This window comes from Lepisma saccharinum, chromosome 20 (genome assembly GCF_977018435.1).
Source record: "Lepisma saccharinum chromosome 20, izLepSacc3.1, whole genome shotgun sequence".
Taxonomy (NCBI): Eukaryota; Metazoa; Arthropoda; class Insecta; order Zygentoma; family Lepismatidae; genus Lepisma; species Lepisma saccharinum.
Genome location: NC_139248.1, coordinates 41,739,661 through 41,800,608, shown reverse-complemented (window position 1 = coordinate 41,800,608; position 60,948 = coordinate 41,739,661). Strand labels below are relative to the sequence as shown.

The 60,948-nt window shown below is 37.9% G+C and overlaps 1 protein-coding gene across 1 annotated transcript; it reads left to right on the top strand.

Moving 5' to 3' along the window:
* Positions 1–1,085: 1,085 nt before the first annotated feature.
* On the top strand, positions 1,086–33,046 carry LOC146003591 (transmembrane protease serine 4-like). Its single transcript, XM_083141895.1, has 8 exons — positions 1,086–1,389; positions 2,965–3,062; positions 3,847–3,874; positions 19,333–19,540; positions 22,297–22,574; positions 27,160–27,362; positions 29,262–29,319; positions 32,869–33,046. Exons 1-8 carry the CDS (start codon positions 1,377–1,379, stop codon positions 32,988–32,990), a joined length of 1,008 nt encoding a protein of 335 aa, XP_082998021.1. The 5' UTR covers positions 1,086–1,376; the 3' UTR covers positions 32,991–33,046.
* The last annotated feature ends 27,902 nt before the right edge of the window (positions 33,047–60,948 follow it).

Here is a 60,948-nt window from a genome sequence, read left to right as displayed (position 1 = left end):
ACTGAAAACTTCGCTTTCCTCTCGTGAAAAGCCAACCTCCACTGCGTAGTTGTTAGCACAGCGAGCTATGGCATATATGTAATTTAGAGGGAGGCATACGGGGACATGTACCTCTCCAAACAGGCATAGCAATGTATTATAAAAAAATGATTGATCATTATTTCTTACCAAATATAAATGTATGAAGAAAGCAAAGTACAAATATGCTAAAAGTAACTTGATCTCCTGGGTTCTGAAATCTGTAGATGCCAGACATATAAGAATTCGTGACTTTGTCAGGTCCTGAAAGAATAACGTAGTAATTACATTGAATGGCGACAAAACAGAAGTATTAAAAGAATCCATATGATTCCGATATTTTTGAAAGTTTCATCTGAGGAAGTCAATTCTCAACCTTCCTTTTGTCATTGTTTTGTCATTGTTAATAAAAGAAGAATAGAACTTCTACTTCACACAAACTGCTAATGATGATGTCACTAAGGTTCAATTCCTAGTGGAGGTACATTGCACTTCCAGGCGACATGTTATAGTTGACCTAACATGACGGCCATACTATATGATAGCCTTTGTTTCACATGAAGACATTTTCCGCTGTTACAGTTACAGTATATTCTATGTCTCCCAGACAGACAAAAATCCTAGATCTGTCAATATGGCGTATGCGTTTCACGTCAAAACCAAAACTCGAATCTCAGACTGTCAGTGAGAAATCGTGTCTTCAACACTCACCGCGTTCGGCAACAGAGACGAAGTACAACTATTTGAAAGTGGACTTTGAAGGATTCAACACGTCCAAAACCCTCAAAATTTTCGAGACTCTTTACAAAAATATGTAGTATAACCTGATATACAAGCTCAATTTCATGGAAAATGTAAAAAATCCACTGTAATGAAAGTCATTATAGAAGCCTTTTCGTATATATATATCTTAAAAGTCATTTTTCACGACTGTAGATATAACTATTTTATTACCACACTTTTTATGTGCCAAGCGCTATTAAACATGTTTCATAAGAAAGTTATAAAAAAATTGATTTTTCAATACATTTGTGCGTAGGGAACATAAAATTGAAACTGCAACGGGATATAACAGGCAATAGGTGACAGGATGTATGATTGTATAAAGCAATAGTTAAGGCGCAAATGTGATTTCAAAGCAAAATTACTTTGTAACGAATGTTGCAAATAATTCGCAATTATTTCAAAGTATGATTGTTTTCGTATAACATATGCACAAATTTATCGTCCACTTACTGCCGTTCTAAAATGAAAGTCTCTCCAAGGCAGCCAAGCTACAAGTATGGGACAAAAACATGTTAAATTGAAATTATTTGTAGTGCATATAATATTTCTGACTAGTTACTGTCTTTGATTTAATGAAAAAAACAGGTAAGTGTTTACTTGAAACTCATCTCTATTTTTGTTAATTCTATTATAGTTTATACAATGTTATATCTTGCATAACTATCAATGGAATTTACCGAAAGCTCAACTAAAATCAAAATGTCGTGATACTTTTGCCATTTCCATTAAGGAAGGTTTACAATGGTAAACATAAATCGGTCCAGCTTTTAGTTTCTCTATTCTTGGTTGTAAAAAAATCCAACAAAATGTGAATTATTTTGGAATGAAGTATGTATAAATGTTGCTGTTTCTGAAACGAGATTTCTTTTATTGTTCGTATTAACTACATTCAAAGAACATTTTATTTATTTATAGAAACTTTGTATGTATGAATTGAATGTTACTTAACAGCCTGTATCTTCATATAATATATTTCATTTGCACTTTAGAAAGGTGTTTCCTCAAATGTTTACACATTAGGGACCAACGTTTTGTAAATCAATTCTGTACATACTTAACATATCATGTGAATTTACTGAAAGCCACTTATAGGTATGAATTCGATTATTTTATCTAGGGTGAATAATATGTATATCTATATACTTACACACACACACACACACACACACAGAGAGAGAGAGAGAGAGAGAGAGAGAGAGAAAGAGAGAGAAAAAGACACGTATCTTCTCTGCCAACCTGTAAATTTTGTTGATCTAGTCAACATAAGATTGTCGTAGATGAAAATAAAGGGTTCTTCTATGTGAAATCAACCAATGAACAGGCACTTTTAACATGACATATTTTGATTAATTTTGATTTGGTTTTATGCAAAGGCTACCTGAGGTAAGAACTTATGGAAAGTTGCAGATCCATATCTTTTATATTTCTGAAATTACAGAGGTGCAAATGTGAAATTTCGACAAATTTTTCCACCATTTACTTATTTAAAAATAATATATTTCAGCATTAGAACACATGTAGAAGTAATTCATACGCTATTGAATATGTTCCTACCACAGGTGTCCTTTTCAGAATACCAAATTTAAAATAAATAAAAAAACTGTTAGCTTCAAGACCTTGTTGATTTGGGTAGTGTAACTCCACTTTTCATGGAAATTGATTTACATGTATAACCGTGTAACTTTAGAATCACGATTTCAGTGCCATTATCTTCTAAGTTTCAAATTCTTTCCCATTAGACTCTACTGTGTTTGTGTTTCAACAACTAAACATAATAGTACTAAGTTATTTAAATGTACGTATTTGTCAAAAGTGCCTTGGATGGGATTACGCTACATGTACTCTGAAGGCCACTTGACATGTAATGACCACATATCAGTATAATACATTTTGTTTCATTATCTCACCTGGTAATTGATTCAAAATAGCAATTAGAGCTGAAACAATATTAACGTTTAACGTAAAATAGGGAAACTTTCAATTTCCAAAGAAAATATAGTGTTTCCAACGTAGCTAAGAAAAAGCAATTTCATTGAATTATAGTTTATGTAGCAAGTTTCCTTTAACTAGCTACTCACTTATAGAGCAATAATATACAACTATTAAGTTGTGTATGCATAAGAGTAAACGAAATGTACTTTTATCTAAATAAAATTTCAGGTATCGAAGTGGCGCACTTAAACAGGGATTTCTTCCTCAATATAATGATGAGGATATTGCAATATATCTGTATGATGGCGGCAAGTTTTACATTTATGGTACGTAGCAATACAGAAACAGGTCTAGCGAGTTTAGAATAAATCATATTAACAAAAAATTGCACACAATTTACAGTTATACTATCTCTCTTTCATTTCTGATAGGGCTTAAATTTGTTGGACAAAATTGTTTCACAGAAAGTGATGTGAGCCCATTTTTATATTATACTTTTGCATATCAGATCTTAAAACCACATGTCACCCTGCAACTTGTTGGATGATAGTCCACCTCTGCTGGGGCAGCCGGCAGGTAGGCCCGATCATTTCTGATCTAAAATGAAATAATATGTTGTCTAGTACACTGCACTGGGGAAATTCAAAGAAACATTTTGTGTGTACAATCTCAGATCATTATTACATATATTGTCCTCGTTATTTGGTTAGTAATGAATTATAAACAATAATTGCGGATATCCCAATGTTATGATTTGTACACATTCATCATATTCCTGTAACACAGTTGTTGTTGCTGTTGTTTATATTTGCTGTGGATGAAAAGTTCACCATTGGATTTGCTATTAGTGTAAAGTTATTATCTTGAGTTTTAACATGTCTAGTTGTAATACTGTTGATAGACGGTTACTTCACCATGGAGACGTTTTTGTACTGTTGAAGAAATAAAAATAAATATCACCCTCCTTCCACACACACACATATAATTTCTTCCTAAACATGAATCCAAATCTGAAGTTTCTAAGTAAAGTAGCACCTGTCAAATATCTAATATCTTAATCATTAGTCAAAATAATTCGTGTAATTATATTTTGTATTTTCCTTGTTTCAGATGCACGGAGCAAATTTTCTAAAATGCCGTAAGAATATTATATTTTTTTAATATTACATGCAGAATTTCAAATGTTTAATTTACTCTGAAATAATGTTATAATAATGTAGTAATAAGGTAATTAGATAATTAGATGAAAGCTATATACTAAAAAAGGACAATTTCTATACTTGTTATTTATTGTTACTATTCACTTTTTGGAGGGACATCTAATCCAATATATAAACTGATAATTTGAATTTTTATTCTTAACTACAATGAGAAAATAACATAAGAAAGAATATTTTTAAAATATTTACTTTGTTTATCAAAGGAATGGGAATTGGTGTACTACATTTTTTAATAACTAAGATATTAATACTTCATGTCACGTATGTTGAAGTCTAAATATTTTTTTCCGTTTACAAATTAACTATTACGCGTATAAATACACTAAACGAACAATTTATTTGTGCATTATAATTTTGGTTGTCCAAAGAAATTTAATGTAAGAATTCCAGCTACAGATTAGATAGGCGCTTCCTTCACGTGTGCAATGTTCCACCTGCGTGCTACACACTGCACGCTACACACTACACCAGTAGACAATGCAAAAGTGTACCCATATACGCTAGCTTGTAACCAGCCGTAAACATGTACTCAAAGTATCTCAGGGCTTGACGGGTTTAGCAAGGAAAGGTAACAGGTCAACCTGTAAAACTTTATTAATCTTTACTCACATCTGTAAATTACCTGTTTAGCACAATTACACCAGATGTCACCACTGCTCTGAAGGTCTAGAAGATAAGAGAGGACAGGGACCATTCATTTATTCCTCGCGGTGAGGTGCCTGGGGATTGTTAGGGACCTTATTTAATTTAGGGGCATCAATTAGTGCGTGTAGCCAATAGCCGCTTTTGTAGTAGTCATGTGCCGCGTCGACTTGGGGACAACGTGCGAAAGCACTTAAGAGTCATTCCATGCCAAATCAACACAGATATGTGCAATTTTCAACCTGACCATCTCCGATTTTAATGAAATTTGGGGAGTTGAAACTATGCATGGAACTTAGTAACTATGAAAATTTCTAGTCTCGTGCGTCTTGTAATTGTTAAATTATTTAAGGTCAAAGTTAGCAGAAATTGCCCTTTTTGAGTCCGCTTAGCTATACTAAATGTGCTGTAACTCCGCCACTATTTCGCCTAGCAAGCTCAAATAAAGCTTATTGTACAGGGAATTAAACAAGCTTTCCAGTGATATATAACAAGCCCACCTTTCGAAAAAAATATAATTTTGTCAAATGTAAAGGAGTTATCCTGGGCATAATTGGTCATGAAAGAAATAGGTTAGGCACAGAGAGATCTCTAGCTGTGTGTGTCAAGCGCAGGTCCGGCATATTGTTGACCGCCATTTTGAATTGAACGAAAACATTTCAAAGGAAAGTGGGTGATGTGAAATATCAAATCAGGCTAGAATTTCACGAGAAATGAAGCACCGAAGGTTTTTTCAAGGTATTTTTAACAAGCAAAAAATTATTACTGCATGCTTGTAATCATTTTCTCCTTTACGAGGTGTTAAAAACAAACTATTAAGAATGCTCCTAACGTGTTAGGAACTCGTCGAGATCACGCTGACATCTTGGGACATAAAGAAGTATACGTACCATTGCATATGATTTTAATCAGCAACATTCACCAAATATTTGAATAGTGGAGAATATTGGGCCAAGAATCTCAAACAATTACGTGACACTTCCTTTGGAATGAAAAAATTCTTCAGTGACGATGCTAATTTTTATGTTCTCGGTAAAGTTAATAAAAATTATACGCAATACCTGTGATTTGATAATCTACAGTAGACAGATCGCAGCCGAATGGTTGTTGCTGGTAAGCTAATGATGTGGTATAGTGTATGGAGAACTGGAATGGTTGGTCCATATTCAACAACGGAACCTTAAATGGTGAGGGCTTCTTAGATGTGTTATGTTAAGTGAACACGTATTTCATCCTTGCTTACGGGGTATGACACTTTCCCAGAGTTTTGAAACAGGACAGTGTGTGACCACACTACGTGAACATTCTTCATGGTAAATTTCTAGGTAGATTGATGGGCAGATCGGGATCTATTAAAAGGCCTGCAGATTCCAAAGATCTAACATCTTATTAAGACTTTTACCTTCAGAAACATTTGAAGAGAATGGTGCATGCACTAAAAGTCCCTGATATTGACCATCTGAGAGAAGGCATAGTTGCTGCTGCTTGCGATGATGGTGCACCTGCTACATTGCCAAATGTTCTATGTGAGTGTGAGGGACGTCAAGGAGTGTGCTCACAGGAATATTGACAACACTACAATGTGCATATATTGTAAGTGAAATATATGCGTATAACGTTTTGCTGGATAAAGATACGTTGGAGAAACTTTCGTCACATCATTTCTTGTGAAATTCTAGCCTGATTTGATATTTCACATCACCCACTTTCCTTTGAAATGTTTGCGTTGAATTCAAAATGGCGGTCAACAATATGCCGGACCTGCGCTTGACACACACAGCTAGAGATCTCTCCCTGTGCCTAACCTATTTCTTTCATGACCAATTATACCCAGTATAACTCCTTTACATTTTGTAGGGGGTGTTAAAGGACTTTTGACTCGTCATAGTTCATGTAATGAGGCTTTTATCAGTCACATAGTTAAACATATTATTTTGTATGTTCTGATCCCATTGCAGTCCCAAAATGATTTTTTGATATGTTTTAGAGTATGGCATGAGGGACCAAATATATATTTTTCACGATTTTTGGTGATGACGTATTTTGAGATATTCAAGGTCAAAGTCAAGGTCACGTGACAAAATTATATGTTTTTCAAAAGGTGGGCTTGTTATATATCACTGGAAAGCTTGGCCAATTCCCTGTTCAAAAAGTTTTATTTGAGCTTTGTAGGCAAAATAGTGGCGGAGTTACAGCACATTTAGTATAGCTAAGCGGACTCAAAAGGGCAATTTCTGCTAATTCTGACCTTGAATAATTTAACAATTACAAGACGCACGAGACTAAAACTTCTCGTAGTTACTAAGTTCCATGCATAGTTTCAACTCACCGAATTTCATGAAAATCGGAGATGGTCAGGTTGGAGGCTGTGTTGATTTCGCATGGAATGACTCTTAAGTCAATTGCGAGGGACGGGCTTTAGCCCGCGGAATCACAAAGGTGTTGGGAACAAAGGACGCCGCGGGTCACTCGGACTACTGCAAGGGAATGGACAGGTCCGTTGGTATATCCAGGCACTAGCAAGAGACGGCGAGGTACAAAGGAAGGATCTCGGAGCACCCAGGAGACTTGGGCTTAGGCCGCCACGACCTAAGGGAAACCGTCCAAGCTCGTATTGGGAAGGCCTGGTAGGTAGGTTATCTAGTTCTCTTCCTTTTCTCCTCCCTTCCTTCCTTCTAGCTGCTTGGCTATTGGAACCTGGCCGGGGAGGCATCCAGATTAGATCTTTGAACCAGGTCTTTCGCAATCGCCATCTGGCAGTCGAATGAGCTCCGGATGGTTTAGGTTTGGAGTCAGGATTTGAATATCCCAGCATATTGTTTTATTAACATTAACTGGAGTCGGTAATACATAACAATACTGTTACAATGCTTACTTTCTAACAACGAGAGTACATAAGGTCTAACGCAACTGTCGCGCCAGTACAATAGACAGTGTTAACACAAAATTACAAAACAGTACAACACAGGGTACCTTACAGCATCAGGGTGTCGACGAGATGTGTGATTACCCGTTGTCGTGTCGATGGGTCCGGTGCTTGCCGGATTTGCTGCAGTCCTTGAAGGAGTGTGATTAATCCTGTAAGGACATCTGGCTGCGTTAGTTGCTGTAATACATCCAACAGCGCCGCTTGTTGATTGGTCGAAGATGAAGACGCTAGGCGGTTAGCCGGTCGAGGCACTGGAGTGCGAGGGCCTCTCCTGCTGGTTTGTGGCTTTTGATTGGTCGGTCTCTGCTGTGGTACTGGTCGTGGTGCCGTGGCGGGTGACGTCCCGGTGGCTTCCTGTCTAATGGGCCGGGTAGGAATCCGGCGTTTGGTGTCAGATTGGGCTTTCCGTTCTGCTTGTATCTTCTTGAACAGCGGGGAACCTGGGTAGCTTGCATAGTGTTGTTGACTGCAGTTGGCGCATCTGGGTGGTGTGGCCCGGTTTTTTCCGGGCAATCGGGAAAATCGGTGTGCCCCCGAGCACTTGACGCAACGGGGCTGGGCGAAACAATGCCTCTGCCCGTGCCCGACCCTCTGGCAGGCATGGCATTGTAAGATCTGCTTCGAACGGTATTTCTCCACTCGAATCTTGTAGGGGCTTATGAGGTCAAGCGTATAAATCCGTTCGGACTCCTTGGACTTTGGCAGGACGACCATCATAAGTGGTAATGGTCGCCTGGTCGAGGATTGACCGCTGGAACTCTGGTCATGAGTGGCGGTCGTCTTCTGACGTCGGATGGGAGTATTAAGGCGGCTTACACTATGGACTGTAAATCCATAGTATTCTGTCAAAACCTTTTGAAGCTCCTCGGGGGAGACATCCAGTGGGAGAAAGCGAATAATCACCTTAAGCTTAGCGGCGGCGGACGCATGTCCAATCTTCCGGTCCTGTAGGAATTGGCGGACAGCCGTTAATTCCTGCTGGTCAAATGTTTGCACTTGACAGCAACCTCTGGTGTATTTGAAGACTGTGCGGTTGCCGACGATGTCAGATAATTGTACAGTTATCGCCTTGCTAGTCAAGTTGTAGATTGTAATACAGTGTGGCCTGCGTGTCTTCTCTGGTGGTTCGGTGACGGGTTTATCACCTCGTGTCTTGCTGTTTGGTTGCGATGCTGGTTGGCTGTCGGACTCGCTTGCGGTAGATTCTTCGTCTTCTTCTTCATTTTGAGGGTCGTCCTTCTCGGAACCTCTTTCTCGTTCCCCCCCTATCCATGGCTGGGGTGTAGGATCGGAAGGAGCTCCGGTCTACCAGTGCTGGGCGTAATGGACGAGGTGCTTCGCCCTTGGCATCTCGGCGAAGGATGAGCTCCAAATTTTTTTTTATTTGACGTCAGGATTTGTGTATCCCAGCATATTGTTTATTTAACATTAACTGGAATCGACAATAATTTACAATACTGTTACAATAATTACTTTTCTTTACATCAATATTTTACAAGAACTAACGCAACTGTCGCGTTAGTACAATTTACAATGTTCCCAGAAAGCCCCAAAATCTACTCACTACTACATATATATGAACATTCACAATCACAATCATTACATTAACGTGATTGTCATTTCATTTATCTGGTTTATATAAACAGTCATGGACGGGGAAGTGAAACCCTCTCTACTCTGGGTTTTATCTGACCTATAGCTTGCACTAATGGGTTTGGATGCATCGTAATCCGCCTCCACAGGTTATCCCGGGCAATATGTAGTAAATCTTCAATCCTGGGCTGGTCCATGTCTTCGTGGAGTTGTTGCATACGTGTCGCTAACGGGTAATGTCCGATGTATCTGAGTGCTCTGTTTTGTACATATTGCAATTTCTGTAAATGTGTTTTAGCGGCCTGTAACCATGTAGGGCCGGCATATAATAATATAGGACTAATCATCATTTGATACAGATGGAGTCTTGTTTCAATTGACAACGCTGGTGATCTTAGTAAAGGCATGAGGTATCCTATTCTTTGTTTTGCCCTTCTTGCCACCTCAACTAGATGTGGGCCAAAAGTCAGTCTTGTATCAAGGCTTATTCCTAGGTACTTTATCTTATTGACCGTAGGGACAGGCGTCTGGAATATTTGGAGTTTGATTTTCTCCCTAGCTCCACTCGATGCAAAAACTATGGTGTTGCTTTTTGTTGGATTTATTTTTATTTTCCATTTCTGAGTCCCTTTTATTAATTCTGGCACATACTTGTTAATTCGTTTTTCGCAAGTGGACAGTAATTTTGCATGTACTAACAATGCAGTATCATCTGCATATGTTGCTAGTAATCCTTCTTTCGGATATGGAATATCTGCCGTATATAATGAGTATAACGTAGGGGAAAGGACAGAGCCTCGAGGCACCCCTGCTTCAATAGATCTGGAAGTAGATTTCTGCCCTTGCACAGTTACTATGAACTTTCTGTTTTGCAGATAATTCATCATAATTTTTAAGTAGTACTGAGGTAGCGGAAGTTGTTGTAATTTGAGCATTAGTCCACCGTGCCATACTCTATCAAATGCTTGCTGCACGTCCAGGAATAGACCAGCGACACGATGCTTTCTGTTGTTATGAACAGCAATATAGTCAACGACTCTGACAAGTTGTTCGGTAGTACCGTGATTTTTCCGAAAGCCAAATTGGTGGTTTGGTATTAGCTGATGTTCGTCTATAATAACTGTGAGACGCTGGCACAACACCCTTTCGAAAAGCTTACTAACATGAAATAATAGACTTATAGGCCTATAGTTTGTCTTCTCGTGCGGATTCTTTCCCATTTTTGGAATAGCTATTATCTTTGCCATTTTGCATTGTGTTGGAAAATAGCCCAGTCGTATGATGTTAGTAAAAAGTTTGGCAAGATACACAAACCCCTTTCTTGTGAGATTCTGAAGTGCAGCAGGTGGAATTACATCTAGACCAGGTGCTGCTTTCGGTTTTAGCTTTTTTGTCAGCCATTGGACTTCACTATGTGCTACGTGTGGAGCATCAAGAGTCGATGGAAGTTGTAGAAGTTGGTAGTATTTATTTTGAACCTCTTGCTTTGTTTCTTGATCATTAAGTTCTGCATTAAGTTTGAAATGCGTTTGGAATTGGTCTGCAAGAGTTTCCGCTATTTCCTGAGGATTCACTATAGGTCCTTCTGGAGAATTTAAGGAATTCAATGTTGGCTTAGCTCTTGCATTGAGAGTGCGCGCTAACTTCCAAAATTGCCTATCTTGTGGTTCCAGTTTTCGTAGACGTTCATCCCATTAGGAGGTCCGCTCTCTTACTAGGAAATTATGTAATTCTTTCGCAAGCAACCTCCATTCGTAAAGATGGTGGGGTGATTGAGTTCTATACCAGCGACGTCGGGCCCATCGTGTCAAACAAAGTAAAATTTTCAGTACTGGAGAAGTGTTTGGCGTAGGTAAAGTAGACATGGTAATCGTTGTTCGGCTCCAAGATGTTTAATAACCTCTGTAAAGTTGTTTACTGCTTAATCGATCTCCTCAGCCGTATTCATTGATTGATGGAGGTTCAGTCTTATATGTGATTGCCGGCGAAAAGCGTTCCAATCTGTTTTGGGTTCCTGTAGTGCCTGGAACCTATGATAGTAGATGCCCTGGGCAATAGCTGCGATAACAGGGAGATGATCCGAGGTAAGAGCGTCTTCAACATGTGGTGCAGTACTAATGCCTACTCCTTTGTTCAAAAGTACGTCTAAGACATCAGGTGTTCCTCTACCCCTAGGGTAGAAAGTAGGGTCCAGAGGAGAAGAAATATAGAAAATTCAGTATCTGGCAGTGCTTGCAGTAGAGTATTTCGAGACGGGTTAGATTTTCTGGAATGCCATATAGGATGCTTGGCATTAAGATCGCCTCCAACAATAACGTTGGATCCCAGTGTGTCCAATTGTAGTACGTCTTGATAATCCAGTACTGTAGCTGGAGACCGATACGCTGCAACTAATATCAGATCTTCTGAAGTAGTATGCACCTTAATTGCAATTGCCTCAATAGATGTAAATGTGGGTAGTGCTATTCTTGCCGCGTTGATTCCTTGTCTTGTTAATATGAGAAGTCTGCCTTTTCTTTGTTGGAGTCGGTCTTCACGGAAAATTATATAACGAGAGATGGTCCATTTCATATGTGGTTTGAGGTGAGTCTCGTTAATTAGTGCAATATCTATATTTTTATTGCAAAGTAGATGAGTGAGTTCAGGTGTCTGATTTGCTATGCCATCGGCATTGTATATTAGCAAATTGATAGGTTGAAGCAAATTGTGTCGACTAAAAACAGCCATCAGATTGCATTTCCATCAGTATTTGTATTATGATTGGTATTATAGACATTCCCGAGGTTGCTTGGGAGATCTCTTGTTGTCCTCGGGATACATGTTGCCATATCTTGGTAAAGTTCCATGTATTAGCCAGATCCAGGAGTATTTGCAGACCTTGGCCAGCTTGCCCAGTATTTGTTGTAGGTTGGTGACGTTGTCCCATTCGAGACTGTGGGTCAGCTCTGTAGGCATAAGATGTATAACGTGCTGCTTCAGTGGGCTTGATAGATGTTGAAGCTGGAGATGGAGCTGAAGCTGCTGGAGCTGTAGTGGAGGTTCTGACAGGTTGACTGGCAGTTATCATCTGAGGTTTTCTCTGTTGTTGATCTATTACAATGAAGATCCGACAGCCTCTAAAGTTTGCGGGATGTTCTCCCCCACAGTTCGCACATGTGGGGGGATCATCTCTCTTCTTCTGACATTTATATGCTTCATGTGGTTTATCACATTTAACACAGCGTGGTATGGTAAAACATTGTTGCTGGGTGTGGCCTAGACGTTGGCATTTATGGCATTTTATGACTGTTGGGGGCAGATATTCTACGACCTCAATCCTATAGATGTTAATACTTTCCAAATCGTAGATCGTTGATGCTGCTGGCGATCTCTTGAGAGTAGTGGTATGTTCTTCCTTCCGGGACCTTTTAGGTTACGCTGGCTCATTTGGTGAACAGTCATAACTTCAAATCCATAATCATTGAGCTCCGACATGATGAACTTCGTATCTAGATCTATAGGAAGATGTCGAATGACAACCCGAAGTGGACGATTTTGACGATTCTGATCTATGGCGAATCTTTCTCTGTTTGTTTGCAGATATGTTTTCAATTTGTTGAAATCATCTGATGAAGTACATTGGAAACGTATACTATCCATTGTGTAACGCACCCTTGGGTTAATCTTGGTAGTTTCGATAGTTTTCATGACAAAATTATGAGGTGCCGGTTGATGATAGACATAGATCAACGGCTCTCTGGTAGGTTTTGGTGTGGAAACGGAAGGTATTTCGTTTTCTCCCTCTGTTTGAATCTGCATATTTTCAGGTGGTAATTCCGGTTGGTCTGATGTGAACGCATCATATCTATTTAATGTTTCAATTGTTGATGGTGGATCAGCAGTCACAGTACTGGCCGGAACTGTCTTTCTTGGAGGTACGAGTTGAAACCCATCGGGATCAACGGTCTTGTTTTGTGTGGATTGCATATAACGTTCTCTTCTATCCGTTGGCTTCATAAATAACTTTTCGGAAGATCTGGAATATACTCGTCGTGGTGGGCGCATTTTCCCTCCTTGCGATTTGGAGATGGCTCCCGTGTGAGCGGATACTCTTCTCTCTTCATTTACAACAGAATCTGATGTGTAACCGTACTCCGATGCAGTGCCCTGAGGTTCCCGGTTGTCGATAGTGTGCATTTCAGAATCACTAAGGCGTTCTGTATCTATCATTGGTTGCCTCGATAGCCTATCAGAGGGAGGAATTGGGAATACAAATTGTCCCCCCTGAATGGTTGAGCTCGTTGGCCTATCGGATGATTGGGTTGTTGAACGTCTTCCATTATTTCCCTGGACGGGGTCGGGTAGGTTGAAGTTCCTCACTGACATCGCGCGAACGCGTGTCTATGCCGCGGCGATATCGACGTTCGATGGTCTGGAACTTTGTTGGGCACCGTGAGGTTTCCACTCCAGGTCCCTTGGAACAGAGGCTGAGCTCCGGACCTCGCTGCTTCGTTTATATACTGTCTAGTGGCAGCACTGAGGCGGGTGGAGAAGATCGGAACTAAGCTCGCCGCAGCGTTGCAAACTCCCTTCAATTTACGAAATGCAACTCATGCGTTATAAATTAACATGTTTTGAATTGCAAAAACCACTAACATAAAAAAGTTACTAAAAGCATGTGGTAATACAATATTAAACCTTGTGAGCTAAACAAAACACGTTACATTAAAGAATTTACAAGACAAATAAATTCAACAATGCAAGTTACATATTAAGCAACAATTACTGAACATAAGATTAAACAAAAGATAACTGAATGCGTAAGCCTCGCATGGCATTTAGCATGTGCTTTCTTCAACCAAACCTTGTGTGCCAAACTAAATAGGTTACAATAATCTATGCACAACAATATATGTTTTATGCTTAACAACAATGCACTCAAAATTAGATAAAAGATAAACCAAAAGTGTAAGCCTCGCAGGGTATTTGATTTCAAAATTTTAGGTGCGTCAGCACTTAGGCTATTTTCTACCCGTCACATTATACGGGGTCCAGCCCCTTATCTTTACAAACAACAACTCTAACGTTGCATAAGTAAAATCTTGAAAGCTTAAGATTTTCTGAATTCCGTTAAAAGCTGAGACTGTAAAGGGCCACTCAGCACACACAAGGACACAAAACAGGACAACACACACAAAATTATACTGGCCATAGGGCCAGTCGCCAGAGCCTCGTTCGTGTGCAAAATTCAGTCCAGGGTGTATTACGTGGAAGTGAGGTTGACAGTTGGGTGTACTACGTGGAAAATCACCCCTTACACCCCTCGCAGGGCATTTCGCAAGCATTAATAATTATACAGGGTGTATAAAAACATGTGTCAGAAGCTTTAGGGATTTATTCTTGAAAGTTCATATGAACATGGGTCCGAAAATCCTTCATTAGGGAGGTATGAAAGGAAATAATATTCATGCCACAAGAATGAGACATTGACCAAACACATTTACATGTATGAAAGGATTTAATATTAATGGCACAAAAATGATACATTTACCAAACACATTGCCATTTAAAAAAATTGCTCGAAGTGAGTACGACCTGCTTCCATGCATCCCCTGAGCCTGCGTTCCATACTTTGCCGTACCTTGTGGAAAACTCCTGGTGTGTTCCATATTTGGTCAAATCCATGTTGGATACGCTCCCTCAGAACATCGACATTGGGTACGGGAGTTCAATACACCAAGAATTTTAAATGTCCCTGAAGGAAAAAAATCCATTGGGTTTAATCTGGCGATCGGGCAGGCCATGAAATAGATCCCCCGCGACCAATCCATCTGTTCGGAAACTGGTTATCCAGAAACTGGCGAACTATCCGTGAAAAATGCGGTGGACCACCATCGTGCAAAACCACATTATTTGGATGACGTCTAGAGGTACATCATGAAGTAAATGCAGCAACTCATGTCTGAGATACGTTTGTCCAGTCAGATGCTACAGAAAGAAGTAGGGGCCAATGAGATGATCATGAATGATTCCACCCCACACGTTGAGGCTGAACCTCTGTTGATGTTTTGTCTTGTCGCACTGCATGAGGGTTTGCATAAGGCCAGATGTGATTGTTATGATAACTGAAGATCCCATCACGTAAAAAGCCAGCCGCATCAGTGAATAAGGTACGAGTACATGCTAAGAACTGCAGAAACACAGAAATTTATTCGTGGCTGAAAGTCTGCCTAATTAAATCCTTGCAGCCGTTGAAGGTGATAAGGCTACAGAAGATTTTCATGCAGAATATTCCAGATCGTCATGTGATTAACGCCTTCCCTTCTCGCAATTGTCCTTGTACTGGTTAATGGAGTTTCATCCACAGTCCGAAGAACCCGTTCTTCAAACTCAGGCGTTCGTACATAGCATGTTCTACCACCATCTGCAACTCTCTTCTCAAATGTGCCTGTCTCTCGTAAGCGTTGGTGTAGTCGTAGAAACGTTAGTGCACAAGGTAACTGCCTCCCAGGGTAACGTTCAGCATAACGTTGACATGCTGCGTCCGCATTCCCATTTACTAGGCCGTACATGTTGTACATATCCGTCACTTCAGACACTGAGGCGTTGTGATGTGTTGTGATGGAAGTTACTGTAAAACAGAACAAACGACAATCAGACAAAAAATAAAAAAAAATTGCCCTGCTCAACTGTACACAATTAGTGAGTACAAATGCACATTTGAGGTACATTACACAAGGAGTCACTACAGGGAATTCCTTTCATACCTCCCTAGCGAAGGATTTGCGGACCCATATTCATATGAACTTTTTGTTATGTTTTGATGTCACGAATAAATCCCTAAGGTTTCTGACACATGTTTATATACACCCTGTATATTATAGAATATGGCGATCACGCAGGATCGCTAAATATGGAGACCACGAAGGGTCGTTACACCTGTTTCATGAAACCTTATCTTTTGAAACAATATGGTTGGTTGATTTGATGTTTTAAGTCCATTTTATGGAAAGTAAGGCTAATCGAGACTGGACCTACAGATTAAAGTTGAATCCTGACCACTGTGTGCCTCCACCGGGTACCGAATCCGGGAACCATTGATTTAAAGGCTACCACTGCTCCATCGGGGAGCCCCTTTTTCAAGCAATAGTTACATGGAAATGTCAGGTAAATGAATCATGTCTTCAATGATGGCGTAAGACTTTCTGTAATGCAAGATTTTTAAAGAATTGAGCGGGCCATAGAGTGGAGTCCTCAAAATCGGATTAGCCTGTAAACAGAATCGCCCTAAGGTTTACTGTCTCCAGCGCTGAACATATGGCGTGGTGATGCATTTTACCATTCTCACTGAGTGACCTCATGCCTCGTGCAGACAGTAGCGGACGGGTTCAGTGTTCACTCTGTACTCATTGTGACAAAGCGAATCGAAACATACCGTTGACGTGAGCCATTGAGTGCGTTTACTGATATTGCTGCTATTTTCCTTTATTTCTTCAGTTCTTGCTTAAGCTCATAAGGTAAGCATTGTCGTAATAGGGGCTGATATTTGTGTGTCATAAATTGGTAACGCGTCTGACTACCATGCTCAAGGTCCCGGGTTCGATCCCTGGCCGGTTCAAATCCGGGAACTTTTCTAACGGTGGAAGCGTCCCCGGCGCCCACCCAGCGTCGAATAACATGGGTACCTGGGAGAAACCCTGGGAGGTAAAGGCGGTCAGGGGCGTGATGCTGATCACATCACCCCCACTCACGACCGGATCAAGAAAGTGTGGGGTGTTACCCTCACACCCCCTATACGCCTTCATGGCGTGGTGCTATGCACAGGGGAACACTTTACCTTTTTTTACCTTTTTAAATAGGAGGAATACTACACAAATACGATGTAATTGACCTTTTCATGGTCATTGTTGCTGTTGCTCGTGTAGGTGGTATTTTGCAGTTCGTAAGCTAATCATTTAAATCGGATAATAAAAAGTAGTGCAAATCGGACCACCACAAAATAGCACAATATGTAAACAGATCAGAGTCGTTAATAGAAATAATAACATTAATGGAATTCAAATACAATAGACAGATATTGAAAATAACAGTGTAATAATTTTGAGCACACTACGGTATTGTTTTCTTACAATTTGCAGGCAACCGTGGCAAGGAGAAAGAGCAAACCACACGACCCTAGGACTAAAGAGCAGTGGTGTGAAGTTGCAATGGCTGAGGCAATACGTGCATGCAAGGATGAAGGCCTGTCGCTCCGAATGGCTGTTGGTTTGTACGGTGTTCCTTATACAACACTACAACGACGAATTTCTTCAGAGGAAGTGAAGGATCATGGTCATCTACCAACTCTGGTCAAAGAACAAGAAAAAGAGTTGGCGGATCGGTTAATTTATCTTTCTAAATGAGGTTTTGGGCTTACCAGAAAACTAGTGAGAAAAGCTGCTTTTGAATATGCGGAACTCAATAACTTAAAACATACGTTCAAGAGAGAAAAAGGTACTGCAGGAACGAATTGGTACTATGATTTTACGAAGAGACATAACACTTTGAAACTAAAAAACGTAAAGGGCTGTCCTCGGGTACAGCAACTCCATTTTCTATGACCAACTCTACTGAACATAATAATTCCATGAAACGGTTCACCACCTCACAATTTTCAAACATCCTACCCTAACCAAAAAAGGCACCAACACTAGCACGAAAGAGAAAACAACAAGAGAGGAAAGACGCCCATGTCACATCGCCCAATAATGTGAGAGAATTACGAGACCTTGCAGCAGCATCTAAAGGTCTAGAAGTTCTGCTAAAATCTAAGCGGCGACAGAACATTACATTACAGGAAAAGTGAGACGGCATTTCTTTAACTGATAGCTGGACCAGTTCCGATGACGAATCGTTAGAGGAAAGTCAAGGTAACGACAAGTGTAAATTTTGTGACCGGTTACACTCAGATTTAAATTACAGTTTTATCGGCGATTGGATTTCTTGCATGCGGTACTCAGCGTGATCAATGTGTTGGAGCACAAGGTAAAAAAGACATTCATTTGTGGGAAGCGTGTTGTGTAGTGAAAAATGTTTTGTGTAGTGAATAGTGTATTCAGTAGTGCAAGGTCTTTTGTGTTGTGAAAGGTGCTAGTGAAATTTTGGACTGCAGTTATATTTCAGCTACTACCCTATGATGCGCTTTCAAGGACACGTGATCCGGTTTGCAGGACATTTTTACAAACAAGAAAATATTTTGTAGTTCCTTTAGTTTTCAATATGTAACTTTATTAATATGCAAATGATGCTAAATGATGTAACTGTAGGACGTTGTTCAGTTCGTGTCGAAAAGAATGACTACTTTCAATTTTGTGTGTGTTTAATTTGAAAGTGATCCGATTTTGAGGACTACACTCTATCGTCAAAGCAAAACTTGTTTTGATATTTACATTGTTGTTATTCGACCTAAACACGAATATATTATAAAAGCAATTGGGAGTAAAAACCTTTAAAGTTCAAATGACTCAATAAGCCAACATCCTTGGCGGCGTGATTAGCACAGCGCGCTACGTTGGCAAGGTCTCGCGTTTGAATCCTAACTTTCTCAGAATTGTTCGTTGTGAATGTCCGTTCGTCAATTTCATCATAACATCACTCATATTCATTGTCCCGATTAACCGAGAGTTGCAGAAAAGCGACGCTAAATGACGAAACTCAAATCAAATCAAACGTTGCATTCAATATGATTTAGATATTTTAGTTTGAGGTCTTCATGGTGTAGGGGTAGTTATGCTGCGAATCCATACATCGTGGATTTGAATCCTACAAGGCTTTCTACCATATTCATAATTTTCTTCATATTATCAGCATATTTATATCACGACTTTTTCCAATTACATTTTGACAGGTTGTGCCATAAAATGGACCGGTGACCGGTGACCCATAGTTGACGCCGCCAATGACTATTTGGATGTTATTTTACGAGTAGTAATAAATATTTGATCCAAAACGTTAGTAGTGTTCAGTAAACCCAATTTAATGTCATTTTGTGAGAACGATATATATTTTCTTCATACTATTATTTATAATGTAGCGGTACTACTTTCATTATGTATTGATATGCTGTGGAAAATAATTCAAATAAAGACAAATCCAAATCCAAATGCCATTTTGATTTTTTGTTTCAAGTATTAGCTAATAACATTCCAATTAGTACGTAATGGATAATCATTGCTACTGTTCCTCCTTTGGTAGATTGTGGCAAGAGGATTAAGCAGAAGAAGGGTCGAGTGATCGGGGGGACTCCTGCCCTCGATTACCCCCCGTGGCTGGGAGCCTTGAGAAGAAACGACTCCGTTGTCTGCGGTTCTTCCTTGATCAACGACAGATACGTCCTCACGGCGCTCCACTGCTTCGGGGAGATCTTCGAGAAATTCCTCGATTTGGACGACATAAAGAAGAGGTAACGCAACTGCTTTATTACAATATTGCTGACATCAAATATTGTTTATATGTAATAGCCAAAATTGTATAATTCTTATTTACATTCCTTTATTTTCCCTTTCTTTAAAATTATGCGCGTTACTTCTACGAATAAATATTTCACAATGAAATTTGAACGTTGAATTTGCACAGTTTTGTACTTTGATAACACTGGGGAACAAAAAAAAGATTTCATTTTGTGGCATAAAGTTTAATAACAGTTTCAGCACACAAAACAGCTGTGATTGCCAATTGTATGATTGGTTCAGTTGAATTGACTCCAGTTTAAAAAATAAACACACCATGGAAAATGTAGGAGGTAAAATTACTCCACGCTTTTCTCTGTAATATCAAAATTTGATAAATTCCCATTAAGAAACTTATTAATATATTTTTAAATTGTTGCTAGGCAACTTATGAAGCATTGCTAGGCAATATATCTCCTATGTTTGTGGGATAGTCGTGCTAGAGAAAAGCATTGGACGATAAAAGTTTGGCCCCCAAGGGAAAATATTACAGTGGGAAAAGCTAATATCATTCATGAACCGCTTATAGATAGGGACAAAATCATCCTTCCGCCATTGCATATTAAACTTGGGTTGATAAAACAGTTTGTCAAGGCCTTAGATACAAGTGTTGATTGCTTGAAATATATATACCACACTTTTCCACGACTAAGTATTGAAAAATTGAAGGCAGGAATCTTTGACGGACCACAAATTCGTACACTTATAAATGATGCCAATTTTACATGTCTTACATCGAATCTGAGGCCTGGCTGAGCTTTGTGTCCGTCGTCAAAAACTTTTGGGGGAATCCACAGAGCAGAAAACTACCGCGATATAGTTGGAAATATGTTGACATTTTTTTAGAAATTGGGAGCTAAAATCAGTGTGAAGGTACATTTTCTACATAGCTACATTGACAGATTCCTGAGAACCTTGGTGATTTTAGTGAAGAACAGGGAGAAAGGTTCCATCAAGATATAAGGATAATGGAAGAAAGGTACCAGGGACGGTGGGATCGCCACATGATGGCCGACTACTGTTGGAGCTTACAGAGGGATTGTCCTAAAAAGCAATACAGCAGGAAATCATATAGAAAACGTTTCACATAGTTTGTTACTTCATTGGGTACATATTTTCTTAATTATTATGATCATAGGCCTATATAAATTTATTTTTATAATAATTATTGTAATCACAAAAAGAAATATTAAATTGTTGTTGGAAGTTCATTTATATGTATGTCTTATGTTTCCGCCATTTTGGTTTAGTTGCATTTATTTCATAAATTAGAGCCAATTCAGGAAATGTATTATTATATCATTATTCAGCAGCATGAAATCGCCCTAAATTAGCTCTCAAACACTGTGCCGCAATTTCACTGTTCCCCAGTGTAATGGTTTCATCATTTCTAAAGTAGTTAAGTATCCAAAAGAAAAAAAATCTATTACATGCAAAATATGCTGCTAGTCTGAAAACACCTACTTGCATATCTGAAGTTCTATGTTGTAAGCCATAAATACCTGACTGTACATTTTCCATGAAATTAAATTTTCTTGGTCAACTACTGTTCCCATAATTCCTATAGTATATATTGAGTTTAAATAAGTTACAAATCAATTCGAAGTTACATCACATTCAGGTACAAATTCCGGTAAATAACAAACCCTTGTGGTGGAATGTGACTATTGGCTGTGTTTTATGCATGTTTACAACACATATAGTATGAATGAGAGATGGTCCAAATGGGTATAGTAACCACAAACACACACACAAACACAGAAACCCGTAACCAAGGTTTACTGAATTACGACATTTGAGGTTACTATACAGCAGCCAAGTGAGGTTTTGACACTTCCAAGTTTCTTATATAACTTCTCCTGCTGCAGGGTGTGCGAGTGGCGGAATTTGGAACTAAGTTGAAGGTGAGATTTGCATTACTTGTAATCCCACATGAATTAAGACTGGTTAAATGCTGCTAATAATAATAAAGTTTCTTTGCTTCTTAATAACTGCAGAATTTTTACATTGTAGAATCTATGAAGTAGCCATCACACTGCACGCACACACACAAACAAGACAAACGTTTAGAGAACAGAGCATCAAGACAAAAAATTTCCCTTGGCAACGTTTTACGCGATAATACCTTGTTTCTAGGACATTAGCCATGGAAAATGCCATTTCTTTGCTATGTAACCACTCATTCGTGGTTGCCACTACTATTATTTTGTTTGGATTACACACTCAAAAAGAGAGAGAGAGAGAGAGAGCATCATGTCATTTCCAACAGAAATACCTTGAAGTTGAAGCCTTTGGTTCATCTCCCTTATTCATGTATCAAAATCCATGTATTAAGTTGGACTTCCTATTTTATGTTTTAGCATTAGAATAGGTTTTCAAACATTTTGTCTAGAAGTCTTCACAGTCCATAGGACAACTAATACATTATTATGTCTTACAGTAAATTCTCAATTTCCTACAGGAAAAATAAATTACAGTGGAAACCATAAATCTATACCGCATGGTTCAATACATGCAGGATAGAAACCCTAGTTTTTCAGAGGCTCGTGGGTCCTAATCGTCGAAACATTATTAAGATTTGTTAGTTTTGATGTCTTTTAAATTCTAGGAAAATTTTGTTAGTTTTTGCCAAGTGTCACCTTGTGTATGTGTGTGTGTGTGAACTGTTGTTTTTTCTGGTTTGCATGGATGCATTTTCTCTTTTTTTCAGAGGCTTCGAAGGCTGGGACGTTGTACTAGGCGAGGTCAGCAGAAAGAAAATCTCCAAAAAACAACCATTGATTGACTCTAAAAATGGGACGACGCCGGGCAGAGGGAATAGATTAGCATCTAGAAGCAGTATATTAATTAGAAACATCTCAGACATCATAATGATCGGGAGCCCTTTAGTGATGCATAATCACTACAAGAACGATATCATTCTCGTTAAACTTCAAACGCCAATCAACTTCACGGACAAGATAATGCCGATATGCTTACCCTCAAAAGGTAATACGTAAGTCATATGTGTAACAATCTTTATCAACATTAGTATATTATTTTATTTACACATTCGTGTAACAACCATACCTCCGTGGAGGAGTGGTTGGCACAGTGCTCTATGAAGCCAGGGGTCCTGAGTTCGAGTCCCGAACTGGCCATGAGTGTTTCTTGTGAGGAGTGTCCCTTCACCAATTTGATCATATCATCACTCATCCTCATCGTCATTATTAGTTAAAAGTGTTAAAGAGGAGACGGAAAATACCAAAAATTAGATTAAATCAAATCCTTCATATAAGAGGATGGCAGGTGAGATTGCAGAATATAGAACTTTTAATGCTAAATGAAATAAACATTACCTGTAGGGCCATTATCTAGGAAGCTAACAACCCAATACAGAAAATATAAAATTGTGGAATGATATTTAATTATTGTGAGGATGACAGTTAATGAAGAAAGTTTCACCCACACAAATTGAAAAGTTAATTAATAAATCAGTCATCTAAGATTGTCATAAGTTATGAATTTCCAAACAAGGCCGAACAGATGTAGCCGTCCGATAACCATTTTTATTTCAACTCTGGCAGAATACTAGTACAAGCATACCACCTCATTGATGGTGCGGATGTGACGCTCTCACCTTCTAATCAATAGTTGCTACTCTGAAAACCTTGTGGAGGCACAAAGTGAGATCCGAATTTGGGTGTTCTTTTAAAGAAGGTCTCGCTTTTTTTAAATACCACACCAACCCTGCTTTGGTTAGTCAGGAACAGTTGCAACAGTTTGACCGGCCTTTTTAATTGGGACCAATAAACTTTGCAATGTTTAACCAGGAGCATCAACGTTTCACAGTCAAATAGCTTACTGCAAAGTTTTACCCATTATGCTAACTTTTTCTTCAGTCGAGAGATAAGACCGTTTTACACTAAGGGTTCGGATGAAGGGTAATGAAGTTTTAATGACCTTTATGGGATACACTTGTCCAATAGAAACTATAAACGTTGTAAGTTAAGCACCCGCTCGTGCAGGATATTACACTCACTAGATCCAACACACTACACCACACAATTGGGGTAATTGTTACACCTAATGGTAATCATTTCCGTAGGTTGAGGAACAGGAACTCTGTCGTGGCTGTCCTTTGGAAGTCGTAACCTCAGCTCCAAAAAGACTTAAGAAAGTGCAGTTCTCTACTCGCGTCGACTTCTGTAACTGCCGGCCTTACTTGGCAACGCTACGTGGGGATGTCATATTGTACAGTCAAAGCTACATCCCTTCCCTTGTCGTAAACAGCCAAACGGAGTCCAGCACCTTGCGGCGGGGTTTTAGCTGTAATCGCAACACCTGTACTTACAATTACCGTTCCGTTTATGCCCAGCTTTAAAGTTAACGAAATTCACAACGGTAAACCTTATCAGCGGTTGCCTAGTAACCCGATTCCAACGAAAGCCGGAGAACCGCTGGTTTATAGTGCGTGAGCAGACCTAAAAGCCAACCCAGGAAAGTTTTTCTATAAAACCTTTTCGAGTAGGCCTCATCTCCAGGAAGATATTAACTCGGGGCAAGCCCGGCACCTATCAACCTGTAGGGTGAGATGAGTCAAGGCAAGAACATATAAAACCTTTTCCTGCTCCCCCAAAATAGGGAATACTTATGCTGGAGAGTTCGATAAACTAACCGATCTCTAACTACGCACTGGTAATGGTTAGGCTGGAGAGTTTATGTGAACTAACCGATCACAAACCACTGAAAGAGTTAGAGATAGCAAGGGCTAAGCGGCCGTTTATATAGCTTTGGTCCGCACTATCGGCTCTAGCGCCGTTCACGCGAATTACGTGGAACAGCGCGGGAACATGCATTGACATCTCTACGGCAGTAGGTTGAACTGCGTGCAGCACGTAACCAAGCAAGATTTATTGGAACTACGTGCTCCAGATATAAAAGGCAAATAAATATTATATTTCAAAATTACACGTGCTGTAAACTTTAATAGGAGCAAATATAAGACAAATATTGCGCATGCGACTTTGAGGTGCCATATTAACGAAATAACATAGCCTATCAGCCTATCATGTTAATACTGATAAACAGAGTTCATGACACAATTATCATTTGATTAACATATGCCACATTCGATAGTTAACACAAATAATGTTAGCAGAATTAGCAATTAACATTGAATAAATATAAAATAAATAACACTTAGAAAGTAAATAATGGTGTTGTTCTCGCAGGATCATTACAAATGCCCCTCCCCTTGTAAAAATTTTTGAAGAGGTTTTAAATCAAATATACCAATCCAAATAAAATTTCCTGATTTATTTTTTTACACTTAACACTCATTGGTATTCCTTAGTATTCACTTTTCCGCCGGGGGAGTACTGAAATACGCTAAGATTATCGAAGTTTACTCGATCCATATTTTGCTTGATCTTGGAATGCATCAGCATGGCAATGTTATTCCGAACGTCAGTGGCAATGGAAGGCCCTACCTAGAAAGGTTTAGCTATACTTCTAGTCTTTTTAGAGCTAAGTTTGTCATTTCTCACTAACAATAAGCCATTTTCACGCAGTTCAAGCGCATGTCCTTGCATTTTTCACAATTTCTTCTCTCACGGGTCTTAGCGAGAAAAAAACTTTTGGTTCCAATTGGTAATTTGTGAGTCTGCTTCGTTAAGGAACCAGATGAAATGGTCCAATATTTTATTTGGCACTGGCCTCTTAAATAATCATTCCAAAGGAACACATCCTTTAACTTCTGGCACGTAATTGTTCAGCAACCAAGAAATGTCTGTTTAATATTTTTCTGTCTCAGGGCCGAAAACTTTATGCATTACAGAAACCAAAGTTGAGACAGCATTAGACAAGCCACAGGGCACCTTCAAAAATTCATTCTCCCAACCTTTGTAAGAAATAGCAGTATATTTTCTGCACTCAGGTTTCGACGGAATCTGTGGATATCCTGAAGAGAGGTCCAAAATTTGTAAAATATTGCGAACCTTTGAATTATCGTTGAAGAGAATATTAATGCAAGCTGTCTTAATGCAGATAGTGCAAAGTTTTCTTCAAATCATATTCAAAATTAACTCCGGCTACAGCTATAAACATCTTCAATCCGATAATAATAATATCCTATAAAATAAGGTAAATATAACTATTTCACCAGAACGAATGAATGGGTGGACTGAACGTTTTGGTACTACTATTGTAGCATTGAGCTGCCTAAAATCTAAACATAGTATTACGCTTATATCAGGCTTGTCGACAACCAGTAAAGGATTCAGGTAAGGTGATACGGATGGTTGTATGATATTCCAAGTCTTCCACAGATATAATTCGTTTTTCGATACTGCCGGCCCTAGTGGCACATCGCGCTACGTCGCCAGAAATACCGGGTTTGAATCCCGACCTGGGCATGTATTTGTGCCAGTGTCCATTCATCAAATTCATCATGCCATCACTTATTCCCATCTTCGTAAATTAGCCAAAAGTGGCACAAGAAGCAAAGTATAATATAGGAAATCAATCAATGAAACCTTTCTCTTGGAAGGCTGTACTGGATATTCAGCACGGTGAACTGGTTCATAAATATTTAACATTATTTTTATTCATCGGTTTCCATGGTCCCTGGTCTTTCAGACAATATCTCTAAATAGTGTAGCAACACTTCACACTACCATATTTTTAGGAATCATTCAATATATTTTCAGTTGCCATCTTCTTTATGTGAGCCTCAGAGCTCAGGGTTCAACCACTCATCATCCTGTCTTTGGATCCTTTTGACTTTTTGATTGATTTGGTGTTTTATTTCCACTTTATGCACAGGAAGGCTAATGGGGACTGGACCTACAGTTTACAGTGGAATCCGAACCTCTAAGTGCCTCCACCGGGTATCGAACTCGGGACACCTTGATTACAAGGCGACGACGCTACCATTGCGCCATTGGGGAGGCCAGGATCCTTTGACATACCATACTATATCTATATTTAAAGAATTCATTTCTTTATGTTCAGGAGTCCTTCCAAAGTATAAAATTATTCATTATCTTTGAAGCTAATTTTAGCTTCATGCTACTTAAGATAAGACATTCTTAATTTCAAGTTCCACACTACGACTTCCATAACCTCGTTTGTCTGGGACTTCCAGAGAAAGCAACCAAACTTTCATCCGGTGTTTTTTTGTATCCGTATGTATGTAACTTTTTCCACTAAATTAGTCCACAAAGAATGACTAAGGATGGATCACTCACTTCTTGTGTCAATAACATGATTCAACAAAATGTTGATTAGTTCGACCTGAACTGTAAAAGATCCTATTATAGTTCTGGACTAACGTGTAGATTTCAACTCTTTTTGTAACAAACAACTTAGCTTCGCCCACTCGCTTTCTCCGCTTCTCCACCGGTATACGCGGCCTTGGTTCACGGACTCCAGAGACAAAGTCTAATATTTAGTATTTACGTGATAATGTTTAAATATAATGTATTGATATAATCTTTTTAAGATTATGAAATTATATAGTTTGTTAGCTTCAGAATATTTCTCAAATTTCAAATTGCCTTTGATAAAATATTTTTTTGACTCCCAATTTCAGATCTGAATATATCTGACAAACACGTGGAAATTGTTGGATGGGGTTACGTGGAGAAAGACAGTAAAACTGTCAGTGATTTGCTGCAGAAGGCGAAAATCCTCGCCAAGGACAGACGCTTTTGCCTTTGGAAGTTTCAATACACGGACGACGAACTGGACGAGTCATGCTTCTGTGCTTTGGACACTTATGTTGATACTTGCCAGGTTAGTTGGAATTACGTTATTGAAACGTGAGAGCAACATGCATTATTAAAATTACGTTTTTGGTTTACATTGCTTCCGTCATTGCTTAGTAGCTGATTAACTTGTGCTATGCATATTGCACTGGTGTAATAAAGTACAAAGTACCAAGTTGGAACTTCGCAGATGTTAACTGTATTAAGGGCAAGATAAGGTAGAGATCGGAAGTAATTGCAACCAAATCGACAAATGTTTCAAAATTCTTAGAAGAAAAAAAAAACAATTGATAACATACGAGAAGTCCACAAAAATCTGCCAAGTGAAAGTCTCGAAAATCTCGAAAACTTTGATAATGAACATAAGTCGGACACAGTGCTTTACGGGGAAATATTCAGACTCCGAAATTATAGAGGAGAAAATTGGACATAAGCATGCATTAACAACTTTTTGCTGCAATAAGGTCAACATTGTCATTAATGCAATAAAGTCAATATTCTTAACAATCGATTAAATTCAAAAGTTGTCCATGAAAACATGAAATGAAGTGCTTTCAACTTCATCACAACTGAAAGATATTCCTCGGCTGAGATATACAAGTTAAGCCTACCACTTTCCTTAGGTCTCTCCAGATTCGCACATTGAATTTTAGGGAACACTACGTATTTGTTTGTACTTCTATTTTATTCTTAAATCATTTATAGCTATCAATTTTGTTAGTATTCTTTCTCAATATATTTGTCTCCCAGCAGAAAATTTGATAGAGCCGACAGTTTTTTGTTTGCTATCTGAAAATGGGCTGGCTAATTTTCCTCAAATGCAAGAAAAAACCACTGCTCCCAGATATCTCACTTGAGCTGAAAATGTCTAAATGTATGCCAGTTCTATCGATCATTTTTCTCTTTCCCCATTCCTGTCGCCGCATATTTGGAAGCTTCTATTGCCAAGTTTCTGCTCGAATCAGGAGTTCTATTCTCTTCTACATACGTTCTTATGAGTTTCATTCCATAAGCTGAAAAATTACATTGAGTTTTGAAAATGTGGAAAATATTCAATATATTGACATACCTTCATCTACACAGAAATGTAAGAGTCTGATTCCACTACGAAGGTAACTACAACATATACATTTTGCTTTTTAAACTACATTAAAAACTAAACAACAAGGTTGGCAGTTTTTAAGATAGTGTTGCTGTAACATCTGGATAGCTGACAACGATATTATATAGAAATACTTTATCTTTAATGCAGCTTTTACTTCATCGAGAAAATTCACCGAAAAGCATTATACCTATTCTCACGTCTCCGTCTGTATTGAGATTCACTTTCAAAACACACATTATATATATTGCAAATGGTAATTTAATAAAGAATAAGTTAAATTCTATCTACTCATCATTTCTGAAGGTTCTACGAGGACGGAAAGACGATAATGGTAAAAGCATGGATACACTATTGACTAATCGGGATTCGAATAAAATCCGTTGAGATAAAGTTAGAGAAAGTTAATGTCATATTTTAAAACTAAATCCACAGGCGTGCTCACAAACACACGAGTAACACAAATACACACACACGCAGATGTATATAGGATGTATATACATATTTATTATTACTTACGTTTTATTCCATTGTTACCTAATGATATTTTATTTATTGAAGAATTCCGTAATTAGAAATCAAATTTATATTTTGATAAAAATAACTTTTGGCGTACTTACTATTTTTTTCTATTAACTCGATAGTGTCAATTGAAAAGATCAGGCAATGACAATTATTATCATAATTTTTTTCCTTTCCAGAACTTTATCATTTCACATATTTAATACATTTGTGGGAAACTGTTAGAGCCACTTATGCATTGCTGCTTATATTTAAATGTGTGAAGTCATGACGAATTTAAATTACACCTACTTTTTCTTTCAGGGAGACAGCGGTGGTCCTGTAATGACAAGAAACGAACGAAACGCAACAGTCGTAGCAGGTAAAGTATTTCATTCACGTAATCAATTTGATCAAGGGCAGTTGTGGATTACATTATCAATGCATTTAATGCATCCTATAAAGTAGAGGAAAAGGCGGTAAAGGGAACCTGAAGAACACGCTGTTGCACTCTTGTGATGACATTTGTCGCTTGTTTATTAGTTTGCTCAGCAGGTCGTAGGACGGCTACAGTCGCCATTTCTGTAATGGTGAGCTTTCCATAGGCACTTTCGTCTTTAATTCGGATTTCAAACCTCACGAAAGATACGTAAGATCTCGTTTGGTTGCTGCTTTTAATGACTTACATGTGATGTTTGGAAACGGACACTTATCTTGCATGTTATTTTGTAACATCTTCACGTGCTTACGTGTACAGAGTGATTCTCTCGATACATGTTCCAAACTATTGCTTATAATAAAAGCATGTTATTGATACAGTGACTTGGAAATTTAAATACACTTACCTTCAATGTGGCAAAACAGGACCTGCTTATAACCAATACAGAAAATTGTCTCCTTTCACATCGAAGCACACTTGAATGAGTTTCTTCAAATTTATTAACATACGTGGGTCGTTCAATATATAAGTTTCCCTATACTGTAAAAAAATATATTTTTAAGATACATTAGAAAACTATACATACATGTGTAGGAGGATCCTTCCTCACTTCTCCACATAATCCCCATAGAGATTCAGGCATTTGTCCCACCGTTGCACCAATTTGTCCATACCCTTTGCAAGAAAATCAGGCCTCTGGCTATTGAGCACTATTCTCACATTACGCTTCACTTCTTCATCTGTTTCGAAACGGTAACCTTGCAATTCAGACTTTAGCATCGGAAAAAGATGGAAATCACTCTGCGCTAAATCGGGGCTGTATGGAGTGTGGGGCAGCTGTTCCCGCTCCAATTCTTCACTTTTGTGTTGTGTTTGCACTGCTGAGTGGGGCCAAGCGTTATCGTCAAGAAGAATGACACCAGCTGACAGGATACCTGGTCGCTTATGTCGAATTGCGTTTTTCAGTTTATCCAATGTTTGACAATAACGGTCAGCATTAATTGTTCTTCCTCGTTCCAAAAAGTCCATAAGCAGAACGCCCTTAGCATCCATGCTTCTGAACTCCTTATGACGCGAGCCCGCGTTTTCCGAACAAGCATTTACTTTTCGCCCTTGAGCGCATGCGCCTTCACGTCTGATAACGAATCCTTGTAGGCGAAGGATGGCGTTTGTCAACAATGTGCTTCTTTTTAATGGCATTACTTTATAAAATATTTTATATCACAGGGAAACTTATATATTGAACGTCCCTAGTATTCTCAAAGTGCCAACGGCTTGAATGTTTTGGTGTATAACGTCTTTGAGTTGTTCGATTGTACAGGGTTTATTTTTACACACTTTTCCCTTCAATAGGCCTTAAGAAAAAGGCGGACGGCGTTAGATGGGAGGTTTGTGTCGCCAAATGTCTTTTTAGATCATTCTGTCTCCTAAACAATTTTCAATTTCTTGCACCGTCTTACTGGTAATATCCATTAGTTAGTTCATCATCCATAACTAATTTACAAACTCGTTAGATATATCCAGGTAGACTTACGTGATAACTGTTTGTTTTAAGAAAATATGATCTATGATTGGTCTACGAGATACACCACACTGTGGATGCAAAGGGTCTTCATGTTCAGAATGAGTGTTTTCTGCTGCCCATATACGAGTGTTTTGAGAGTTTACGTTCCTCTTAGATAAACTATGCTTCTTCTGTAATGCAAGTGAAGTTAAGAATTCCAGGATTTTGAGTAACTAAATCTTTAAACCTTATAGTAAACTCAACACGTTTCTCGTGGTCCGTCGGAAGCAATTCTTGAACATGTGGCACACGGTAAGCGCGTAGATTTGTTATCCTTGCCACGTGGAATATGGGAGATCAGTCTCTTGGAAAAGGTTTCCTAACGGTTTGGATGGTGATGCCACTAATGGCTCCTTTTCATCATGTATTGTTTCTTCGGACATTTTGCGTCCTCCTGTACGTTGTGTGAGAAAGCTCCTCGTTCTGGGTGTAACACTTTGATGGTGCAGGTCTTTGTACAAAATTTAGTTCGAAAGGACATCTGGCATGGTTTAAATGAACCTGTTTGCCTGTGTTTATGAACATGGAACACGTGCTGATCGACTGTATTCACGCGACATTAGAGTCACAACTGCCGAAATGTAGGGACGCGGAACAAAGACAATTGAAAGGCACTAGACCATTTCCTTATATTGCGGAGAGGAGGCCGAGTCTATACTGTTTTGCATCTCTTCCGGTATATCTTTATACATTTTACACCATTATCTCAATAACAATTTTTTATAGGCAATAGTTTGGGGCCTCTAGCGAAAGAATCAGGCTCGGCTGTATTTAGTCTTGTTAATTTAAAAGGTAAGATGCAATGTTTTTCAAGTTGAAGATGATGCATTATGCAAACACGAAGTGCTGGAAATGCGTAATTTAGATCCATATTACATAAATATTTTATAAAGATTTGTTTGTATTTCTTTAAGCTTCGGCGCCGACCGGGATACATATGTGATTAAAGTTTCTAGATTGGTTTAAAAAATAACATCGATCTCATTTTGGATCCTTAGTTATAATCCATTGTACTCGTTCAACAATTGAAACATTTGTAATACTTTATTTTGTTCATTAAATATAAAACATTCTTCTAAAATTATAAGTATTTAGTATTTAAAAAAAACATTATCAATGCTTGTACTTTTCTCGATAATTCGAACACAGATCATTCTGCAATTAGAATGGTGTACATGAATAATTAGGAATGGATAGGCAATATTACAAGGAAGCTCATAACATCAGAAACTTAAAAGAAAGAGCTGATAGTTTAGACAAAATTACTCACAAAGAAAGTGAGTTTCCACATTACCACCTTTTCGTCTTCGAAAAGAGTTGGAAAAATGTTACCACACTTTATCAAAGCAAAGAAATAATAGTATACATTGAACAAGCTTGAATATTAAAAATCCTGTCTCTGATTTTAACTCCTTCTTGATCGTTTTTAAGCATTAGTTGCTCACCTCCGTGGGGTAGTCGTTAGGACAGCACGCTACGACGCCAGGGGTACCGAATTCAAATCCTGGCCTGGGCATGGGTATTTTTTGTAAGTGTCCCTTCATTAATTTCATCCTATCATCACTCATCCTCATCTTCGCGATTAGTCAAATGTGGCAGATAAGCGAATTCAAATAAACTAAATCATCGGCAATAAAATTATTCTTATTACTTCTTTATTAAGTTTCCAGTCTATAACTTTAAATGTCTTCGATTTCTTTCAAATGTAAGTTCAAACCAATGGTATGAAGTACCTCCTTGAACTTATGGAATTAGCAATATATTTACTTTACATTGATGGAAGAATAATACCTGTGTTTTGATTTAATTGAACACATAAGAACATTACATAAAACATGAACTCATCACTCCTACCATCGTTCACAGCTTTTAGTTAAAAAGCAATCAAAACACTGTTTTCATTCCATCATCTGACATTTCTTTTTCAGGGCTGGTTTCTTGGGGCCATTCTTGTAACGACCAGAGTTTTCCAGGCATCTATGTCAACGTTAGCAACTACGTTGAGTGGATTAAGAACTCCACATTGGACGCACAGTATTGTGAAAATTGAAGACAATTTACATTTTCTGAGTAGAAGCAACAGTAAACACATGCTATTTTGTATTCAGTGGCTAAAATAAAACATATATGTTTCCATATGTTTTTCAATATTAATATTACTCTGCATCTAACTTTTACAAACTCAAGTATAATAATAATAATAGTTTATTTTTTAAGTGTTGAGCACAGTATGAAACCTAATACAGCACTAAGTCAAATACAAAAGTACAAAGTTACACGAATAAAATACATAAGCTGCAGAATAACATAACAAGTTAGCACATTTACACTTCAAGTTACAGTTTTCAATGAGATCTATTATATCTCTGATACTAATAATTGTTTATTGTTATATAATATTGTGCAATTAACTGTGTATTGTTCTAATAATAATAATAATCATATTTATTGAAGTCATGATAACGATTAAACAACCATTATGTTATACAAAATTAAAAAATTGAATACATTATTATGAAATAAAAGAGTGGATCCTACAATCTTATAGATCAACATAAATTCAAATTGTAGGTTTCAACAAGATCAGCTACTAAACCTCTTGCCTTGTTTAGGCATGTGAGAATTGAGATATACCTATGTGAATATCTGGGAATTTTATAAGCTATATTTTTCAAAAAGTATTCACTGTCAACTTGGAAATTTAATATCTTCTCTACAAAATTTAACCTTTTCATTTTTCTTCTTTCTTCTAAGGAAAACATATTCAACTGTGATAACCATTCAGAGTAATGTTGGTCATAGTATTTTTTTTTAAACTTTGTGCATAATAACCTGATAAAAAGTTTTTGAACTGATTCAACTTTTTGAAGGTGACTGGTTGCAGTCAGAAACCATAATTCATTTGCATATTCAAGAATAGGACGAACTATCGTTTTATACAGGAATATTAAGGTATCTTCCTTTTTAAAAACTTTCCATGAGAAAAATATATAACCAAGCATTCTCTTTGCTCTTTTGCAAATTTCTGAAATGTGCTCATCAAATATGAGAGAGGAGTCTATTACTATTCCTAAGTCTTTATGACTGTCGCACACTTGGATTTTATTTTCATAAATAAAATAGTTGGAGACTATATAATGAACTTTCTTAGTACATCTTAAAACTTTACACTTTTTCAAGTTAATTTCCATTTCATTAATCTTGCACCAATATGTCATTCTATCGAGATCAGCCTGAAGTTGAGCGACATCATTATTTGTTAAAATACTCTTAAAAATTTTTATATCATCTGCATATAGTAAACATGTGCTAGATTTAAAACATAATGTAACATCATTGATAAAAACAGCGAACAGAATTGGGCCGAGTGGCGACCCTTGAGGTACTCCACAAAGTATTTCTTGTTTAGAAGAATTTGTTTCACCAATCTTAACAGAGAAACTTCTATTTACTAAAAAGTTGGAAAACCATTTCAGAAATCGTGGTGATAATCCCATTTGGTCGAGTTTGTAAATTAATAACTGATGGCTGACACTATCAAAGGCTTTAGCCAAGTCAATAAATAAAATATCGGTCTGGGATTGCTTCCTAATGTTAGATTTAAGAGAGTCTATTAAAACCAATAAATTTGTGATAGTAGACCTTTTTCTAAAAAATCCATGCTGATTTCCATCAATATATTGTTTAAAAGAAAAAGACAAATAGTCAGCAATTATGTGTTCAAAAACCTTTGCCATGGAATTTAATATAGTAATTGGTCTATAATTATTAAGATCATTGGCTTTCCCATCTTTGTTTTTAGTTACAGGTACAATAAACACATTTTTCCAGATATCTGGAAATATTCCAGAAGTAAGTGACATGTTGTAAATTTTAGTTAACAATGGTACAAAAACATCTTTGTTTGCTTTCAAAATAAAATTAGGTATGCCATCAGGACCTATTGAAGACCTGCCTTTTAGTTTGTTAATTGTATCACTTACATCCTTTTCCAATATAACAGGTACATCAATTAAGTTGGTGTATGAATGAAGAATAATATTTTTAAAATTTACATGACTTCTTTTTGAGAAAGATTTGTGAAAAAGCTCACTAAAAGCATTAGCAATATCATATTCATTGAACAGTACATCATTATCATAAATAATTTCAGTAATAGTATTTTCTCTCTTCTTTCTATTAAAGTGAAACCAAAAAGCATTCTTGTCACCATTAACATTGTTTTCTAAGGAGGAGTAGTATTGCTCCTTTACATTAGAATATTCCTTTTTAACATCTTTCCTTAATTGGGAATAAGTAGTGTAATATACACACTTATTTGTAAGTTTAAATTTATCATGATACCTTCTCTTTTTATTGATCATTCTCTTTAGTTTCCTTGACATCCAAGGCAGTTGATTGTTTGTTCTTTTAACTTTTGAAGGAATATTGTTTTTTAATATTGCATACACATTTCTAGTCAGTTCCATAACAGATTGTTGTACATCATTAGATATTTCAACCATATATGGTAAATGCAACAATTCATTATAAACATTCACATAATCACCTCTGGCGAAATTAAGACATCTATAAATATTATTTTCCCTTGTATCTATATTGTCTTTTTTAGACCTATCCAATTCAAAATAAAATGAAAACGGTGGATGAAACTTATCAATTTTAGATAAAGGATGTTCATTAAAACTAATGTTACAAGTGGAAATGTTAGTAAGTAGAAGATCTAAAACATTAAAAGGCAGTGAAGGGTCATACGATACATTGTGCTGAATTAGATTAGAAAGTGTTGCGATTTCAACAATTTTTTCAGCCTTTCTTTTAACATAATAATTAGAGCAATACAAATTTCCAGTAGCCCAGTCAATTCCACCAGCATTAAAATCTCCAACTAAAATTATTTTATTGTGTTTCATTAACATCTCTTGAACTACCCAATCAAAGTAGTTTGCAAACAAGTCACAGTTTAAATCAGGTGGCAAGTAATGCAATCCTATTATGGTTGGATCAGAATTATTTGACATTAATTTTACCCAAATTACATCCAATTCTGTAAAAGGTGATTCCAAGATCACAAACTGAACCTTGTTTTTAATAAATAAAAGACAACCACCACCACCAGATTTCTGTTTGTTTAAATCCAGGTTTCTATCTTTTCTTATCACCCTGTACATTGGATCTAAATCTATAAAATAATCTCTATCTTGTTTACACCAACTTTCTGTAAGAAAAATTATGTCATAATTTTCAATATTTATATTGCTTACTAATGTTTCAAATTTGGTGTTAATTCCTCTAACATTCTGATAAAAACATTTAATCATATTATTACTAAGGAAAGACAAACTTAGTTTTTTGAAGTTGAGTTTTCTCCAGACTTACTGTTACTATTTGTATCAGATACACTTTTGTTTTTGTTGGCAACTATATTGTCATTTTTCAATTCGCCATAAAACCTTGTTACTAATACCCCTTTAGGCCAGATATTTTCATCGAATAGTACATCATAGTCATCCTGGGAAACAGCTACATGAAAAGAAGAGTAAGAATCATATTTAGTTTTCAGCCTTGTACATACCATTTTCTTTACGGAAGAAGTTTCAGCAATATATTGCTGAAGGTCAGAATTTGAAACTTCAGGATGAAGTCGAGTCACAAATAGAGCTCTCTGAGGAAAAACTTTGCGTTGCACTGCTAACCTAGTAGATGGATTCTGACCTTGCACTGATTTCTTCACGTCGTTCACCTGTTTGTTTACATTTTGCAAGGTCGAAGCTTGATGAGTGTTTTCGGAACCAGATGCATTTAAAACCTGGTTGTTTTCTATCGAATGCACTGATTGACCCAGAAACTTATCAGATCCCTTATCTGTGTAAGTTTTGTGAGCTACTGTAGATAAAGGTAAACAAGGAGTACTGCGGGGCATTCCGATTGTGTTTTGTTTTTCTTTCGGAAGATTCGTTTGAATTACGTGTGCATAAGTGTTTTGTAGAATCTTTTTTTCTTCTGTTTTCATTAGTACTTCATTCTGTTCTTTCAATACAATCACTTCGGCTTTAAGAGATTGAATTTGATCACTTAAATTCTGCACTGTCGAGATCAATGTTGACATAATGTCTTTAACATGGCAGCAACTGAAACAGTTTACATTACCTGGCTTTTGTCCTCCAAGTTGATGTTCTTGATCAATATCATCTTCATCACTATTATCACTATGTATTGCCATTTCTTCATTATTTTCTCTATTTATGTCCATGTTTTCATTGGCACTATCGCGAGCAGCTACACGATTCACCGGAACGGGTCGTGGCGTCACAGGCGTTTCATCGCTACGCTGTTGTAAACATTTCGTACATTTATAGGTAGATGTGTCGTTCACCATAAAAAATTCAACTTCATATTTAGAAAGTTTCAAACATGGTTTAACGTGAAACCTTGTATTACACAGACAGCATGCCAATACCTGTTGCTTTCCATAAATTCCTTTGGAGCAAATTCCACAGTGATAATAATAATAATAATAATAATATTAATAGTAGTAGTAATAGTAATTATTATTATTATATTTATTTAAGTGATGAGCACGATTTAACAACCAGGTACATCACTATGTCAAAATTGGTTATACAAAATTACAGAATTAAATACATAATTATAAAATAATACATTTGATCCTACAATCTTATACATATCATAAATTCAAATTGCAGGATTCAACAAGCTTAGCTACTAAACCTCTGGCCTTATATAGACATCTGAGAATTGAGATATACCTATGGGAATGTCTGGGAATATTATAAGATATCTTATTCAAAAAACTATTCACTGTCAACTTGAAAAGTTATGATCTTCTGTACAAAATTTATCATTTTCATTTTTTTTCTTTCTTACAAGGTAAACATATTCAACTGTATTAACCATTCAGAGTAATGTTGGTCATATAATTTTTTCTTGAAACTTTGTGCATAATAACCTGATAGAAAGTTTTTGAACTGATTCAACTTTTTGAAGGTGACTTGTGGCTATCGGAAACCATTATTCATTAGCATATTCAAGAATAGGACGAACTATCGATTTATGCAGGTATATTAAGGTATCTTCTTTTTGAAAAACTTTCCATGAGAAAAATTTATAACCAAGCTTTTTCTTTGCTCTTTTGCGAATTTCTGAAATATGCTCATGGCCGCCGAGCGCTAGAACACGTTCAAATCGCGTCCCGCTAACTCATACATTTATAATCATATGTAGCAGCTATAGAGTTCTATTTGGTGCATTACAAGTAGTGTGAAGTGTAAGTGCAGCGGTTCGGACTGAAAAATATCAAGGAAGTGCCAGCTTTGTGGTTCTTGTGGAATATTATTGAAGCGAAAACTCCCACAACGCCATGGCTCCTGGATCGCGCAGAGGCAGCAGCGGCACTACGGCAGTTAAATCACCGTCTGGCAATGCAGGTAAGGGTGAACTTATGCAGCAGATATGCGACGAGGTAAAGCGGGCAGTGCAAACACCTGAAGTGTCGAAAGTAATTGTTGACGCGATAATTGAATCGGTGACGAAAATCGTGGTGGAAAGGCTTGAGGATTCGCTGAAATTCAACAGCGACATGTTCGAAGACCTACGCAAGGAGCTCCGCAGCAAAGATGATGAGATACAGGAGCTCCACGAAAACATTCACGAGTTAGAACAATACCAGAGACGTAACAGTGTCCGTATATTCGGGATCCCTGAGAAGAAAGACGAAAACACGGACAATATTGCGCTTTCGCTTTTTGAAGAACAGCTGGGCCAAAAATTAAAGCAGGAAGATATTTGTCGCTCGCACCGTGTTGGACAAAACCGCCCCGGAACAACAAGACCCATAATCGTGAAATTCACGAGCTACAGATCACGGTCGGCAGTCTTCAGGAAGAAAAGAAAACTGAAGAACTCGGGCATTGTAATCAGGGAGGACCTGTGCATGGCAAGACTGCAACTTCTACGTCAAGCCATCCAAAAGTTCGATACCAAGAATGTATACACCCAAGATGGAAAAATTGTGGTCGTCGTGGATGGCAAGAAGAACTATATCACGAGAGAGGCACAGCTCCGGGGACTCTAGAATAGGAATGATCATTCAAAATCCAGTGCATAAGTTGTCCTCCCCCGAACTACACTGTGTTGTTAAAATGAAGCACCAGACATAGACTGGGACGCGATGCATTATGTGATACTTACCTGGGACACAAGTATCCTCATTTTATTTAATATATTTAATTTCATTCTTCTTTTAAGTTTATTTTATATTATTATTTTTTACTACTATTTTTCATTATTTTTTTAATCTTTATGAAATGTATATCACAGTTGATATTTTTCTGTTAAATGCAATCAACTTTATAGATTTTGTGGAAAATATGTGCACAGGTAAAGATTTTATTTTGCTTCTGGTCGTCAGAATTCACGGGGTATATGTTAAACTTTCAAATGTTGCCACTCCTGGGTGAACCTCCTCTAACGGAACAGTGCATTCCATCGCCCTCAACCCCCGCTGCAGTGGCAAACGGGGGGACAGACCTTTGCTTTCTTCCAAGAAAATCGCCCCCGGCCAACGCGACCACTGCTGCCTCCCCCCGCCCTCCCTCCTCTTTCACTATCGCACATGTAAACATTCGCTCCCTGATGCCCAAACTGGACGAAGTACGTCACACCGTAAAGGAAATGAACGTGGACGCCCTTTTAGTTACCGAAACGTGGCTCAAAGGACACATTGATGACAAAACCATAAATATCCCTGGGTTTTCAGTTTTGCGAAAAGACCGAAAACACAAAAATGCAGGCGGGCTTTTATTATATGTACGGTCTGAACTGCAAGCTCAAGAGATTTCATATATTTCGGAAGAACAAACAAATATTGAACATATAATAGTAAAAATTCGTTTAAAGAAAGAAACAGTGGGATCTGTGGGATTTACAGACCCGGAGATATACCCTATTCTAAGCTATCAATCCTAGAAGATATTATATCAGATATTAACCATAAAGTCCATCATCTAGTGGTATTAGGCGACTTTAATGTAGATTTCTTGAAACCAAACGAACCCGACACTTCCTATCTTCAATCACTTGTTAATCAGTTTAACCTCACTCAAATCTTAACTGAACCAACGCGAATTACCGCCGCTACTAGAACGCTCATTGATCCAATATTTGTAAATAATGTAAGTGATATTATCAATTCTGGTGTTACGGTACCAGTCAGTAATTCTGATCACTCTTTAGCGTATCTCTCTTTACGTTACGGGAAATCACAAAGTAAGGGCAAAACGATCACATACAGGGAGTACAGTGCGATAGTGAAGGATGCTCTGAAGGAAGATCTAGAGAGCATCGACTGGAATCCTCTGATGCACTACGAAAACATTGACGACAAGGTGCGTTTCTTTACGGAGAAACTGATTAAAGTATTTGGTAAACACGCCCCTCTGAAAACAGTTCGTGCAACAAAAAGAAAAGTACCCTGGATTACAGATAATGTTAAATTAATTATGAGGTTACGCGACAACATGCTGTTAAAATTTAAACGAACAAATAATCCTGCCCATTGGAATGAATATAAGAGATTGCGTAACTTCGCTACTTCAGTCGTAAGACAAGAAAAAAAAGGCATATTTTGAATACATCATTAATTCATCCAACGATTCGAAACACATTTGGAAACACCTGCGAAGCTTGGGATATGGCAGGAAAAACAAAATGGAGAGCCTTCCACCCGCACTAAATGACGCAAACGCACTGAACAACCATTTCGTCAACGTATCGTCCAAAATGGAAATTAATGAAGAGCTAGTCTCGCAGCAATGTGAGAAATGTTACGCCAGCAGTTTCGACCACGGTGCAGAGGCGTTCAGTTTCTGCGAGGTGGATGGTTCTCGCGTCAGGAAAGCGATGTACGAAATCCAATCAAATGCATCTGGATCCGATGACATATCAATAAAAATGTTAAAGCTCTCTCTTCATCATATCCTCCCACCGCTCACGCACATAATCAACTACTCACTCTCCACGGGAAGTTTCCCTGATTCTTGGAAGGAGGCAACGGTAATTCCCATCCCTAAAAAACAGAACCCGGTTTCTGTGAATGACTTGCGGCCCATCAGCATTCTGCCGGTGCTTTCAAAAATCATCGAAAAAATTGCAAATGATCAAATTCGAAAGCATATTGACAAACTTCATATCCTTCCCCGGCAGCAATCCGGTTTTCGCCCTCACCATAGCACACAAACGGCGCTCTTAAAAGTAACCGACAACATTTTTAAATCGATGGATCAATCTAACGTAACGCTACTGGTGTTGCTCGACATTAGCAAGGCCTTTGACACTATACCGCATAAGCTCCTTCTGGCCAAGCTTCATTATTATAAATTCTCGCCGACTGCACTTAAATGGTTCGAAAATTATCTTAGCGGGAGAAAACAGCGGGTTAAGACAGGGGATCTATCTTTTCCACTTCAGGTACGAGCTGGGGTGCCTCAGGGCTCGATCCTTGGTCCGCTGCTATTCACGCTCTCGGCCGCTGATTTAGTCAAGTCTGTGAAAATATGCAACGTTCACTGTTATGCTGACGACACTCAATTGTATATATCCACACGCATATCAAAATTGCAGGACGCGGTCGCACTTTTAAACCAAGATTTAAAGAACATAAGCGATTGGTGCGCTTCAAATGGGTTAGTAATAAATTCAAACAAATCAATATTTACAATTATAGGAACAGGCTGTCTCTTGAAACATATTAACATCAATGAATGCGAAATAATTCTTCACACACAGCGTATTAAATTTTCTGAAACAGTAAAAAATCTAGGACTGATCATGAACCAGCGGCTCGATTGGTCTGAGCAGGTGATACAAGAATGTGGCAAGGCGTATTCGATATTAAAAAGCCTCTATCTTCTGGTAGACTTCCTCTCTCCTAAGATAAAATTAAACCTAGTGCAGTCTCTTATCTTCCCCCTATTTGACTATTGTGATGTCGTTTACGGGCTAAGAATAACAAAAAAGCTTGCAATAAAAATACAGAAAGTTCAAAACGCATGCATTAGATATGTATATAGAACAAAAAAGTGTGAACATATTCTCCCTGTGCTTAATGAGCACGGAATCCTTTCCATGGCACGACGGAGAAAACTGCACTTCTTTTGTACACTGCACAACATAATTAATAGCAAGAGCCCAAACTACCTCTTTTCGAAATTAAACTTCAGAAGCAAAATTCACTCGCATTCAACCAGAAACGCTGCCAGTTTCAGCTTACCTCGTTGCAGAACTTCAGCTTATCAGGCCTCTTTCAGCTACGCAGCACCCAAAGCCTGGAATGCACTACCAAATCTAACCAAAAATCAAAACTTCAGACGTTTTCGCGATATGCTCCGTGAATCACTGATCAACGATCAGAAGCAGGGTAAATCAACTTATGAATAATGATAAATACTGTGAGTTGCCAGAATTTTTTTTTCTTACTATCAACTTTGTCGACTTCAGTTACTTTATTACCTAATTCACTGCCAATATTGTTCCAATGTATATGATTTTATTCCTATTGTATTTTATTGTACTTTCTTGATCAATTTCTTTGTAATATGAATTTAATTTTAATTTTTAGTTTTTATCTGTTCTATTGTATAAGATTTTATTCCATTTGTATTTTATTGTACTTTCTTGTTCATTTTCTTTGTAATCTTGAATTTTATTTTATTTTAATTTTAATCTGTACTTTTTGGGGTTAGGTGGTAGACCAGCAACAGCTGAACATCGCCCAGCAATAAAGTCAATTCAATTCAATTCAATTCAATTCAATTCAATTGAATTCAATTCAAATTTGAGAGACGAGTCTATTAATATTTCTAAATATTTATGACTGTCGCACACTTGGATTTTATTTTGAAAAATATAATAGTTGGAGACTATGTAATGAACTTTCTTAGTACATCTTAAAACTTGACACTTTTTCAAGTTATTTTCCATTTCATTAATCTTGCACCAATATGCCATTCTATCTAGATCAGCCTGAAGTCTAGCTACATCGTTACTTGTTAAAATACTCTTAATTTTTTTATATCATCTGCATATAATAAACAAGGGCTAGATTTAAAACATAATGTAACATCATTGATAAAAACAGCAAACAGAATTGGCCCAAGGGGCGACTCTTGAGGTACTCTACAAAATATTTATTTTCTAGAGGAAATTGTTTCACCATTCTTAACAGAGAAAGTTCTATTTACTAGAAAGTTGACAAACCATTTCAGAAATCGTGGTGATAATCCCATTTGGGCGAGTTTATAAATGAATACACTAGATTGGTGAGGAGGGTGTGTAGATGATTGGCTCCATAAACTCAGAACTTGGTTTGAAAGTTGCTATGATTCCAGTTTGTTTGTGACTGCCTACGTTGCCATCAGAATTGGTAATCAACCCTTCTGCTACATCACAATGGATGTTCAGAGTCTCTATGGCCAAGAATTTAATAATATTACCACCTATGTGATTGACGGCAGGCTCAAGTTTCGTATTATTCTCGAAACCCGGTAGTTTACCACGTGTACCCAGATCAACTGTTTCAGTTGCAGAAACCAATTCCACTCTTTGTGTAACGGAGTTTTGTGATAGTAACACTCCTCTAGGCAGATGAGCTTGTAATGTTGATAGATTATACTGATCAGAAGTGATAATATTTTTTTCATTGTCTACTGCAACCCTATTATTGTGTTCTGTGATATTGGGAATAAGATACATAATTTAGGATAAATAATATCTTTGTGTAAGTTGAGTTTCAATACTGAAATCTCACTGGTAAGATCACAAATAAGGATATGTAAGCAGATCTTCATCGAAGGCAGGAAACTCGCTGCACGGACCTCCCGCTGGTATCAGGCTCTCGCAAGAAGCTTCGGAATAGTACGCTAGGAGGCGCTGAGAGGCACCACTCCAAATCCAGCTTCCACAAGAAGACAAGAGATGGCACTAGTAATTTTCAACAGCTCTCAAGCCTCACTTCAACGGGACCGTTGCCCTGAAGCGATGGATTCCGAGAAAACCTTCCACCTGCGAAGCTTCAGTTCTGCCTCAGTGCTTCGACATTGAAAACTGACCGCGAAGGCGTTGCTATTTTCTTTACTAGCGGTTAGGAAATCATAGTATGAAATACTAGATTTTGGAAAATAGCTGACTATAATTTTCATTCCTAACAGATAAGAGGTTACTGAAGAAACAACGTTATAAAAACCAGTACTTTTTCAATGAACACTCAAGCAATTTACCACAGATGTTCTTTACGTAGCGACAAAATAAATCGTTTATATGTGGTTTTATTTATCTTGCGTTTCTTTGGCATTTCCGACCTAAATACCACATCAATAGATATAATAAACATTACTGAGTGAATTCAATAACCACAGCAATATCTCTGGACGGCAGTCCAACATATTTTCGTAAAACTGCATGGCGACGACCTAAAAAAATATGTTTGAATTACTTTTGAATGACGAACAGTAACGTTCGAAGACCTTGTCGGTCAGTATTCAAGGAAATGATAAAGTCAGGGTTTTATCCACATTTTTCCATTGCGGTTGTAGTTCAAGAACATTATTTAGGTGGATGTAAGAGTGAATTTAGGGTCAAAATGATCGTAAAAGGGCCGCGTTGATAATAATTTTAGAGGCTAATAAAAGAAACGTAAGAGAATCGCTTACTTTTGAAAGAAACATGTCAGTAATTTACCAGTGGTTGGAAGTGTCACATTGCTTGTAGCATCGCTGCATTCTTAAAATACTCTATGTGATCAGAAGTATCCGGACACCCACCTGAAAATAAAGTACAAGTTTGGGCAACCCTCAATCTGGAACACTAGCAGTCAATACAGTTTTGGCCCACCCTGAGCCTTGATGACAGCGTACACTCTCACATACATACTTTCAATCAGGTGCCGGAAGGTTTCCTGAGGAATGGCAGCCCATTCCTCGCAGAGCGCCAAAATGAGACGAGGTATTGATGTGGATCGGTGTGGTCTAGCACGAAGTCGGCATTCCAAAACATCCCAGAGATCTTATATGGGATTCAAATTAGGACTCTGCGCAGGCCAGTCCTTTAGTGGGACGTTGTTGTCGTCAAACCACTCCCCCACAAGCCTTGCAATATGAACGGGTGCTCGGTCGTGTTGAAAGACACAATGGTCATCCCCGAACTGGTCTTCGACGGTAGGCAGCATGAAAGCTGTTAAAATGTCAACGTAAGCTTGTGCCGTGACATTGCCATGTAAAGCAACAAGGGGGCCAAGCCCCCTCCAGGAGAAACATGACCACACTGTAACTCCGCCACCTCCGAATTTCATTGTCGGCACTATACAGGCTGGTAGATGTCGTTCACCAGGCATTCGCCACACCCACACCTACCATCGGATCACCACATTGTGTACTATGATTCATCACTCCACACAACGGTTTTCCACTGTTCTATGGTTCAGTTTCGACGCTCCTTGCACCACACGAGGCGGCGTTTGGCATTTGTCTGTGTGATGTTTGACTTATGGGCAGCTGCTCGGCCATGGAAACCAAGTTACCGCACCTTGCGCCAAACAGTAATGGTGCTTGGAGTAGATCCTGATGCAGTTCAGAATTTCCGTGTGATGGTGGCGATGGATGATTGACGATAATGCTGTACGACAATCTTCAACACTCGATGGTCTCTGGAGGTCAACATGGGAGGTTGGCCTGCACCGTTTTGGGTTGTACACATCCCTTCACTATAACATCGGAAACAGTGGACAGAGCGATGTTTAGGAGGGTGGAAATCTCACGCACAGACTTCCTACACAAGTGGCACCCAACCAACTCAACACGTTGAAAGTCCATGAGTTCCTCAGACCATTCCATACTGCTGTCTCACACTGTCTGCAGACTACTGAGTTCGCTGACTATGTGTTCCACGCGGTAGATGGCAGTACTGTGTCGCCCTCTATGATAAACACACGTTTCGCGGTGTGTCCGGATACTTTGGATCACATAGAGTAGCAGAAGCGAAGCTACACAATTCCTGTAGTTTGTAGCGCAAATTTCGCTACAGCTACATTCCTTCTTGGCGTTTGGAGCTAAAATGTTTCATGAGGCAAAAGTGTCAATAAATTGTCAACAATAACGCTTGCGGATAATCAAAGTGATACGTATCCTCCATTGATTGAATTGTTGTTTTAAGTCCACTTTATGCACAGGAAGGCTAATCGGGACTGGACCTAAAGTTTAAAGTGGAATCCCAACCACTATGGGCCTCCAACGGGTATCGAACCCCGGACCGCTTGATTACAAGGCGACGACGCTACCACTGCGTCATCTGGGAGGCCCGACTAAGACGAAGATGTAGGAATAACGTTGAGACAGGTAAAAAAAGTGAAATGGTAAAGTGTTCCCCTGTGCTTAGCACCACGCCATGAAGGCCTATAGGGGGTGCGGGTGTAACGCCCCACACTTTCTTGATCCGGTCGTGAGTGGGGTGATGTGATCAGCACCACGCCCCTGACCGCCTTTACCCCCCAGGGTTTCCCTCATGTACCCATGTTATTCGACGCTGGATGGGCGCCGGGGCCGCTTCCAACGTTAGAAAAGTTCCCGGATTTGAACCGGCCGGGGATCGAACCCGGGACATTCAGCATGGTAGTCAGACGCGTTACCGACTGAGCCACCGCAGCCACTAAATACGTTGACACAGACTTAAAGGAAAGCGGAAAGAATGGAAAAGATTGAATTGTTCTTGCCCATGATAAGAACAGATGGAGGGCCTGTGTTTTTACAGCCATAAACCTTCTGGTTTAAGAAGGCTAGAGAGTTAGTTAATTAGTAATAGTTCCAATTTTCAAGCGTCGGTATCGGTGAGTATCTGTGTGTCATGATATTGTAAAAAATACATAGGAGTTACTGAAATTTCTGCAGCGAACGATAGTATATTTTTTAGTTAATCTAAATTTTTTTAAATTTTCCCACTTTTACATCGATTTTCTGTCACTTTTGCTACTTGAGTATGAAGGCCTATTTAGTTTATCTATTATCTATGGTCGCTTTTCTGCACGAGGTAGGATGAATCGTGATGGGCAGTGGGAGTGGGGTTGCAGGTGGACACTATCCCTCAATTAAGCTTTCTTTTTCGTTTCTTTTTACGTCCACTTTATGCACAGATATATAGATATGTACTGGGCGTACAGTTTAAAGTAGGATCCGAACCGCTATATATATAGTGATGGGCACCATGGACTAATTAGTCGACTACTTTTCCGACTAATATTAGATGAATTATAATTAGTCAGCAACGACTAATATTAGTCGAACTCTTAATTGACTTTATTCCGACTAATGGAAATGGAACTATGTATCTTTTATTGTGATTGTGTGATTGCAATAAGGACAAACAGCACAGAGCATGCTTGCTTTAAGAAATGCTTAAACACACGATGATAATGGAAAAAAATTACATGGCTATACTGACGCATTGCATCCTCGGAATATTGTTTTTGGATCAGGAAGAGAAAGTGTAAAACGCAGGGACAAATTGACTGATTGATTGATTTGTTGTATTTAAATTTAATTTTTAGACACTTTTGGATAGTCACAAAAATGAAGATGAAAAGTGGTGAAATTTGTGAAAGGAATATCACATAAGACAACATGCAAAGGAAACTGTCACATATGCATAATGTAAAATATTTTTATTTATTATTTATTTATTTATTTAAAAAGTTAATTCCAAATATAGCGTTATCCATTTTACATTGGAATTTATAACAGTGAAAAAGAACAAAAAAAATAACAACATAAATAAAAATTACATCCGATAAAGGGTCTTACACATTCTTGTACAACAGCCTTTTAAAACGTGCCTGATTTTCAAAAATATATATTTGATATGTTAAATTGTTATATTGGCTGCTTAGTCTGTAGAAAAGGGAACGCTGGATGAGGCATAACCTTGTCATCTGAGAAGAGATGAGAGCAATTAATCTATATCAATACGTCATACTTACAAATAAAATGACACCGTGCGCCCGCGCCACTCACACACGCTAACACCCCCCCCACACACACACATACACACTTAATCTTGATTCACACCTGCGCTCCAATAATGGTGGGATCACCCTCCCCCAATAGTCCGGTCAAATATTGTTCAATGTTTTTTTTTAAAGAGAAGCATTCACACCTGTCTAAAGCTACCATATTTTCAGAACGTGAAATCGGGACCTATGAGAAACTTGTAGGGCCTTTCTGATAGTTTAGTGATTTCACGATATCTGAGAGTGCTAAGAGAGACAAAATGGATCTCGAGATTTTAATCACGATCAGCCTAAGCAGGGATGCCCAATCCTATTAACCTCGTGAGAATTTTGTTATTACCCCAATTGACAGTATGATTTCCTTTTTGCCTATTTGTCCCAATACCAACTCACTCTCACTTGGGTACCGTGCAGTACCGTCCATTATGAATCTCAATGGGCGGATCCTAACCACCGAAAGGAAGAAAAACTTTAACACTAAATTTATACTAATTAAGAATATATATATATATAATTTAAATTTGGTCTGTCTATTTATTCACCACCCTGTACCTTAGGTGTTACTCCAGCTGGATGAGGAACATATACAAGTAATTCTCTGTTTTGACTAAAACCTGATTCAAACCAGAATTAGACTCTGCAAACATTAAGGTATACCTTCCTTTTTGTGTTTTCTGAGTGGTAATTGACTTGCCATAAAGGGTTCAACCATAACGTATTTTCAAATACTGAAATTCACTAACGGCGAAAGGTGAACCAAATAAAATTCAACCTGATCAATTAAGTATACGAATATGTGTAAATTCCATCCAGCACCCGAAGTCACCCCCACCTGAAAAGGAATCTCATGGTTAAATCACATGCATAGCTGATGACTAGATACTGTGTTGCAATATTTTGGTGAAATGTAAAGCTAACAGACGTTCAAACTATTTATTCTGTCGCGAATATGTTGAAATTACATTTAAGCTAAGCACAATATCTAAGATTATTTGATCACTTTGCATTACAACATATATTTGTTATTTTTCATGAAATTTCACATCACCTTTCAATACTAATATATAAGATCCCATAAGGTTACTTTACCTGGTTGATAAAAGATACCTCAGAACAACAAATTATTCAAAACTTGGATCCGGTTCAAACTAATACTTGAGCAAAGAACAAACCAGCTGGTATAAATACTTGTTCCTGCGTGTAGGTATGACTTCAAAACTAACTCTCTTCATGCAACAAATTGGAAATTCTTATAATACTCAAATGGTACTTCCCTGTCACACTGTAGACAATTTAAAGAATTCAATCTGATAACATTCCCCTTTATTTTTCTCAAATACCTCGTCCGTGCATTGGACTGGGTGCAATACTTGCAATGCTTTCAATGTTCTTTTGTGCACATTCAAAATAAAAATTTCGTCACGTGACGTTTCCCCCACTAGAATGTACTATTTATCGAAGTTAATTTAACGTTCCATTAAGTACTCCTAGCAGTATCTATTTAACGTAATAACACCTTGCTTTCTTATCAATGAAGTTTCGCTCGGGTAATACAATAGTTATCACAATGGCTGCATGCGTTAAACACGATGCGTCACTCGGTTATCCATATAATGCACTGTTTTATATCATGATATATTACGTTCAATTGAGCTGTACAGCAATTTTCGCGAACGTACGTGATTCCACAAAACTTGTATTCTCGTCGCCATTGCGTATATGGTACTAGTACGTGACGAGTTTGTGGTGAGCACTTCACTGTGCGTATGGAAAATTCTTACCTTCTTGATGTAGCCAAAGCTAAAACGTTTTCTTACCGTTCCTTCACTTAGCTAGCAATAGCCCACAAAATCACTTCCTTTTGGATTTTGAAGCATAATAGTGTCAGTTGGACTTCAGGATCACGGACGTCTCACTATCATTTGATTTACTTATCTGCAAATGTGCGATACCAACACAGCCAAGTTTTGCTGCAGTTCGCGCCATCCATTCTTCCATTTCCCTCTCTTTCCAACCGACGCCGTTCCTCTCGATACCTCTCCCAACAAGTCCTTTTTCGCTTGGATTCTTCAGACTTCCGCCAGCGATAACACACGCAACCGTTATTCGCATACTATTACATATGGTAGTTCATGTGTGAGTTAGGGTACATTTAAGTATGTTTTAAATCAATTTACACTACTTATACACTAAAAATCTATATACAAGCGAAAATAATGTAATGCCTTTTTATACTTTTCCTCTCATGGATTTTTGAATACACCTATTTCACGCCGAATCAGCCAAATTGTCCCTCATTACATATTATTTACATCAAGATTCTTTATACAACTTTCAAAATACAGGTTACATGAATTTCAAATTCCCAATAAACGAACAAAGTAATCTACATTAAAATTTATTACATCAAACATAGTAATAATAAGATTTTTCTTTCTTTTTACTATTCTTTCAAATGGTGACATCTAGCGAGCATATTTTGCATTATACTCCCATGCTAACAGATTGCCTGCAAACACCTACCCCCTAGTGAGAAATCTGTTCACTACATGTGCATTAATTTTACGGGCAAGTAATATTAAATCATGAGTTTATTTAATTACCAAGAGAAACACACTTAGCCGTTTAATTCTTGAATATGAAGAGTATTTATTACCTCGAATGCAATTATGACCTAATATCGTCATAGTGGTAACGCTTTTGCCTTGTTCCATGTCGATTCCAGTTGACTCAGTGGTTCTTGGGCCTTAGTCTTGAACTGTTTACATGTTAAGGTGTAACGATTTTGTGACTTTTTGTCAAGAAAGGCTAACGAATGCCATTTAGCGTAGTCTCCACTCTTCGTTAACGAGTGCGGTCACGGATGCGCCAATGGAAAACGACTTGAATCCACTCAAGACAGGCACCTACCAAGTTCGTTCACGGCTACAGATTTTCAAGATGGACACTATCAGCTGTTGCGGAGGAAGGTTTTGAAGAAAGAAGCCCACTTCGTTTCAGTCGTATTTCGAGTAAGTACGTTATGTTAGTATGCTATTAATATTATTGTGTATGAACATTAAGGGCAATTGGAACAAATCTGGGGGAGAGTGAAATACGTATGTATTGTGAATTGTTGCTACGATGTACCTAAAGAATTGAATACTTTGGGCCATTTTCCTTTTTAGTGTTGATTACATTGTTCCACGTACTTTGTAAGAATTAGAGCTGATATTTTGCAACATTCCTTACGTTTGGCAATCGCGAAATAAAATACTACTGCAAAATGTGTTACGTGGGAAATGTATGCCAACGTTCCACCCACCTCACATAAAAATGTAAAATAACGATGCAGCACAAAATAAGAAGAATTAATTTTCTGCAATATATTGTCATGTTTCAAACAGTGAATGAAATTACAGTACTATAAAATACATGAATTAGGCACCAGGCGCGGAGCGTCCATGTAAGCCGTGTAAGCCGGGCTTACACTTTATTAGTTCTAGTAAAATGTATGTAATTATATGGCAAAATTCGTAAAAACTTCAAAGTTCATCTCGGCCCGATACCAGTCTTCGAGATCCTGTTTGTTAGATTGCAACACTTAAGCACCAGATGGCACATGAGAACTCCCGCCTTTTGCTTGGGGAAAGTTGTAAGCCGTCTGAATGTTGCCTTACAAATTTCTGACCGCGAAGGAGTAGTGCCTACCGTCGCCCACCGTATCTGGAAGGAGAAGAGCAAGGAATATAGGGAGAAGAGCGCGTCGAAACCCTAGGTGTGTAAACCTACGGGCAGAAGCTTACAACAGCGTTGCAAACCTCATGTTTAGAAAAAGCGTTGTTCATGGACGTCCGCAGTTTTTCTTTCCACCAGGGAGGATTAAGCAAAGTATTTTCTTCAGGGGTTAGGGTAAACTAGGTATATTTCCCTTCTCAAAATATACTAATTCAATTTGAAGTTAACATTTTTCTGCAACGCCCTTACAACAATTAACAATTTGATGTGACTGAAATGAAATTATATGTGTGAAAATGGTTGACATTCATTTTTCAGGAAGTGTCTCCTCCCCTTGCCTCTTCTGGACATCCATGGTGTCGTTTAAACTCCGAAATTATGCTACATACTACTAAATTGTTCTGGGATTTTCATATAAATATTAATTTATAACAAAAACAAATATAAATTCGAATGGTTCAACCAACGGCATGGGTTCCACGTTATGTGAAAAGTTTGAGAAAATTCAACCACAACGAAAAGCGGCCCTGTTGTTTTATTTATATCTCCAACTTACAAACGACTTTTTAAACTTGTGCGAGATTTAGCACCATTATGCTTGGGTTGGCTTCACTGAATACGCGCCAGCGAGTGACAGGTCCTGCAAGAGGAGGGGCTCCAGCGTTGTCGGGTATGAATGGTTGACTGCAAAGGAAATTTGAGCTGGTGGTGCTTCAAGGAGGTTTTTTTCCCCAGGAACAGGGAATTCTGAAGCAAAAAACTAACACGAAGGGGAAAAAGGAGAAACCTAGAAATGAGCGGGATACGGGAAAACTAGATACACATTGATGTGCTAAATTCTTGTTGTTTCTGTTTTTCGCTTGTAGGAGAGCATAAACATTAGACATATTAAGACTCTGTTTTCCGTTTATGTATGAACTCAGCTGGTAATAATTGAGCTAAAAAGTGAAATAAATGTTAATGAAAACTGAAGATTGAACCAATTTTACAAATTTCATGTCAAATGTGAACCAAATATTATTAATTACATAGTCCGTGATTCAAACACTCTTCGAACAACGTACGAAAAGCCTGTTTATGATCTTTTAGGTGCTAGATTTGCTTTTACACTATCCTAAGAAAGCACTTGCATGTCCTTTGATAGAAATTTCTGGATATATCCCTACAATTTGTGCGCATTTCTTTTATATTGTATTTTTTTTTTACTAAATATAGGGAATTTTAAGGCAAGAGAGAGAATTTATTTATATCCGAAAGGGATATTCCCCTCACAGTCCGAAAGATCACTGCTTTGAGCAGGGACCGATTTTGGATCTGGTTTCTTTTTGTTTCCCCTTCTTGCTGTGTGTTTGTTAAAGTCTCGAGGTATTGCTTTTGCGAATTCCATCTATTGAAAAGCGGACTCTCGTCCCTGTGCTGTGGTGTGATACAGTAGTGAAGTGCATTATGGAATAAAATGAGTGTGATTGTGCGGTGGGGTGGAGAACTTGTTGAAGACGCCGTTGTCCAGCAAGGATTTTGCTGCCAAGAAGAAACTTGTGGATATAGGTAGGCCCACCCCTTCCTTCTCTAGCAGACGTACAACTTGTAGTAACAGAAATGAAAAATAAAGTGCGCCGATTTTGCGATTCATGATACGGAGCTGATACTTGGTTATGCGGTTGTAAAAAGTATTCAGCACTTTTCTGTTTCCTTTTGTTTATTATTATTAATTTTATCTAACTTTGCATATTTTTTATCGATACGTTACTCATTGTGATAGGAATAACACTGACTTAATTATCAGATAACCAGAATTTTTAATTTGGTGAAAAATTCCAGGAAAGTGTTCTGAAAAAATTGGGGGGGGGGGGTCGATGTGTGTGGATAAATCACTAACCATGTCAGCCCAAAAATAAGCACAACGGGAAATAGCCTTCGTCATGCTAGGCTTACACTGTTGGAAAGGTCACGCTCCGCCACTGTTAGGCACCATTATCATATGTTATATGTAGGGGGAAATGATGGTACGCATGATTTATACAGTACTTGAACTGATGACAGAAAGATTTTAAAGGAAATTCCGAAACTATGTTTTAAGTTGTATTAATTGCAGGTCGAGTGTACTAAATTACGTACTCCCTCGAATTTCCAGGAAAAATTCCCCATGCTAAGAATAACTGTTGTTCAAACTATATCAGAATTTATCACGACGGGAATGTAAAATTATCTTTTTTTTTTTATTGTTATCACAAAATCTAACCTAACCGCCTAAGCAACAGTAAAAGTGAAAGTACTCCGTTCCGTTACCCAGACGCTGGTGAGAGAAAAACTTCTTTTATGAATAAAATGTCTTTATTAATGTATATGTGTATGTGTGTGCATGGGAAGGGGTTATTTGGTATACTGTATTCATAACCACCAATCTAAAGGGGAAAACATATTCTCCTATATGCAACCATCAACTGAATGCACTCAGTTTAACTACCTTATGTCATGTGAAATTACGGTGCTATAAAATACTTGAATTAGGCATGAATTCATTTTAAGCATGAAAAGCTTTGAGTCAATGGGAACTGTATGATAGAAGTTTCTTTGTAAGAGAATTTATATTTATTTTTTTCTTAAATAATTTTATAGGTGATAGACGCTCTCATTTTCACAACATGGAGGTACCAGCCAGATGGTTATAGGTCATCAACCAGTGTATAGAGCAAGTGTACAGTGCTATGGTGGTTATTGCTCGTCACAATGGATGAAGTTCCCAATGATAGAAGCAGAGCAGCTGGATGTTAAAACGAGGTACAATAGTGTATGTTATTTTTGTTTCATTATAATAACACCTATTGACATCAATCATGTGGTTGGTTTGACTTTCTTTCCATTCTCATTTGAAAGTTTCGCACAACAATTGAATTTCTCTGCAACATTGTATTCATAATTATTCTTTTCAGTAAGTATGTATAAATATTGCTAAGCCTATTTTTACACGAACAGCGCAGGTTAGACACTGCAATATGTAAAAAAAATATGTTCACTGAAATGTAATAAAACATAAATACTGAAATGGGTGGCTGACTGGGCATGTAGGTAGATATATTGTGCGAGTGAACATGTTGGTTTATTTTCAATACTATCCATATAGTTCTGGATTAACAAACAAAATTGTATCACCTTTTATCTCGTATTCCTATTTGCATGGACAAAACAATAGAATTATAATTCTTAAGACAAACCAAATAAAAGGTGCTCTTGGCAATAACAGTTCCAGAATGATATTCTGTTAATATTTTATTATTTTTTATTGGAACACAGTAAAATATGAATTTGTGTGGTTTTGAAATCAGTTGCTATTTACAAATAAATCAGAAGTAAACAACTGATTGATTGATTGATTTGGTGTTTAAGTCCACTATGTGCACAGTAAGCTAATCGGGACTGGACCTACAGTTTAAAGTGCGATCCGAACCACTATGTGTCTCCACCGGGTATCGAACCCAGGGCCAAGTAAACAACTGAGTAATGTGTAACATCAGATGGTATTTCTCATTCAGAATAACATGAATATGAAAATATATATATATAAAGAGTCATTAAGTAATTGGGGCTATTTACACACGTACGAGGCATTTTCTTATGCACTAACACTACACACGACTTCTGAAACTTCGAATCACAACCTAAGCAAAGGCAGTCACTTCCCACTCCGTCAGAACGCACAATGCTGAGACGCACGTGGCAACAAACAACACTGCGATTCTACGTATTCGGGCATGACTCGTCGACAGTGTTGCCATGCTTCTCTCTTATTCACGGTTTGGATTGTTGCAATTGGTGGAAGGTCCCTGGCCTTAGGAGCGAGCTGGTCATTCTATGGTCATATAATGACTGTTATTCAACAATATCTGTAGAGTAAATATAGGTTAAGCCACAGCCCAATAGGCAGAATTTTCATGAATTTAATTAGGTACAGGTTAGTGTGTAACAAGAAATCTGAACCCGATAGGAAAAAACTGATATCATTTTAGAATTCAGCACCATCGACTTACCTTAGAACACCATTCACATTCCTTGTAACAAATTTCATGTTGACCAGTGTAATCGGTCCTCTTTTCATTCAAGGAAATTTGAATGCCGAACGATACCTGGGGATGCTACAAGAACAGATACTGCCAGCTCTGATGTCGGAAAATGGTACATTTATCAGATATTTTGATGAAATCTATGAACACCTTCTCGTCACAAAACAAATAGATGTGGTTTAATCTTAATTATATCACCATGTTATTACGAAACAATCAGGACAACAAATTATTATATTTCGTTTGATCAAGCGTATGAGATTATGTAAGGTTGTAGGAAAGATATACTTCTAATTAGAAGATAATTAGTGCTGTCATTTACACTAAGGCGTGAAAATGTACAATGCAACACTTTAGACGTATCACAGCACATTTGTTATTGTTTTAGAAGAACGTTGTTTAGAATAATCTGCTCTGAAGTAGTTCATCCAAAGAATTCAACAAGTTCACTCCTTCATTGTAAAACCTGAACAAATACATTTCTTGACGATTGTCAGTCTGTGCTATCGTTGCACAACTGATGAAGACAAGTGCTTTTTTCTTACTTCGTATAATGTTGAGTGAACCTCTACTACAAACAACGGGGACTGGCCTGAATCTTGAGTTCCAGGGAACCAATGTTTATGTTTACATTTTAACACGGTCTGTAATACAGCAGATCAAGTAAAATTCAACCCTTATTGAATTAAACCAAATAAATATACGATTCATATATTACAAATTGTCAGAAGTGACAAACATGAGGCACGTTAAAATTACATGACAATAATAATTTTAAATAAAATATGATATAATATAGAAAAAATCAGAAACAAAATTGTTGATGCGCAACAAAGAAAAATGTATTAAGAGCAATTTATGAGTGAACAGAGAAAGAAATAATGTTTTGTCGGAACCTGTTTCATCTCTCTATTCGTAGATTAAGTTGACTGTTATATAGAATTGAGTATTCTTGCAAACTAAAGGTCCTCAATGCAATAATGACATACAGATGGCTGAGTTTTTCTTTATGACGTCCGCTAGATTTGTAGAAGTTGTTAATGTGACAAAACCCGAACTTTTCCAGACGCCCTTCTCAGGAACAAACAAGGACAACAATATAATTTGACATTACAAGAATATCCACTTAATCATATTACAGAGTTGTAGTAACTCGTTTGAAAATGCCTTGTGCATAGTTTCGCTTTAGTTTTTAATTCAATTAGGATAGGTGTTGGTATATTATATTTTCTGCGAAGTTCAATGACCTAAGTGCAACACTCGCAACATTCGCTTTCTTGTCCTGCCACTGCGTGCGTTGAAACTTTGGTGTTGGAGTTAGTGGAACAGGTGGACTGGAGCTATTTCGCAGCGTATAGCAAAGGTATTTAGCAGACGCTGAGACTGTAGAATTTTCCAGTTCATTATGAATGTCTGAAGCAAGTTCCTAACAATAGGAAATAATAGGCTTACTGCACTCAAAAGTATCACTATGACGCAATTAAACTTCAGTACATAGCAAAAACAAGTAGAAATATGAATCCCTTTTATCTCTCGGAGGGAACAGCTAGGGATTTCAGTTTCCGTGGAACTGTGGGGATGGTTTACAATCGCGCGTGGTGGGAAATACTCAGCGTCAGGACGTATATGGTGGAATGATGAGGGTGTCTATGCGACGAGGGTAGATGAAGTAAACAAACGTCGAGCTACGGTGACGGTGAAAGATTTTCTACGTTGATTTCGGGACAAAGAAGTGTCATTATGTTAATATAAATAACGTAAATAGCTCAAAAGGGCGATAAGTAGGAGGGAACAAAATGTTCCCATCGTTCCAAGGAAGGACCGTCACTGGTTACTTCAGACTAGGGGAAGGAAGTTAATGGAATCAGCTGCCACCCATTCTCCTTTCAAATAAATATGAGCTTTTCCCCAAGCGAATGAATTGAGGGTGATTTTTCTTTTACATCACAGTTATGGAATACTGAGTTTCTCGAATATTTTTCTTTCAATTTTTTCACGCCGTTTGCATGTAAATTGGACACTATATTGCATTAGTAATTACAATGCAAGGCTTCCACTAACCGTTTCCTTTCGCTCGGCAAGTCAGAAAATTGCTTGCATGCGGTGTAAAATTGTAGTTGTAAGCACCACTTTGGAAACCTGCTTTCCAAACATTTACTTCGACTGTACTGCTACATAGTACATAGTGGCAAGGATCACACTTTAAACTGTAGGTCCAGTCCCAAATAGCCATACTGTGCATAAACTGGACTTAAAACACCAAATCAATCAATGCTATATTCGATCGGTTCCGAAGCTGAACTTTAACTCACACGAGTGTGCCACTTTTTATGAGTAGGAGTGTGTGTGTCAATGTGTGTGCGTGATGGTGTGTTTGTGTGTGCGTGTGTGCTCGGGTGCGTGTGTGTGTGTGTACACACTCACTTCCACCTCAGCACGGGGATCTAAGACGGATGTTTTCAAAGTCAACAGGGACATCAAATTTCTGCTGAGTCAAGGATTCCTGCTCTCACCCGCGGATGGCGTCAAGGTCCGCGGAAGTGACATAATACCGGATGCGTTAGATTCTGCTGATTCATGGATCTATATTGCCTCCATCACTGTTCAAGTTTTCAGCAACGTATATTCATGTGCAGAAACAAAATGGTTATCCATAACTGCCTACTTATGTCGTTCCTTTCCATAAATGCAAGATGATATAATACAGTTTTGATATTATTTTGCAGTACCCAGTGCTGTAAGTATCTTCCTGTGCAAAACAATCCTATGTATAATCAGGATAAGTATACGGCCAATGAGAGACATTGAATCGACTCAGAACTAATGAGAATATATGTTGACATTTCAACTGATTTTGTTATTACTTGGCTGCGTCTTGGTTATGCAATTACGAGGAAGACATGTTTACTATTACATTAACTTTAGTATTGCGCCAAGGATAATAGTGTCATTAAACAGTGAAAAGTCTTGCGTCAGCAAAAGGTAATTCATTTGCAACAGGTACGCAATAACTTCTTAATAACGCTGCAGGGATATTCTTGCAGTATATGTTTGGTCAACATTTTAGTCATAAAATTTCGCAACAATCTGCATGAGAGTCCGCAGAGATAGCGGGGCAACGGGAGCGTTCCTACTTCCTGGAAAATATATGTCAACCCACACACAGGACTCGAACGTGAATATATTACAACTTATACACTCCTTGGTACATTAAAAACACACAGAAATGCATCAGAGGGTACTTTTACCAGCTGCTAGTCCATGAGATTCATTAAGAATACATCAATTTAGACGATCAGACAAGATGATTTGAATTAAACCAAATTAACTGTATCAACTGATGCAGGAAAATTGGATTAAAATTAATACTTTTATATTTCTGGATATTATATATCACGTGTTAAATTTTATTTCAGTCACCTATAATATCTGTTAATTGTTATGAATGAGCAATTATTAGATGTCTAGCTAGTATAAATCGTTGATGTCAAAAGGAAATGAACCACGCAGAATATTTTACTTCTCCCCACTCCATTGCTGCTTACTGGCCTTGAGGTGCAGGAGTGAATCTCTCAAGTGTAATGAAGATGCTCGAGCCTATTCTAGACCAATCCCAATATTTCTTTCACGTTGCCAAAAGGTAACGAGTCAGCTACGAAATTTTGCGAATACAATCGGCGATTGTACCAAGGACCACTTATACGAAAGGCAAGAGTTTCTAACAATCCCTTAGGAAAAAGAAAATTTTCAGATTAACGAAAATAAGATTAAAATACATAGAAAAAGTGCTCTGGGATTTATCTAACGTTTAGAAGAATTCAAATTATAGCCCCATTCGGGGGCGAGACAACTTCAAGTCGTCTTGAAGGTCTTGCACGTTTAGCGTTTGTCGGGTGGAAGTTGACGTCAAGTCTTATAGAGAGAAAGCGTCCGGCCATTCAGACGGCTTACAGCCATCTTGCAGCCGGAGGAAGCCAAGGAAAAGTTGACTCGTTTCGTCTGCACAAGATCTTGCAAGATGGCGGCGTCCGTGGATATATATGCGATTTTGAATAATGCTATTGCGGAGATGGCTATAGTTATACTTGGCGACGTCTGACAACATTCTTTGTACTCAAGATAAATAAATGATACTTTGAAAATATTGAAATATTGGTTTGAAGTCAGAGAAGTTCATTGTTTTAAATGAAAACCACGTTCATTGAATATCTAGCCTGTTTCAAAGAACGAAGAGCGTGACTTCGACACAAGATTTAAACAATACAATATACTTTAATGAATGGTAAGTATATATCCGTAATGAGACCTAACGTGGTAACAATTTTTTCCTATTCAGAACAAATATTTTGATTGGACTCGGAATATTATGAAGCTGAATATTAAAATGAACTCAAAATTGATTTTAATTACTTTAATGCAATTAATAATATGACCAAAGATGATACGATATACGAGAATAGTAGCTACTATTTTCATTCTTTCCTAAATATATTTATTCTCCGTAATTTTCCCCTTTGCAGCTTGTATGCTAGTTGTTGCATTGACTAGTTTCATCCACAGACCGCGCGTGACTTTTTTTATCGTCCGGCTAAGATGATCTTAAGCCGGACGATGGTAGTCACGTGTTTCCTCTCAGATGCATCTTGCAGTTGTCTGGCTCACCGAATGGGACTAATGCCTGACATCAACCTGCCTGCTCTCTTCTGCCATCGTATTGCTTACATAGCGTACTCGAACTTTTAGAATCTTATTCATCAGAGCAATAATGTCAGTGTCAATTACGATGCTATTACGTGACGTGGAATACATATAAGATAAAATATGTCAATCTTCAACTACTTGTATTAGTATATGGGCCAGCCAAGAATTCGTTATAAGTTGAGGTACTAATTTTCCTTTATGCCACAGTTGTATGGGTGTCTAAGGATACCAAAAAACATGATTGCCATTTCAAAGTGGTAGCTAATACAAATGGCGGCCAATACAAGATGGCAGATGTTGACATTTGAAAAATATAACTATATCTCTGAAATCAATGGTCTGATCTCAATGATCTTTTTTCACATGAAAGCTTAATACGTGTTCTATAGCTATTTAATGTTATGTTATGTTTCTAGATAGGAGCAAGCGTTAAGTAGTAAATCCAGGATTAGTAATAA

Bases quoted from the DNA above. Each gene is read 5' to 3' on its own strand.
- LOC146003591 (XM_083141895.1), top strand. The intron at 27,363-29,261 runs GTTAGTTGGAAT...TTTTTCTTTCAG, and splicing joins CTTATGTTGATACTTGCCAG to GGAGACAGCGGTGGTCCTGT. The intron at 29,320-32,868 runs GTAAAGTATTTC...TTTCTTTTTCAG, and splicing joins AAACGCAACAGTCGTAGCAG to GGCTGGTTTCTTGGGGCCAT.